General features: G+C 43.3%; 4 protein-coding genes and 1 long non-coding RNA gene across 6 annotated transcripts in view; 1 reads left to right on the forward strand and 4 right to left on the reverse strand.

Moving 5' to 3' along the window:
* Window positions 1-8,668: 8,668 nt before the first annotated feature.
* On the reverse strand, window positions 8,669-42,471 carry LOC127912092 (secretory carrier-associated membrane protein 2-like). The gene is made up of 9 exons (XM_052480839.1): window positions 42,334-42,471; window positions 36,702-36,779; window positions 36,362-36,448; window positions 35,824-35,938; window positions 25,642-25,770; window positions 17,557-17,716; window positions 13,722-13,823; window positions 11,293-11,410; window positions 8,669-9,147 (listed from the first exon to the last, which is right to left on the reverse strand). Exons 1-9 carry the CDS (start codon window positions 42,388-42,390, stop codon window positions 9,007-9,009), a joined length of 987 nt encoding a protein of 328 aa, XP_052336799.1. The 5' UTR covers window positions 42,391-42,471; the 3' UTR covers window positions 8,669-9,006.
* On the forward strand, window positions 25,783-30,214 carry LOC127912093 (uncharacterized). Its single transcript, XR_008080667.1, has 11 exons — window positions 25,783-26,454; window positions 26,546-26,605; window positions 26,638-26,787; window positions 26,818-27,237; window positions 27,297-27,816; window positions 27,848-28,446; window positions 28,582-28,697; window positions 29,156-29,229; window positions 29,266-29,475; window positions 29,507-29,541; window positions 30,145-30,214. It is a non-coding gene; the product is annotated as an uncharacterized LOC127912093 (long non-coding RNA).
* Window positions 42,472-47,880: 5,409 nt separating the features above from the next.
* Window positions 47,881-52,666, reverse strand: LOC118378818 (uncharacterized). 2 transcript variants are annotated; one of them, XM_035765805.2, is made up of 3 exons: window positions 52,569-52,666; window positions 52,175-52,274; window positions 47,881-49,041 (listed from the first exon to the last, which is right to left on the reverse strand). In XM_035765805.2, the coding sequence occupies exons 2-3, from the start codon at window positions 52,257-52,259 to the stop codon at window positions 48,332-48,334; spliced, it is 795 nt and encodes a 264-aa protein (XP_035621698.1). In that variant the 5' UTR covers window positions 52,260-52,274; window positions 52,569-52,666; the 3' UTR covers window positions 47,881-48,331. The 2 variants fall into 2 exon arrangements, with proteins under 2 accessions (XP_035621698.1, XP_035621697.1); XM_035765804.2 differs by having other exon boundaries at window positions 52,445-52,592.
* Window positions 52,667-58,308: 5,642 nt separating this feature from the next.
* Window positions 58,309-62,999, reverse strand: LOC118378819 (protein PML-like). The gene is made up of 3 exons (XM_035765807.2): window positions 62,604-62,999; window positions 62,431-62,491; window positions 58,309-59,280 (listed from the first exon to the last, which is right to left on the reverse strand). Exons 1-3 carry the CDS (start codon window positions 62,616-62,618, stop codon window positions 58,751-58,753), a joined length of 606 nt encoding a protein of 201 aa, XP_035621700.1. The 5' UTR covers window positions 62,619-62,999; the 3' UTR covers window positions 58,309-58,750.
* Window positions 63,000-69,623: 6,624 nt separating this feature from the next.
* LOC118378820 (unconventional myosin-IXAa-like) overlaps window positions 69,624-72,089 on the reverse strand; it is a 311,583-nt gene continuing 309,117 nt past the window's right edge. The window contains 1 exon segment of the mRNA XM_052480840.1: window positions 69,624-70,883. Coding sequence (XP_052336800.1) covers window positions 70,534-70,883 — 350 coding nt within the window. The 3' untranslated portion in view covers window positions 69,624-70,533.

Below are 72,089 nucleotides of genomic sequence, written 5' to 3' on the forward strand. Positions count from 1 at the left end.
GTTGTAGCAACAGACTAGGTTTTGTAGCGACAGACTAGGTTTTGTAGCGACAGACTAGGTTTTGTAGCGACAGACTAGGTTTTGTAGCGACAGACTAGGTTTTGTAGCAACAGACTAGGTTTTGTAGCAACAGACTAGGTTGTAGCGACAGACTAGGTTTTGTAGCAACAGACTAGGTTTTGTAGCAACAGACTAGGTTTTGTAGCAACAGACTAGGTTTTGTAGCGACAGACTAGGTTTTGTAGCGACAGACTAGGTTTTGTAGCAACAGACTAGGTTTTGTAGCAACAGACTAGGTTTTGTAGCAACAGACTAGGTTTTGTAGCAACAGACTAGGTTTTGTAGCGACACACTAGGTTTTGTAGCAACAGACTAGGTTTTGTAGCAACAGACTAGGTTTTGTAGCGACAGACTAGGTTTTGTAGCGACAGACTAGGTTTTGTAGCGACAGACTAGGTTTTGTAGCGACAGACTAGGTTTTGTAGCGACAGACTAGGTTTTGTAGCGACAGACTAGGTTTTGTAGCAACAGACTAGGTTTTGTAGCAACAGACTAGGTTGTAGCAACCCCATGATGAGTACAGGGAACATTAGAGTACCATGTAGTAGACCAAACCTATCCATGTTACATTGAACTGGGGAATGGAATATGAATGAAAGTCATCCAATATGCTGTAATAGAAATCGTATTCCCTCATCTTAAACGGCATACTCAGTGTATATTAATGAATTGGTGAGGGCACTAGAACAGTCTGCAGCACCCGGCCTCACCCTGCTGGACTTGGAAATCAAATGTCTACTGTTTGCAGCTGATCTGGTGCTCCTGTACCCAATCAAGAAGGGCCTACAGCAGCACCTAGATCTTCTGCACAGATTCTGTCAGACTTGGTCCCTGACAGTAAATCTCTGTAAGACAAAAATAATGGTTTTCCAATGAAGGTCCAGTAGCCAGGACAACAAATAGAAATTCGATCTAGACACTGTTGCACTAGAGCACACAAAAAACTATATCTACAGTTGAAGTCAGAAGTTTACATACACCTTCGCCAAATACATTTAAACTCAGTTTTTCACAATTCCTGACATTTAATCCTAGTAAAAAAAATCCCTGTCTCAGGTCAGTTAGGATCACCACTTTATTTTAAGAATGTGAAATGTCAGAATAATAGTAGAGAGAATGATTTATTTCAGTGAATCTCAGTAAGAGGAAAAATAATGTTGTTTCAAAAAAGGTCCAGAAGTGGACCGCCGAACACAGATCTCTTGCTGCCTCGGAGATCCTCCCTTCGTTGTATTTCTACTGGGTCTGTCAGACAAGCTGGGATGAATTCTAAACAAAAATGCAGAGGAAGCCTCTCAAGACATCATTATCAATGTTTAGCAATTTAATTATGTTCAAAGTAAAGACAAGCATTAGTCATTGCAATAGGACTCCCACAACACTAATTAAATTAATTAGTCAGATAAAAAGTGTTATTTAGTTGCTAGATTTTTATTTAGATGGCTAAAATGTAGTGAAAACTATTTTTTATATTTAATATATAAAGGCACTATTTTAGGGACTTTTGATGTGTCTAAAATGAATTTGTAGCCCATTTCCCATTTGTTCAATGGACTAACCCAGGCAATCTGCTACAGTGGAAGAGGATATTAATATGATCAGTGGAAAATGGCAAAGATATCAGTTGCTAGCAAAGGCCAGTCTTCAAACTCTCTTTATTCTCTGTGACTGCCTAATTCGGCTTTTCTCCTCGTTGACTTTGACTTTTCTCCCAAATGGCACCCTATTCCCTATATAGTGCACTACTTTTGACCAGGCAACATAGGCAGTAGTGCACTTTGTAGAGAATATGATTCTATTTGGGACACTACCCTAGTGCCTGCGGTTCACACATCTAAATATATAGCAGAAGGTGTTCCATCAGAAACCATCACCACAGGACTTGATGATAACCTTTTCTGAAGGTTGATGCAATTGGGTTAAAAGGCTGGAGTTCCAATAGGCTATATTTGAGGTTATTTGGGAGGCAAACAGACAGACAGACAGACAGACAGACAGACAGACAGACAGACAGACAGACAGACAGACAGACAGACAGACAGACAGACAGACAGACAGACAGACAGACAGACAGACAGACAGACGAATACATAAACAAAGCAGTACATGTACAGTATGGGATGCAGGTTGGGGGAGACTGGGGATGGTTGTAACTTGGGATAGTTGGAATCTTTCAATTCCTCCAACCAGGAGCAAGGTAGAATCATGTAATTCACTTTGCACATGCTCAGTTTAGTCCTCAACCCTCATGTGTAGAAGCAAAACTGTTGACCAAAATATGATTTTGAGGGAACATATTCTTTATTTTTGGGAGGGGGGGGGGGTGATGGTATCACCTGCTTTGTAGTTAGATTCGCCAAACTTATATCAGGTTTCTAACCAATCTGTGTAGAAATGTGTTAGTTATAACAAGTCTAAGAAGGTCTAGGTGCAGTGCTGTGAATACCGATGATGGGCCCACCAAGCCTGTAAACCCAGGTCTACCGTGCCACTGTCACAACTGTGACTCTGATTGAGCGTACATGTAACACACACACACACACACACACACACACACACACACACACACACTGTTTAGTTCAGATGTCGTTGAATAGTTGAGAAGGGCCTGTGGATGGAGTTCAACAATAAACCGTGTATAATTTGTAATATAATTTCTGCCACATGACGACGTGAGTTCTCATGTTCTCAAGTATTTTTAATGTTTAGTTGATGAATCATGATTTTTTTTTTTTTTTCAACTGTTACATTTAACCTCAACAAGCAACTGAGCCAGACTATGTGATAAATTGTATTTAAAACAAAACCATGCATTTGCGGTTTAAGTGAGGTATATAATAACTTCACTAATTTGTAGAGGACAGATGTTATTAGTATAAAATTGTGTTACAACCATACCCAGTCTCCTCATATGATCCAAGCACCGAGCGGTGAGTCAGCACTTCATTTCAGCATGTTCCAGAAACTCCAGCGTGCTGCCCCCTACTGGGGGGAAAAAACATTGACTCTACTAGTTTAAAAATAAATATTCCCCGTCATTCATATCCCTGCAGTGCTGAAAATATTTGTTTGTTAATAATAAAACAATTAGGATAAGTCAAATCCCAAGTTTTTGTGAGAGCTATCAGCTTATTTATGGTAGGTGTTGCCATGCCAATTATGTAAATGTACAAGTTACTAACTCATGAAGAGCTGGAGTGACCTCTGCTGCTTGACCTCTCTCAACACACGTCACTTTTCGAAGCATAATTTGTTTCCTTTTCTAAAATTTCACTTTCTCGTTCTGATACCAGTCAACCAACACCTCCAAAACTCTGTAGATTCAGAATCTATCTATTTAACAAGATAGGCCTCGACTAGCCTGGTCCCAGATCTGTTTGTGCTGTCTTCCCAAACCCTATGGTGATTGATGGCCATCGATTACCTTATATGTCGACAAGACATGGGTCCAGGCTGACTGGGTCCAGGCTATGACTCGAACATGCCATAGTTCCTGCAAAGAAAACCACAACAATCTGTTCCATTTGCAGCTACATAGTACAACAGGTACAGCCTCCTCCCCGCCTCCCTCCAGTGTTCAAACTCTGACTGCTCCTCGCCTCGTCGACCTCGATTCCTTTGCTCGACTTATAAATAGCTGCCCTGCCGTGTAATGTACCTGTGAAGCGCCAGGAGACTTCCACTGGGTCGCTGTGTCTTACAGCCTGGGATCTGAATGAGTGCTGTGCAGGGTCAGGTGGTTGGCTGGGATGCCGTCTGGCCCATTTGTTGATAGCAGAGGTATATGAGGAGGAAGAGGAGAGGGAGGAGGATGAAGAGGCGATGGTTGGCTGGGACGCTGTCTGGCCCATTTCATGAAGGTGGAGTAGGAGAGGGGGGAGAGGCGGAGGAGGCTTGGTTGTTATTCTGGCCTGCACCCTGGAGAGAGGAGAGCATCAGCTGCTGTTCTGTTTATTTTTTTTATTGCAAAGTCACTGCAGCATCAGACAGTGTAGTGGTGGATTGGGTCAAGGGTCAAGGTGGAGGAAATAAAAGGCTACAGCGCATTTCAATATTGGTCCCATTCCGATACTTCAGAATTGCATCCTTCCTTCCTAGTTTCCTAAAAGTAGGCTGCATCTCTAGTCAAAAAGGAGAGCACTTTGTAGGGAATAGGGTGCCATTATCTCGGTACTGATATGACCAGATTGGTGAAGGCAATGCAGCAGAAGCCTTGCTCTCACCTGTCCAATTAAAATGTTAGATTAGTGATCACTTCAAGGAAGGAAGAAATGGATTAATTTGATTCATTTTGAATCAAACTAAGTCCTTTAGAACGTCACACAGTATGTTATGTTAGTTAACTTAATTTAAAAACAACAATGGTATCAATTAAAGCAAACTTTTTTATTAGAAAAATGCTAAAAGTTTATAATTTGAATGTCAAAAGGCAATATAAAATTCTCCACTCCTAATACAATGCAGGTCAACGGTTATATTCACACAGATATGAATTAAGAAAACAAAATCTATTTCAATATCAATAGTATTTTTATGATAAGTAACACTGATTTGAGATACATAAAAAAACAAAAAACTATTGGTTAGTAAACCAATAGATCAAATATTACATTCTTCATGATCGATTTGCTTTGTTGATTTCGGACAATTCTTACATTTAAACCGACACTTATACAAATGTATACATACATGCTCCAGTGAATGTGGCAAATCAAAATGTTAAAATAGATCATTTACATCAATCCATTCACAAATCATTTAAGTACTTGATCTTTTGTCTAATCATTTGTGTTACAGTAAGAAAGAAATCTCAAATAAGAGCATTTATCTTATTGTTTGACCACTCAGCTCTACTTTGTCCAGCTCTAATTTTGAGTGACAAGCGCTTTCCGACCTGAGTTACCAAAAAAAACAAATCAAAAGCAGAGCAAAAAGCTATTTCGCATTGTTCACATGTTGAATCTGTTAGTGGCAAATCCATAAAATATAACATAGCAAATAATTTGTAAGTGAATGTGTCGATCTAAATGATACCATTTTCACACTACTGAGCTGAGCTGAACAGAAGTGTACTGGCCTGGTTATTCATCCAGCATAGTTGCCTGAACCGTGCTGGAAAGGACAATGTGAAAAAAAGAGTTCTTTGATAACGGAATTTCTCCCACAATAAAAAGAAGCAAAAGGGTTGGTTACCGTATGAACCAATGGCTACAGCGACAAACTGGAGAGGCACACGTCAAGGTTTTGGTCAAAAGGTATAGTCCATTCGAAAAGTTTACCAGACAGGGCTATGAAAATGACAAACTATGGTTCCGGGGTGAACTGTCCCTTTAAGTTGAATATGACAGCCTATACTGACAATGGGGTGAACTGTCCCTTTAAGTTGAATAGGACAGCCTATACTGACAATGGGGTGAACTGTCCCTTTAAGTTGAATAGGACAGCCTATACTGACAATGGGGTGAACTGTCCCTTTAAGTTGAATAGGACAGCCTATACTGACAATGGGGTGAACTGTCCCTTTAAGTTGAATAGGACAGCCTATACTGACAATGGGGTGAACTGTCCCTTTAAGTTGAATAGGACAGCCTATAATGACAATGGGGTGAACTGTCCCTTTAAGTTGAATAGGACAGCCTATAATGACAATGGGGTGAACTGTCCCTTTAAGTTGAATAGGACAGCCTATACTGACAATGGGGTGAACTGTCCCTTTAAGTTGAATAGGACAGCCTATAATGACAATGGGGTGAACTGTCCCTTTAAGTTGAATAGGACAGCCTATAATGACAATGGGGTGAACTGTCCCTTTAAGTTGAATAGGACAGCCTATACTGACAATTGGGTGAACTGTCCCTTTAAGTTGAATAGGACAGCCTATAATGACAATGGGGTGAACTGTCCCTTTAAGTTGAACAGGACAGCCTATAATGACAATGGGGTGAACTGTCTCTTTAAGTTGAATAGGACAGCCTATAATGACAATGGGGTGAACTGTCCCTTTAAGTTGAATAGGACAGCCTATACTGACAATGGGGTGAACTGTCCCTTTAAGTTGAATAGGACAGCCTATAATGACAATGGGGTGAACTGTCCCTTTAAGTTGAATAGGACAGCCTATACTGACAATGGGGTGAACTGTCCCTTTAAGTTGAATAGGACAGCCTATAATGACAATGGGGTGAACTGTCCCTTTAAGTTGAATAGGACAGCCTATCCTGACAATGGGGTGAACTGTCCCTTTAAGTTGAATAGGACAGCCTATACTGACAATGGGGTGAACTGTCCCTTTAAGTTGAATAGGACAGCCTATAATGACAATGGGGTGAACTGTCCCTTTAAGTTGAATAGGACAGCCTATACTGACAATGGGGTGAACTGTCCCTTTAAGTTGAACAGGACAGCCTATACTGACAATGGGGTGAACTGTCCCTTTAAGTTGAATAGGACAGGCTATACTGACAATGGGGTGAACTGTCCCTTTAAGTTGAATAGGACAGCCTATACTGACAATGGGGTGAACTGTCCCTTTAAGTTGAACAGGACAGCCTATACTGACAATGGGGTGAACTGTCCCTTTAAGTTGAATAGGACAGGCTATACTGACAATGGGGTGAACTGTCCCTTTAAGTTGAATAGGACAGCCTATACTGACAATGGGGTGAACTGTCCCTTTAAGTTGAATAGGACAGCCTATAATGACAATGGGGTGAACTGTCTCTTTAAGTTGAATAGGACAGCCTATACTGACAATGGGGTGAACTGTCCCTTTAAGTTGAATAGGACAGCCTATACTGACAATGGGGTGAACTGTCTCTTTCAGTTGAATAGGACAGCCTATACTGACAATGGGGTGAACTGTCCCTTTAAGTTGAATAGGACAGCCTATACTGACAATGGGGTGAACTGTCCCTTTAAGTTGAATATGACAGCCTATACTGACAATGGGGTGAACTGTCCCTTTAAGTTGAATAGGACAGCCTATACTGACAATGGGGTGAACTGTCTCTTTCAGTTGAATAGGACAGCCTATACTGACAATGGGGTGAACTGTCCCTTTAAGTTGAATAGGACAGCCTATACTGACAATGGGGTGAACTGTCCCTTTAAGTTGAATATGACAGCCTATACTGACAATGGGGTGAACTGTCCCTTTAAGTTGAATAGGACAGCCTATACTGACAATGGGGTGAACTGTCTCTTTCAGTTGAATAGGACAGCCTATACTGACAATGGGGTGAACTGTCCCTTTAAGTTGAATAGGACAGCCTATAATGACAATGGGGTGAACTGTCCCTTTAAGTTGAATAGGACAGGCTATACTGACAATGGGGTGAACTGTCCCTTTAAGTTGAATAGGACAGCCTATACTGACAATGGGGTGAACTGTCCCTTTAAGTTGAATATGACAGCCTATAATGACAATGGGGTGAACTGTCCCTTTAAGTTGAATAGGACAGCCTATAATGACAATGGGGTGAACTGTCTCTTTAAGTTGAATAGGACAGCCTATACTGACAATGGGGTGAACTGTCCCTTTAAGTTGAATATTACAGCCTATAATGACAATGGGGTGAACTGTCCCTTTAAGTTGAATGGGACAGCCTATACTGACAAACCAACCTGCTGTTAAATATTCAAGCCATTCTTACACAACACCTGTCTCTCATTGCCAAAGCCAATACTCTACACATACAGCAGGGCTATGTACAACATGAAGAGATTGGAAACAAAGTACCTCATTTTGACGAAATCTGAAAAGGCTAATGAAATGGTGTGGATCTGAAGGTGCATTAGTTTGAGGTGAAGTATAATGGAAAATATGCATCTAATAATTACAGTAGCCCTGGTAACTAATAACCTAGGTGATTATCGTAGTCTTATGAGACAGAGTACACACTTTAAACTTCATTATATTTTTCATTCAGGTTTCACCCTGCTAAAAGCAACACTCGTGGTCTTCATTTGTACGTTGAAATGAAAGGATGCTGAAAAGACACCATTGTTGAGAGACTAAACCAGTGGTTCCTTTACAACAGAGACTCAACGGGTGGTTCCTTTACAACAGAGACTCAACGGGTGGTTCCTTTACAACAGAGTCTCAACGGGTGGTTCCTTTACAACAGAGACTCAACGGGTGGTTCCTTTACAACAGAGTCTCAACGGGTGGTTCCTTTACAACAGAGTCTCAACGGGTGGTTCCTTTAAAACAGAGTCTCAACGGGTGGTTCCTTTACAACAGAGTCTCAACGGGTGGTTCCTTTACAACAGAGTCTCAACGGGTGGTTCCTTTACAACAGAGACTCAACGGGTGGTTCCTTTACAGAGTCTCAACGGGTGGTTCCTTTACAACAGAGTCTCAACGGGTGGTTCCTTTACAACAGAGTCTCAACGGGTGGTTCCTTTACAACAGAGTCTCAACGGGTGGTTCCTTTACAACAGACTCTCAACGGGTGGTTCCTTTACAATAGAGACTCAACGGGTGGTTCCTTTACAACAGAGTCTCAACGGATGGTTCCTTTACAACAGAGTCTCAACCTTACAACAGAGTCTCAACGGGTGGTTCCTTTACAACAGCCAGGCATGTAAGACACACCCCCCCCACACACACACACACACACACAGAGAGAGAAAGAACCGCTAAAAGAGAATATCCACACATACGAGCATCGCAAAAAAAGATGTACATGAACACATACTGAAGAACATCACAACATCAGGCTTCCAATTCCCAAAAAAACACAGTGGGTACAGTTTCCTACTCAAGCAACCATTTTGTTGCTGTCTGATGACCACAGCTCATATATGAAATGAGCTCCATGGTGGGACCTGTACTGGATGGTGACAGCAGGGGAGGGGATCCATCCCAAACAAGTGTTGTGGTGGTGGACATTGGATGGAGGAGGTGAAGGGGGTATCTGGGGGTTGAGTTAGCCCGGCCTGGGTCTAGTTGTTCCCCTGGAAGGCAGCGGAGGTGGCTGCGGAGGTGGCAGCCGTCTGGAAGGTCTTGTTGGTGAGCACGCCCTGGGAGAACTCCTGCTGGGCCTTCTGGAAGCTGGCCCCGGTACGGCTGTACTGGCTGTGCACCTGGGGGAGGACACCACATCATTAGGGGTTATAGTATAGAATGTATAGCAGGGCTCTCCAACCCTGTCCCTGGAGAGCTACCGTCCTCTAGGTTCTCTCCAACCCTGTCCCTGGAGAGCTACCGTCCTCTAGGTTCTCTCCAACCCTGTCCCTGGAGAGCTACCGTCCTCTAGGTTCTCTCCAACCCTGTCCCTGGAGAGCTACCGTCCTCTAGGTTCTCTCCAACCCTGTCCCTGGAGAGCTAGCGTCCTCTAGGTTCTCTCCAACCCTGTCCCTGGAGAGCTAGCGTCCTCTAGGTTCTCTCCAACCCTGTCCCTGGAGAGCTACTGTCCTCTAGGTTCTCTCCAACCCTGTCCCTGGAGAGCTAGCGTCCTCTAGGTTCTCTCCAACCCTGTCCCTGGAGAGCTAGCGTCCTCTAGGTTCTCTCCAACCCTGTCCCTGGAGAGCTAGCGTCCTCTAGGTTCTCTCCAACCCTGTCCCTGGAGAGCTACTGTCCTCTAGGTTCTCTCCAACCCTGTCCCTGGAGAGCTAGCGTCCTCTAGGTTCTCTCCAACCCTGTCCCTGGAGAGCTACCGTCCTGTAGGTTCTCTCCAACCCTGTCCCTGAAGAGCTACCGTCCTCTAGGTTCTCTCCAACCCTGTCCCTGGAGAGCTAGCGTCCTCTAGGTTCTCTCCAACCCTGTCCCTGGAGAGCTAGCGTCCTCTAGGTTCTCTCCAACCCTGTCCCTGGAGAGCTAGCGTCCTCTAGGTTCTCTCCAACCCTGTCCCTGGAGAGCTACCGTCCTCTAGGTTCTCTCCAACCCTGTCCCTGGAGAGCTACCGTCCTCTAGGTTCTCTCCAACCCTGTCCCTGGAGAGCTACCGTCCTCTAGGTTCTCTCCAACCCTGTCCCTGGAGAGCTACCGTCCTCTAGGTTCTCTCCAACCCTGTCCCTGGAGAGCTACCGTCCTGTAGGTTCTCTCCAACCCTGTCCCTGGAGAGCTACCGTCCTCTAGGTTCTCTCCAACCCTGTCCCTGGAGAGCTACCGTCCTCTAGGTTCTCTCCAACCCTGTCCCTGGAGAGCTAGCGTCCTCTAGGTTCTCTCCAACCCTGTCCCTGGAGAGCTACCGTCCTCTAGGTTCTCTCCAACCCTGTCCCTGGAGAGCTACCGTCCTCTAGGTTCTCTCCAACCCTGTCCCTGGAGAGCTACCGTCCTGTAGGTTCTCTCCAACCCTGTCCCTGGAGAGCTACCGTCCTCTAGGTTCTCTCCAACCCTGTCCCTGGAGAGCTACCGTCCTCTAGGTTCTCTCCAACCCTGTCCCTGGAGAGCTACCGTCCTCTAGGTTCTCTCCAACCCTGTCCCTGGAGAGCTACCGTCCTCTAGGTTCTCTCCAACCCTGTCCCTGGAGAGCTACCGTCCTGTAGGTTCTCTCCAACCCTGTCCCTGGAGAGCTACCGTCCTCTAGGTTCTCTCCAACCCTGTCCCTGGAGAGCTAGCGTCCTCTAGGTTCTCTCCAACCCTGTCCCTGGAGAGCTACCGTCCTCTAGGTTCTCTCCAACCCTGTCCCTGGAGAGCTACCGTCCTCTAGGTTCTCTCCAACCCTGTCCCTGGAGAGCTACCGTCCTGTAGGTTCTCTCCAACCCTGTCCCTGGAGAGCTAGTGTCCTCTAGGTTCTCTCCAACCCTGTCCCTGGAGAGCTACCGTCCTCTAGGTTCTCTCCCACCCTGTCCCTGGAGAGCTAGCGTCCTCTAGGTTCTCTCCAACCCTGTCCCTGGAGAGCTAGCATCCTCTAGGTTCTCTCCAACCCTGTCCCTGGAGAGCTACCGTCCTCTAGGTTCTCTCCAACCCTGTCCCTGGAGAGCTACCGTCCTGTAAATTCACTCCAATCCTAATCTAGCACACCTGATTCTAATAATTAGATGGTTGATAAAATTAATCAGGTTAATTATAACTTAGCCGTAAGAAGCATCCTGATCTCACCAGCTTACATTCTGTTTAACTACATGGATACAGTCACTACACCATGGTTAAATTCCTAAAATCAACTGGATGAGGTCAGAGGTTCCTCCCCTCTGACCTTCTCATCCAATGGATTTTGATGAGGATGCGAGGAATCAAGGAAAGGCAATAGAGATTCTCCCAGGGAGTTACGGTAACGCCACGTACCATCCCCAGCAGGATGACTGACAGCACAGCACAGGCAGTGAAGAAGGAGGCCACCACCATCATGATGGCTCCCACTGCCTTGTTGGAGCTGAAGGCTATCAACGAGGTGATCCAACCACTGGAATCAAGAAGGAATCAATATACGGTAAATTGTTTAATTTAGTCGAACGCGGAAATGCATTTGACTTTTAAATTGTTATAAAATATACATGTTAGTCACCATTGAACAATTATATGGTTTAAAGTCAATATTTATAGAATGCACTATATATACAGTGGCAAGATAAAATGTTTGAACCCTTTGGAATTACCTGGAATTCTGCTTAAATTGGTCCTAAAATTTGATCTGATCTTCATCTAAGTCACAGCAATAGACAAACACAGTCTGCGTATACTAATAACACACAAACAATTATACATTTTCATGTCGTCTTTATTGAAAACATTGTGTAAACATTCACAGTGCAGGGTGGGAAAAGCATGTGAAACCTTGGATTTAATAACTGGTTGACCCTCCTCTGGCAGCAATAACCTCAACCAAACGTTTTCTGTAGTTGCGGATCAGACCTGTACAACAATCAGGAGGAATCTTGGACCATTCTTCTTTACAAAACTGTTTCAGTTCACCAATATTCTTGCCATGTCTGGTGTGAACCGCTTGAGGTCATGCCACAGCATCTCAATTAGGGTTGAGGTCAGGACTCTGACTGGGCCATTCCAGAAGGTGTATTTTCTTCTGTTGAAGAAGCCATTCTGTTGTTGATTTACTTCTGTGTTTTGGGTCTTTGTCCTGTTGCATCACCCAACTCCTGTTGACTTTCAATTGGTGGACAGATATCCTCTCCTGCAAAATGTCTTGATAAACTTGGGAATTCATTTTTCCGTCGATGATAGCAAGCTGTCCAGGCCCTGTGGCAGCAAAGCAGACCCAAACCACAATGCTCCCTCCACCATACTTTACAGTTGGGATGAGGTTTTGATGTTGGTGTGCTGTGCCTTTTTTTCTCCACACATAGTGTTGTGTGTTCCTTCCAAACAACTCAACTGTAGTTTCATCTGTCCACAGAATATTTTGCCAGTAGCGCTGTGGAACATCCAGGTGCTCTTTTACAAACTTCAGACATGCAGCAATGTTTTTTTTGGACAGCAGTGGCTTCTTCCGTGGTGTCCTCCCATGAACACCATTCTTGTTTAGTATTTTACGTATCGTAGACTCGTCAACAGAAATGTTAACATGTTCCAGAGATTTCTGTAAGTCTTTAGCTGACACACTAAGATTCTTCTTAACATTCTGCACTGTGCTGCTGCAGTCAACTTTGCAGGATGGCCACTCCTAGAGAGAGTAGCAACAGTGCTGAACTTTCTCCATCTATAGACAATTTGTGGTACTGTGGACTGATGAACCATAAGGCTTTTAGAGATACTTTTGTAGCCCTTTCCGGCTTTATTCAAGTCAACAATTCTTAATCTTAGGTCTTCTGAGATCTCTTTTGTTTGAAGCATGGTTCACATCAGGCAATGCTTCTTGTGACTAGCAAACTCTCAATTCTGTGAGTTTCTTTATTTAATGTTTTTAATAGGGCAAGGCAGCTCTAACCAACATCTCCAATCTCGTCTCATTGATTGGACTCCAGGTTAGCGGACTCCTAACTCCAATTAGCTTTTGGAGAAGTCATTAGCCTCGGAGTTCACATACTTTTCCCAACCTACACTGTGAATGTTTAAATGATGTATTCAATATAGACAAGACAAATAAACTAATAACACACAAATTATGGCAAGCACACTGTCTGTTGTTGTGACTTAGATTAGAATTTATGCAGAAATCCAAGTAATTCCAAAGGGTTCACATACTATTTTTGCAACTGTATTTCATTGATCAAACATGGAGGGTCTGAATGGTTGAAGAGTCCTTCTGTGGCTCAGTTGGTAGAGCATGGCGCTTGTAACGCCAGGGTAGTGGGTTCGATCCCCGGGACCACCCATACGTAGAATGTATGCACACATGACTGTAAGTCGCTTTGGATAAAAGCGTCTGCTAAATGGCATATATTATTATATTATTAAGAGTTTAATGTACATAAAATATTTTCAGATTTACTTATCAACTATTCAAAAGCAAACAGTGGCCCTGTTCCAATTCTTTACAAAGTGAATTCTACATCCTCACTCACAGATCTGACCTGGGCCCATATTTACAAAGCATCTCAGAGTGCTGATCTAGGATCAGGTCCCTCATTGCCATTATACTCATATTTATTCTGACCTAAAAAGGGAAAACGGATCCTAGATCAGTACTCATAATCTTGGTCTGGTGTATATGGGCCCTGGTTGGACTGGTGAACACACACAGATTGAAGATAAAAAACAACAACATCAATTTGACATCCATAGCATCCCACTCACTCAGACCTGTTCCTCACACCCACCTGTTTCCCCAGTTGTGGATGCCCACAGACTGGATAATGAACACCACCACTTGGCAGAAGAACACAAAGAAGAAGAAGAAGTAACTGAAGGAGCTGTCCGACCTGCAGAGACCCAGGGTTTAGAGAACACAGAATTAAATAGCACCATTTGGCAGTAAATTGGGAAATAAAAGCCTTATTTGTTTTTATATATATATTTCTTAAACACTTCACTGTTTCTCTGTGTTTGGACAGGATGCCAACAGTTCGAGCAGTAAAAAGGACCTGTTTTGTCTGATATACCACGACTGTCAGCCAAATCAGCATTCAGGGCTCGAACCACCAAGCTTATAATATAGAAATAATACTTTTACCTTGCTACAGCAATGTTTCAAATCAGTCCCTCCAGTATCTTGCAATTGCATACTTTTTTTTTAGCTAAATCAACAGCTTACAAATGTGACCAATCACCATTAACCAATCAGCACTTTTACCGCATAAAATGGTTAAATCAAGCCAATCAATCAACTTAAACAAACCTTTCATCCCGTCGGTGCATTTTTATTATTTTTTTTATTATTATTATAATTTTACCCCTTTTTCTCCCCAATTTTGTGTTTTCCAATTGTTTTAGTAGCTACTATCTTGTCTCATCGCTACTACTCCTGTACGGGCTCGGGAGAGAAAAAGGTTGAAAGTCATGCGTCCTCCGATACACAACCCAACCAAGTCGCACTGCTTCTTAACACAGCGTGCATGGAACCCGGAAGCCAGCCGCACCAATGTGTCGGAGGAAACACTGTACACCTGGCAACCTTGGTTAGCGTGCACTGCGCCCGGCCCGCCACAGGAGTCGCTGGTGCGCGATGAGACAAGGACATCCCTACCGACCAATCCCTCCCTAACCCGGACGACGCTAGGCCAATTGTGCGTCGCCCCACGGACCTCCCGGTCGCGGCCGGTTACGACAGAGCCTGGGCGCGAACCCAGCGTCTCTGATGGCACAGCTGGCGCTGCAGTACAGCGCCCGGGAGGCCCCGTCAGTGCATTTTAGTGACAAATTGGAAAATGAACTATTCTGCATGCAAATATCACACACAAAACACACTAAAATCCTGGGACGGACTTTCAAATGCTCTTTGTGATCCACCAGATAAACAAAGCCTTGTTGTCAGCCAAAGCACAGTGGCATGCAAACCAATTGAATGCACAAATTAGCTATATGCAAACATGAAAGATTATAGAAACTCTTATTGATTAAATAACTTATCGTGAAGATCAGTAGGTCCTGGTAGGTCCTGGTAAACTCAATAGGTCCTGGTAAACTCAATAGGTCCTGGTAAACTCACTAGGTCCTGGTAAACTCACTAGGTCCTGGTAGGTCCTGGTAAACTCACTAGGTCCTGGTAAACTCACTAGGTCCTGGTAAACTCACTAGGTCCTGGTAAACTCACTAGGTCCTGGTAGGTCCTGGTAAACTCACTAGGTCCTGGTAGGTCCTGGTAAACTCAGTAGGTCCTGGTAAACTCAGTAGGTCCTGGTAAACTCAGTAGGTCCTGGTAAACTCACTAGGTCCTGGTAAACTCACTAGGTCCTGGTAGGTCCTGGTAAACTCACTAGGTCCTGGTAAACTCACTAGGTCCTGGTAAACTCACTAGGTCCTGGTAGGTCCTGGTAAACTCACTAGGTCCTGGTAGGTCCTGGTAAACTCAGTAGGTCCTGGTAAACTCAGTAGGTCCTGGTAAACTCAGTAGGTCCTGGTAGGTCCTGGTAAACTCAGTAGGTCCTGGTAGGTCCTGGTAAACTCAATAGGTCCTGGTAAACTCAGTAGGTCCTGGTAAACTCACTAGGTCCTGGTAAACTCACTAGGTCCTGGTAAACTCACTAGGTCCTGGTAAACTCAGTAGGTCCTGGTAAACTCAATAGGTCCTGGTAAACTCAATAGGTCCTGGTAAACTCACTAGGTCCTGGTAGGTCCTGGTAAACTCACTAGGTCCTGGTAAACTCACTAGGTCCTGGTAAACTCACTGGGTCCTGGTAAACTCACTAGGTCCTGGTAGGTCCTGGTAAACTCACTAGGTCCTGGTAAACTCACTAGGTCCTGGTAAACTCACTAGGTCCTGGTAGGTCCTGGTGAACTCAGTAGGTCCTGGTAAACTCAGTAGGTCCTGGTAAACTCAGTAGGTCCTGGTAGGTCCTGGTAAACTCAGTAGGTCCTGGTAGGTCCTGGTAAACACAATAGGTCCTGGTAAACTCAGTAGGTCCTGGTAAACTCAGTAGGTCCTGGTAAACTCAGTAGGTCCTGGTAAACTCACTAGGTCCTGGTAAACTCAGTAGGTCCTGGTAAACTCAGTAGGTCCTGGTAAACTCAGTAGGTCCTGGTAAACTCACTAGGTCCTGGTAAACTCAATAGGTCCTGGTAAACTCAATAGGTCCTGGTAAACTCAGTAGGTCCTGGTAAACTCAGTAGGTCCTGGTAAACTCAGTAGGTCCTGGTAGGTCCTGGTAAACTCAGTAGGTCCTGGTAAACTCAGTAGGTCCTGGTAAACTCACTAGGTCCTGGTAAACTCAGTAGGTCCTGGTAAACTCAGTAGGTCCTGGTAAACTCAGTAGGTCCTGGTAAACTCACTAGGTCCTGGTAAACTCAATAGGTCCTGGTAAACTCAATAGGTCCTGGTAAACTCAGTAGGTCCTGGTAAACTCAGTAGGTCCTGGTAGGTCCTGGTAAACTCAGTAGGTCCTGGTAAACTCAGTAGGTCCTGGTAGGTCCTGGTAAACTCAGTAGGTCCTGGTAAACTCAGTAGGTCCTGGTAGGTCCTGGTAAACTCAGTAGGTCCTGGTAAACGCAGTAGGTCCTGGTAAACTCAATAGGTCCTGGTAGGTCCTGGTAAACTCGGTAGGTCCTGGTAAACTCACTAGGTCCTGGTAAACGCAGTAGGTCCTGGTAAACTCACTAGGCCCTGGTAAATGCAGTAGGTCCTGGTAAACTCAATAGGTCCTGGTAGGTCCTGGTAAACTCGGTAGGTCCTGGTAAACTCACTAGGTCCTGGTAAACTCAGTAGGTCCTGGTAAACTCAGTAGGTCCTGGTAAACTCACTAGGTCCTGGTAAACTCACTAGGTCCTGGTAAACTCAGTAGGTCCTGGTAGGTCCTGGTAAACTCAGTAGGTCCTGGTAAACTCAGTAGGTCCTGGTAAACTCACTAGGTCCTGGTAAACTCACTAGGTCCTGGTAAACTCAATAGGTCCTGGTAAGCTCAATAGGTCCTGGTAAACTCAATAGGTCCTGGTAAACTCAATAGGTCCTGGTAGGTCCTGGTAAACTCAGTAGGTCCTGGTAAACTCGGTAGGTCCTGGTAAACTCGGTAGGTCCTGGTAAACTCAATAGGTCCTGGTAAACTCAATAGGTCCTGGTAAACTCAATAGGTCCTGGTAAACTCAGTAGGTCCTGGTAAACTCGGTAGGTCCTGGTAAACTCGGTAGGTCCTGGTAAACTCAATAGGTCCTGGTAAACTCAATAGGTCCTGGTAAACTCAGTAGGTCCTGGTAGGTCCTGGTAAACTCAATAGGTCCTGGTAAACTCAGTAGGTCCTGGAAAACTCAGTAGGTCCTGGTAAACTCAGTAGGTCCTGGTAAACTCACTAGGTCCTGGTAAACTCACTAGGTCCTGGTAAACTCACGAGGTCCTGGTAAACTCACTAGGTCCTTATTATTATTATATTTGGTAAACTCAGTAGGTCCTGGTAGGTCCTGGTAAACTCAGTAGGTCCTGGTAAACTCGGTAGGTCCTGGTAAACTCGGTAGGTCCTGGTAAACTCAATAGGCCCTGGTAAACTCACTAGGTCCTGGTAAACTCACTTGAAGGCCTTGTAGACAGGTCTGTACCAACAGAGGAAGGAGCACGGGGCAAACAGGATGAGCCAAAGAATGGACAGGCCAAAGTTCATGCCAAAGGACGTGACCACGGTGAAGTAGAGCAGACAGGCCAGCAGGTTGAGGAACAGAGTCACACAGTGGACTGGAGGGAGGGAGAAAAGGGGGGGGCGTTGTGTTCATTATAGGTACCAATTGGAAGAAAACTGACTGGAACAGGGTTAAGGCAACCTGGACTCATTTTTGTTTCATGTTGCAAAATGCTTTCAATGTAAACACGCCCTTAATGAATGCACCCCCAATGATACAATGGTTATGGGGTTATAGTGACAGACTGTAAGCTTTCATTTAAGGGTATTTTCATCCATATCGGGTGAACCATTTTTAAATCACAGCACTTTTTGTACATACTCCCATTTTAGGGGACCAAGAGTATTGGGGCAAATTCACTTATGAGTATTAAAGTTGTCAAAAGTTTAGTCTTTGGTGCCATATTCCCAGCACAGAATGACTACATCAAGGTTGTGACTCTACAAACTTGTTGGATGCATTTGCTGTTTGTTTTGGTTGCGTTTCATATTATTATGTGCCCAATAGAAATGAATGGTAAAAAAATGTAGTGTAATTTTGGAGTCACTTTTGTTGTAAATAAGAATAGAATATGATTCTAAACACATCTACATTAATGAGGACGCTACCATGATTAGACAGTCCTGAATGAATCGTGAATAATGATGAGTGAGAAAGTTACAGACTCCCAAGACAGTTTGCACTGTTCTGTGAAGGGAGTAGGACACAGCGTTGTACGAGATCTTCAGTTTCTTGGCAATTTCTCATATGGAATAGCCTTCATTTCTCAGAACAAGAATAAACTGACGAGTTTCAGAAGAAATACTGTTTCTGGCCATTTTGTAATCGAACCCACAAATGCTGATGCTCCAGGTACTCCACTAATCTAAAGAAGGCCAGTTTTATTGCTTCTTTAATCAGAACAACAGTTTTCAGTTGTGCTAACATAACTGTAAAAGGGTTTTCTAATGATCAATTAGCCTTTTAAAATGATAAACTTGGATTAGCTAACACAACGTGCCATTGGAACACAGGAGTGATGGTTGCTGATAATGGGCCTCTGTACGCCTATGTAGATATTCCAATAAAAATCATTTGTTTCCAGCTACAATAGTCATTTACAACATTAACAAATGTCTACACTGTATTTCTGATCAATTTGATGTTATTTTAAAGGACAAAAAAAATAGCTTTCCTTTCAAAAACCTGGACATTTCTAAGTGACCCGAAACTTTTGAACGGTAGTGTATATAGAGAGGCATAGATAGGTATAGATAGATGGGTACAGGTATAGATATAGTTAGGTATAGATATAGATAGATGGGTACAGGTACAGATATAGATGGGTATAGATAGGTACAGATGGGTACAGGTATAGATATAGATAGATGGGTACAGGTATAGATATAGATAGATGGGTACAGGTACAGATATAGATGGGTATAGATGGGTACAGGTATAGATATAGATAGATGGGTACAGGTATATATATAGATAGATGGGTACAGGTACAGATATAGATGGGTATAGATGGGGTACAGATATAGATGGGTACAGATATAGATAGGTATAGATATAGAGATAGATGGGTACAGGTACAGATATAGATGGGTATAGATATAGATAGATGGGTACAGGTATAGATAGATGGGTATAGATATAGATAGATGGGTACAGGTATAGATATAGATGGGTATAGGTACAGATATAGATAGGTATAGATATAGATGGGTACAGGTATAGATATAGATAGGTATAGATATATAGATGGGTACAGGTAGATATAGATGGGTACAGATATAGATGGGTACAGATATAGATGGGTACAGATATAGATGGGTACAGGTACAGATATAGATGGGTATAGATATAGATAGATATAGATATAGATAGATGGGTACAGGTACAGATATAGATGGGTATAGATATAGATAGGTATAGATATAGATAGATGTGTACAGGTACAGATATAGATGGGTATAGATATAGATAGATGGGTACAGGTACAGATATAGATGGGTATAGATATAGATAGGTATAGATATAGATAGATGGGTACAGGTACAGATATAGATGGGTATAGATGGGTACAGGTATAGATATAGATAGATGGGTACAGGTATATATAGAGATAGATGGGTACAGGTACAGATATAGATGGGTATAGATGGGTACAGATATAGATGGGTACAGATATAGATGGGTACAGATATAGATGGGTACAGATATAGATGGGTACAGGTACAGATATAGATGGGTATAGATATAGATAGATGGGTACAGGTATAGATATAGATAGATGGGTACAGGTATAGATATAGATAGATGGGTACAGGTACAGATATAGATGGGTATAGATATAGATTGAGGGGTACAGGTATAGATATAGATAGGTATAGATATAGATAGATGGGTACAGGTACAGATATAGATGGGTACAGGTACAGATATAGATGGGTATAGATATAGATGGGTATAGATATAGATAGATGGGTACAGGTATAGATATAGATATAGATGGGTACAGGTACAGATATAGATAGATAGGTATAGATATAGATAGATGGGTATAGATATAGATAGATATAGATATAGATAGATGGGTATAGATATAGATAGATGGGTATAGATATAGATATAGATGGGTATAGATATAGATAGGTACAGATATAGATAGATGGGTACAGGTATAGATATAGATGGGTATAGATATAGATAGGTATAGATATAGATAGATGGGTACAGGTACAGATATAGATGGGTATAGATATAGATGGGTATAGGTATAGATAGATGGGTACAGGTATAGATATAGATAGATGGGTACAGGTATAGATATAGATAGATGGGTACAGGTACAGATATAGATGGGTATAGATATAGATAGAGGGGTACAGGTATAGATATAGATAGGTATAGATATAGATAGATGGGTACAGGTACAGATATAGATGGGTACAGGTACAGATATAGATGGGTATAGATATAGATAGGTATGGATATAGATAGATGGGTACAGGTACAGATATAGATGGGTATAGATATAGATAGGTATAGATATAGATAGATGGGTACAGGTACAGATATAGATGGGTATAGATATAGATAGGTATAGATATAGATAGATGGGTACAGGTACAGATATAGATGGGTATAGATATAGATGGGTATAGGTATAGATAGATGGGTACAGGTATAGATATAGATAGATGGGTACAGGTATAGATATAGATAGATGGGTACAGGTATAGATATAGATAGATGGGTACAGGTACAGATATAGATGGGTATAGATATAGATAGAGGGGTACAGGTATAGATATAGATAGATGGGTACAGGTACAGATATAGATGGGTACAGGTACAGATATAGATGGGTATAGATATAGATGGGTATAGATATAGATAGGTATAGATATAGATAGATGGGTACAGGTACAGATATAGATGGGTATAGATATAGATAGGTATAGATATAGATAGATGGGTACAGGTACAGATATAGATGGGTATAGATATAGATAGGTATAGATATAGATAGATGGGTACAGGTACAGATATAGATGGGTATAGATATAGATAGGTATAGATATAGCTGGATGGGTACATGTACAGATATAGATGGGTATAGATATAGATAGGTATAGATATAGATAGATGGGTACATGTACAGATATAGATGGGTATAGATATAGATAGGTATAGATATAGATAGATGGGTACAGGTACAGATATAGATGGGTATAGATATAGATGGGTATAGATATAGATAGATGGGTACAGGTACAGATATAGATGGGTATAGATATAGATGGGTATAGATATATATAGATGGGTACAGGTATAGATATATATAGATGGGTACAGGTATAGATATATATAGATGGGTACAGGTATAGATATATATAGATGGGTACAGGTATAGATATATATAGATGGGTACAGGTATAGATATATATAGATGGGTACAGGTACAGATATAGATAGATGGGTACAGGTACAGATATAGATAGATGGGTACAGGTACAGGTACAGATATAGATAGATGGGTACAGGTACAGATATAGATAGATGGGTACAGGTACAGATATAGATAGATGGGTACAGGTACATGTATAGATAGATGGGTACAGGTATAGATATAGATAGATGGGTACAGGTATAGATATAGATGGGTATAGATATAGATAGATGGGTACAGGTACAGATATAGATAGATGGGTACAGGTACAGATATAGATAGATGGGTATAGATATAGATGGGTACATGTACAGATATAGATAGATGGGTACAGGTACAGATATAGATAGATGGGTATAGATATAGATAGATGGGTACAGGTACAGATATAGATAGATGGGTACAGGTATAGATATAGATGGGTATAGATATAGATAGATGGGTACAGGTATAGATATAGATAGATTGGTACAGGTATAGATATAGATGGGTATAGATATAGATAGATGGGTACAGGTACAGATATAGATAGATGGGTACAGGTACAGATATAGATAGATGGGTACAGGTATAGATATAGATGGGTATAGATATAGATAGATGGGTACAGGTACAGATATAGATAGATGGGTACAGGTATAGATATAGATGGGTATAGATATAGATAGATGGGTACAGGTACAGATATAGATAGATGGGTATAGATATAGATGGGTATAGATATAGATAGATGGGTACATGTACAGATATAGATAGATGGGTACAGGTACAGATATAGATAGATGGGTATAGGTATAGATAGATGGGTACATGTACAGATATAAATAGATGGGTACAGGTATAGATATAGATGGGTATAGATATAGATAGATGGGTACAGGTATAGATATAGATAGATGGGTACAGGTATAGATATAGATGGGTATAGATATAGATAGATGGGTACAGGTACAGATATAGATAGATGGGTACAGGTATAGATATAGATGGGTATAGATATAGATAGATGGGTACAGGTACAGATATAGATAGATGGGTATAGATATAGATGGGTATAGATATAGATAGATGGGTACATGTACAGATATAGATAGATGGGTACAGGTACAGATATAGATAGATGGGTATAGATATAGATGGGTATAGATATAGATAGATGGGTACAGGTACAGATATAGATAGATGGGTATAGATATAGATAGATGGGTACATGTACAGATATAAATAGATGGGTACAGGTATAGATATAGATGGGTATAGATATAGATAGATGGGTACAGGTACAGATATAGATAGATGGGTATAGATATAGATAGATGGGTACATGTACAGATATAGATAGATGGGTACAGGTACAGATATAGATAGATGGGTATAGATATAGATGGGTATAGATATAGATAGATGGGTACAGGTACAGATATAGATAGATGGGTATAGATATAGATAGATGGGTACATGTACAGATATAAATAGATGGGTACAGGTATAGATATAGATGGGTATAGATATAGATAGATGGGTACAGGTATAGATATAGATAGATGGGTACAGGTATAGATATAGATGGGTATAGATATAGATAGATGGGTACAGGTATAGATATAGATAGATGGGTACAGGTATAGATATAGATGGGTATAGATATATATAGATGGGTACAGGTACAGATATAGATAGATGGGTACAGGTACAGATATAGATGGGTACAGGTATAGATATAGATAGATGGGTATAGATATAGATAGATGGGTACAGGTATAGATAGATGGGTACAGGTATAGATAGATGGGTACAGATATAGATAGATGGGTACAGATATAGATAGATGGGTACAGGTATAGATAGATGGGTATAGATATAGATAGATGGGTACAGGTATAGATATAGATAGATGGGTATAGATATAGATGGGTATAGATATAGATAGATGGGTACATGTACAGATATAGATAGATGGGTACAGGTACAGATATAGATAGATGGGTATAGATATAGATGGGTATAGATATAGATAGATGGGTACAGGTACAGATATAGATAGATGGGTACAGATATAGATAGATAGTACAGGTATAGATATAGATGGGTATAGATATAGATAGATGGGTACAGGTATAGATATAGATAGATGGGTACAGGTATAGATATAGATGGGTATAGATATGGGTACAGGTACAGATATAGATAGATGGGTATAGATATAGATGGGTATAGATATAGATAGATGGGTACAGGTACAGATATAGATAGATGGGTACAGGTACAGATATAGATGGGTACAGGTATAGATATAGATAGATGGGTATAGATATAGATAGATGGGTACAGGTATAGATAGATGGGTACAGGTATAGATAGATGGGTACAGATATAGATAGATGGGTACAGGTATAGATAGATGGGTATAGATATAGATAGATGGGTACAGGTATAGATATAGATAGATGGGTACAGGTATAGATATAGATAGATGGGTACAGGTACAGATATAGATGGGTACAGATATAGATAGATGGGTATAGATATAGATAGATGGGTACAGGTATAGATAGATGGGTACAGATATAGATAGATAGGGGTACAGGTATAGATAGATACAGGTACAGATATAGATGGGTATAGATATAAATAGATGGGTACAGGTATAGATATAGATAGATAGTACAGGTATAGATAGATGGGTACAGGTATAGATAGATGGGTACAGGTATAGATAGATGGGTACAGGTATAGATAGATGGGTACAGGTATAGATAGATGGGTACAGGTATAGATATAGATAGATGGGTATAGATATAGATAGATGGGTACAGGTACAGATATAGATAGATGGGTACAGGTACAGATATAGATAGATGGGTACAGGTATAGATATATATAGATGGGTACAGGTATAGATAGATGGGTACAGTATAGATATAGATAGATGGGTACAGGTATAGATATAGATAGATGGGTACAGGTATAGATATAGATAGATGGGTACAGGTACAGATATAGATAGATGGGTACAGGTATAGATATAGATAGATGGGTACAGGTATAGATAGATGGGTACAGGTATAGATATAGATAGATGGGTACAGGTATAGATATAGATAGATGGGTACAGGTATAGATAGATGGGTATAGATGTACAGGTACAGATATAGAGGTATAGATATAGATGGGTATAGATGGGTACAGGTATAGATATAGATGGGTACAGGTACAGATATAGATGGGATAGATGGGTACAGGTATAGATATAGATAGATGGGTACAGGTACAGATATAGATGGGTATAGATGGGTACAGGTATAGATATAGATGGGTATAGATGGGTACAGGTATAGATATAGAGTATAGATGGGTACAGGTATAAATATAGATGGGATAGATGGGTACAGGTATAGATATAGATAGATGGGTATAGATATAGATAGATGGGTACATGTACAGATATAAATAGATGGGTACAGGTATAGATATAGATGGGTATAGATGGGTACAGGTACAGATATAGATGGGTATAGATGGGTACAGGTATAGATATAGATAGATGGGTACAGGTACAGATATAGATGGGTATAGATGGGTACAGGTATAGATATAGATGGGTATAGATGGGTACAGGTATAGATATAGATAGATGGGTACAGGTACAGGTATAGATGGTACAAGTACAGATATAGATGGGTACAGATATAGATGGGGACAGGTACAGATATAGATATAGATGGGTACAGATACAGATATAGATGGGTACAGATACATATATAGTTGGGACAGATACAGATATAGATGGGTACAGATATAGATGGGGACAGGTACAGATATAGATATAGATGGGTACAGATACAGATATAGATGGGTACAGATACATATATAGTTGGGACAGATACAGATATAGATGGGTACAGATATATTTGGGTACAGATACAGACAGAGCAGTGCCTGACATTACAATATACCGTGAGGTAACATCTTTGCTGTATTTAACAAAAGCAACTAACCAGTCTAACCAGTAGTGCCACACACACACACAGTGTACTTACGCATCCACAGATAGTACATCATCTGGCAGACCCTCCGGTGCTCCATGGGAATCTCCACCGAGAAGTCCTGGTAGAAGCAAGGATTTATGGGAAAAGCCTTGGGAAGAGGTGGCCAGTTGTTGTCCTTGCCTAATTAAAATAAAAATGGATTGATTAATATGTCATCCTTCACTTTTTTCCCCAAACAGCTCTATTGTAAAAATCATCTTTTCCCCCTTATCCGTGCTAGATTACGGAGACATAATCTATAGATCGACAGGTAAGGGTGCTCTCAAGCGGCTAGATGTTCTTTACCATTCGGAAATCAGATTTGCCACCAATACTCCTTAAAGGACACATCAGTTCACTCCTCTGTAAACTGGTCATCTCTGTATACCCGTCGCAAGACCCACTGGTTGATGCTCATTTATAAAACCCTCTTAGGCCTCACTCCCCCCTATCTGAGATATCTACTCTAGCCCTCATCCTCCACTTACAACACCTGTTCTGCCAGTCACATTCTGTTAAAGGTCCAAAAAGCACACACATCCTTGGGTCGCTTGTCTTTCCAGTTCACTGCAGCAAGCGACTGGAACGAGCTGAAACAAAAGGATATGTTCAGAGGTATATGGTGTGAGGAGAGGAAGGATAGAGGTATATGGTGAGAGGAGAGGAAGGATAGAGGTATATGGTGTGAGGAGAGGAAGGATAGAGGTATATGGTGAGAGGAGAGGAAGGATAGAGGTATATGGTGAGAGGAGAGGAAGGATAGAGGTATATGGTGTGGGGAGAGGAAGGATAGAGGTATATGGTGAGAGGAGAGGAAGGATAGAGGTATATGGTGTGGGGGAGAGGAAGGATAGAGGTATATGGTGTGAGGAGAGGAAGGATAGAGGTATATGGTGTGAGGAGAGGAAGGATAGAGGTATATGGTGAGAGGAGAGGAAGGATAGAGGTATATGGTGTGAGGAGAGGAAGGATAGAGGTATATGGTGTGAGAGGAGAGGAAGGATAGAGGTATATGGTGTGAGGAGAGGAAGGATAGAGGTATATGGTGTGAGGAGAGGAAGGATAGAGGTATATGGTGAGAGGAGAGGAAGGATAGAGGTATATGGTGTGAGGAGAGGAAGGATAGAGGTATATGGTGTGAGGAGAGGAAGGATAGAGGTATATGGTGAGAGGAGAGGAAGGATAGAGGTATATGGTGTGAGGAGAGGAAGGATAGAGGTATATGGTGTGGGGAGAGGAAGGATAGAGGTATATGGTGAGAGGAGAGGAAGGATAGAGGTATATGGTGTGAGGAGAGGAAGGATAGAGGTATATGGTGAGAGGAGAGGAAGGATAGAGGTATATGGTGAGAGGAGAGGAAGGATAGAGGTATATGGTGTGAGGAGAGGAAGGATAGAGGTATATGGTGTGAGGAGAGGAAGGATAGAGGTATATGGTGTGAGGAGAGGAAGGATAGAGGTATATGGTGAGAGGAGAGGAAGGATAGAGGTATATGGTGTGGGGAGAGGAAGGATAGAGGTATATGGTGTGAGGAGAGGAAGGATAGAGGTATATGGTGTGGGGAGAGGAAGGATAGAGGTATATGGTGAGAGGAGAGGAAGGATAGAGGTATATGGTGTGAGGAGAGGAAGGATAGAGGTATATGGTGTGGGAGAGGAAGGATAGAGGTATATGGTGAGAGGAGAGGAAGGATAGAGGTATATGGTGTGGGGAGAGGAAGGATAGAGGTATATGGTGAGAGGAGAGGAAGGATAGAGGTATATGGTGAGAGGAGAGGAAGGATAGAGGTATATGGTGTGGGGAGAGGAAGGATAGAGGTATATGGTGAGAGGAGAGGAAGGATAGAGGTATATGGTGTGAGGAGAGGAAGGATAGAGGTATATGGTGTGAGGAGAGGAAGGATAGAGGTATATGGTGTGGGGAGAGGAAGGATAGAGGTATATGGTGAGAGGAGAGGAGAGGAAGGATAGAGGTATATGGTGTGAGGAGAGGAAGGATAGAGGTATATGGTGTGAGGAGAGGAAGGATAGAGGTATATGGTGTGAGGAGAGGAAGGATAGAGGTATATGGTGTGAGGAGAGGAAGGATAGAGGTATATGGTGTGGGGAGAGGAAGGATAGAGGTATATGGTGTGAGGAGAGGAAGGATAGAGGTATATGGTGAGAGGAGAGGAGAGGAAGGATAGAGGTATATGGTGGGGAGGAGAGGAAGGATAGAGGTATATGGTGTGGGGAGAGGAAGGATAGAGGTATATGGTGTGAGGAGAGGAGAGGAAGGATAGAGGTATATGGTGTGAGGAGAGGAGAGGAAGGATAGAGGTATATGGTGTGAGGAGAGGAAGGATAGAGGTATATGGTGAGAGGAGAGGAAGGATAGAGGTATATGGTGTGAGGAGAGGAGAGGAAGGATAGAGGTATATGGTGTGAGGAGAGGAGAGGAAGGATAGAGGTATATGGTGAGAGGAGAGGAGAGGAAGGATAGAGGTATATGGTGTGGGGAGAGGAAGGATAGAGGTATATGGTGTGGGGAGAGGGTAGGATATGTTCAGAGGTATATGGTGTGAGGAGAGGGTAGGATATGTTCAGAGGTATATGGTGTGGGGAGAGGGTAGGATATGTTCAGAGGTATATGGTGTGGGGAGAGGGTAGGATAGAGGTATATGGTGTGGGGAGAGGGTAGGATATGTTCAGAGGTATATGGTGTGAGGAGAGGGTAGGATATGTTCAGAGGTATATGGTGTGGGGAGAGGGTAGGATAGAGGTATATGGTGTGGGGAGAGGGTAGGATATGTTCAGAGGTATATGGTGTGAGGAGAGGGTAGGATAGAGGTATATGGTGTGGGGAGAGGGTAGGATATGTTCAGAGGTATATGGTGGGGGGAGAGGGTAGGATAGAGGTATATGGTGTGGGGAGAGGGTAGGATATGTTCAGAGGTATATGGTGTGAGGAGAGGTAGGATATGTTCAGAGGTATATGGTGTGGGGAGAGGGTAGGATAGAGGTATATGGTGTGGGGAGAGGGTAGGATATGTTCAGAGGTATATGGTGTGAGGAGAGGGTAGGATAGAGGTATATGGTGTGGGGAGAGGGTAGGATATGTTCAGAGGTATATGGTGTGGGGAGAGGGTAGGATATGTCCAGAGGTATATGGTGAGGAGAGGGCAGGATAGAGGATATGGTGTGGGGGAGGGTAGGATAGAGGTATATGGTGGGGAGAGGGTAGGATATGTTCAGAGGTATATGGTGTGAGGAGAGGAGAGGAAGGATAGAGGTATATGGTGAGGGCAGGATATGTTCAGAGGTATATGGTGGAGGAAGGGTAGGATAGAGGTATATGGTGTGGGGAGAGGAGGATATGTTCAGAGGTATAGGGAGGGTAGGATAGAGGTATATGGTGGGGAGAGGGTAGGATATGTTCAGAGGTATATGGTGTGGGGAGAGGGTAGGATATGTTCAGAGGTATATGGTGTGGGGAGAGGGTAGGATATGTTCAGAGGTATATGGTGTGGGGAGAGGGTAGGATAGAGGTATATGGTGTGGGGAGAGGGTAGGATATGTTCAGAGGTATATGGTGTGAGGAGAGGGTAGGATATGTTCAGAGGTATATGGTGTGGGAGAGGGTAGGATATGTTCAGAGGTATATGGTGTGGGGAGAGGGTAGGATAGAGGTATATGGTGTGGGGAGAGGGTAGGATATGTTCAGAGGTATATGGTGTGGGGAGAGGGTAGGATATGTTCAGAGGTATATGGTGTGAGGAGAGGGTAGGATATGTTCAGAGGTATATGGTGTGGGGAGAGGGTAGGATATGTTCAGAGGTATATGGTGTGAGGAGAGGGTAGGATAGAGGTATATGGTGTGGGGAGAGGGTAGGATAGAGGTATATGGTGAGAGGAGAGGAGAGGAAGGATAGAGGTATATGGTTGGGAGAGGGTAGGATATGTTCAGAGGCATATGGTGTGGGAGAGGGTAGGATAGAGGTATATGGTGTGGGGAGGGAGGATATGTCAGAGGATATGGTGTGGGAGGAGGGTATGTTCAGAGGTATATGGTGTGGGGAGAGGGTAGGATATGTTCAGAGGTATATGGTGGGAGAGAGGTAGGATATGTTCAGAGGTATATGGTGTGGGGAGAGGGTAGGATATGTTCAGAGGTATATGGTGTGAGGAGAGGGGTAGGATAGAGGTATATGGTGTGGGAGAGGGTAGGATATGTTCAGAGGTATATGGTGTGGGGAGAGGGTAGGATATGTTCAGAGGTATATGGTGTGGGGAGAGGGTAGGATATGTTCAGAGGTATATGGTGTGGGAGAGGGTAGGATATGTTCAGAGGTATATGGTGTGAGGAGAGGGTAGGATATGTTCAGAGGTATATGGTGTGAGGAGAGGGTAGGATATGTTCAGAGGTATATGGTGTGGGGAGAGGAGGGATAGAGGTATAGAGGAAGGATAGAGGTATATGGGGAGGAGAGGAAGGATATGTCCAGAGGTATATGGTGTGGGGAGAGGAAGGATAGAGGTATATGGTGTGGGGAGAGGGTAGGATATGTCCAGAGGTATATGGTGTGGGGAGAGGGTAGGATATGTTCAGAGGTATATGGTGTGGGGAGGGAGGATATGTCAGAGGATATGGTTGGGGAGGGCAGGATATGTTCAGAGGTATATGGTGTGGGGAGAGGGTAGGATATGTTCAGAGGTATATGGTGTGGGGAGAGGGTAGGATATGTTCAGAGGTATATGGTGTGGGGAGAGGGTAGGATATGTTCAGAGGTATATGGTGTGGGGAGAGGGTAGGATATGTTCAGAGGTATATGGTGTGGGGAGAGGGTAGGATATGTTCAGAGGTATATGGTGTGGGGAGAGGGTAGGATATGTTCAGAGGTATATGGTGTGGGGAGAGGGTAGGATATGTTCAGAGGTATATGGTGTGGGGAGAGGGTAGGATATGTTCAGAGGTATATGGTGTGGGGAGAGGGTAGGATATGTTCAGAGGTATATGGTGTGGGGAGAGGGTAGGATATGTTCAGAGGTATATGGTGTGAGGAGAGGGTAGGATATGTTCAGAGGTATATGGTGTGAGGAGAGGGTAGGATATGTTCAGAGGTATATGGTGTGGGGAGAGGGTAGGATATGTTCAGAGGTATATGGTGTGGGGAGGGTAGGATATGTTCAGAGGTATATGGTGTGGGGAGAGGGTAGGATATGTTCAGAGGTATATGGTGTGGGGAGAGGGTAGGATATGTTCAGAGGTATATGGTGTGGGGAGAGGGTAGGATATGTTCAGAGGTATATGGTGTGGGGAGAGGTAGGATATGTCCAGAGGTATATGGTGTGGGGAGAGGGTAGGATATGTTCAGAGGTATATGGTGTGGGGAGAGGGTAGGATATGTTCAGAGGTATATGGTGTGGGGAGAGGGTAGGATATGTTCAGAGGTATATGGTGTGGGAGAGGGTAGGATATGTTCAGAGGTATATGGTGTGGGGAGAGGGTAGGATATGTTCAGAGGTATATGGTGTGGGGAGAGGGTAGGATATGTTCAGAGGTATATGGTTTGGGGAGAGGGCAGGGTAGAGGATATGGGGAGAGGGTCAGAGGTATATGGTGTGGGGAGAGGGTAGGATATGTTCAGAGGTATATGGTGTGAGGAGAGGGGTAGGATATGTTCAGTAGGTTATATGGTGTGAGGAGAGGGTAGGATATGTTCAGAGGTATATGGTGTGGGAGAGGGTAGGATAGGTAGAGGTATAGTGAGGAGAGGGTAGGATATGTTCAGAGGTATATGGTGTGAGGAGAGGGTAGGATATGTTCAGAGGTATATGGTGTGGGGAGAGGGTAGGATATGTTCAGAGGTATATGGTGTGAGGAGAGGGAGGATATGTCCAGAGGTATATGGTGTGGGAGAGGGTAGGATATGTTCAGAGGTATATGGTGTGGGGAGAGGGTAGGATATGTTCAGAGGTATATGGTGTGGGGAGAGGGTAGGATATGTTCAGAGGTATATGGTGTGGGGAGAGGGTAGGATATGTTCAGAGGTATATGGTGTGGGGAGAGGGTAGGATATGTTCAGAGGTATATGGTGTGGGAGAGGGTAGGATATGTTCAGAGGTATATGGTGTGGGGAGAGGGTAGGATATGTTCAGAGGTATATGGGTGGGGAGAGGGTAGGATATGTTCAGAGGTATATGGTGTGGGAGAGGGTAGGATATGTTCAGAGGTATATGGTGTGGGGAGAGGGTAGGATATGTTCAGAGGTATATGGTGTGGGGAGGGATAGGATATGTCCAGAGGTATATGGGTGAGGAGAGGGAAGGATATGTTCAGAGGTATATGGTGTTCAGAGGGGAGAGGGAAGGATATAGAGGTATATGGTGGGGAGAGGGTAGGATATGTTCAGAGGTATATGGTGTGGGGGAGGGGCAGGATATCAGAGGTATATGGTGTGGGGGAGGGTAGGATATGTTCAGAGGTATATGGTGTGGGGAGAGGGTAGGATATGTTCAGAGGTATATGGTGTGGGGAGAGGGTAGGATATGTTCAGAGGTATATGGTGTGGGGAGAGGGTAGGATATGTTCAGAGGTATATGGTGTGGGGAGAGGGTAGGATATGTTCAGAGGTATATGGTGTGGGAGAGGGTAGGATATGTTCAGAGGTATATGGTGTGAGGAGAGGGTAGGATAGAGGTATATGGTGTGAGGAGAGGTAGGATATGTTCAGAGGTATATGGTGTGGGAGAGGGTAGGATATGTTCAGAGGTATATGGTGTGGGGAGAGGGTAGGATATGTTCAGAGGTATATGGTGTGGGGAGAGGGGATATGTGTCAGAGGATAGGATATGTTCAGAGGTATATGGTGGAGGAGAGGGTAGGATATGTTCAGAGGTATATGGTGTGGGGAGAGGGTAGGATATGTTCAGAGGTATATGGTGTGGGGAGATGGTGTGGGGAGGGTAGGATATGTTCAGAGGTATATGGTGTGGGGGGGAGGGTAGGATATGTTCAGAGGTATATGGTGTGGGGAGAGGGTAGGATATGTTCAGAGGTATATGGTGTGGGGAGAGGGTAGGATATGTTCAGAGGTATATGGTGTGAGGAGAGGGTAGGATATGTTCAGAGGTATATGGTGTGGGGAGAGGGTAGGATATGTTCAGAGGTATATGGTGTAGGGGGAGAGGGTAGGATATGTTCAGAGGTATATGGTGTGGGGAGAGGGTAGGATATGTTCAGAGGTATATGGTGTGGGGAGAGGGTAGGATATGTTCAGAGGTATATGGTGTGGGGAGGGTAGGATATGTTCAGAGGTATATGGTGTGGGGAGGGTAGGATATGTTCAGAGGTATATGGTGTGGGGAGAGGGTAGGATATGTTCAGAGGTATATGGTGTGGGAGAGGGTAGGATATGTTCAGAGGTATATGGTGTGGGGAGAGGGTAGGATATGTTCAGAGGTATATGGTGTGGGAGAGGGTAGGATATGTTCAGAGGTATATGGTGTGGGGGAGGGTAGGATATGTTCAGAGGTAGGATATGGTGTGGGGAGAGGGTAGGATATGTTCAGAGGTATATGGTGTGGGAGAGGGTAGGATATGTTCAGAGGTATATGGTGTTCAGGAGAGGGTAGGATATGTTCAGAGGTATATGGTGTGGGGAGAGGGTAGGATATGTTCAGAGGTATATGGTGTGGGGAGAGGGTAGGATATGTTCAGAGGTATATGGTGTGGGAGAGGGTAGGATATGTTCAGAGGTATATGGTGTGGGGAGAGGGTAGGATATGTTCAGAGGTATATGGTGTGGGGAGAGGGTAGGATATGTTCAGAGGTATATGGTGTGGGGAGAGGGTAGGATATGTTCAGAGGTATATGGTGTGGGGAGAGGGTAGGATATGTTCAGAGGTATATGGTGTGGGGGAGGGGGAGAGGGTAGGATATGTTCAGAGGTATATGGTGTGGGAGAGGGTAGGATATGTTCAGAGGTATATGGTGTGGGGAGAGGGTAGGATATGTTCAGAGGTATATGGTGTGGGGAGAGGGTAGGATATGTTCAGAGGTATATGGTGTGGGGAGAGGGTAGGATATGTTCAGAGGTATATGGTGTGGGGAGAGGGTAGGATATGTTCAGAGGTATATGGTGTGAGGAGAGGGTAGGATATGTTCAGAGGTATATGGTGTGGGGAGAGGGTAGGATATGTTCAGAGGTATATGGTGTGGGGAGAGGGTAGGATATGTTCAGAGGTATATGGTGTGGGGAGAGGGTAGGATATGTTCAGAGGTATATGGTGTGGGGAGAGGGTAGGATATGTTCAGAGGTATATGGTGTGGGGAGAGGGTAGGATATGTTCAGAGGTATATGGTGTGGGGAGAGGGTAGGATATGTTCAGAGGTATATGGTGTGGGGAGAGGGTAGGATATGTTCAGAGGTATATGGTGTGGGGAGAGGGTAGGATATGTTCAGAGAGGGTAGGATATGTTCAGAGGTATATGGTGTGAGGAGAGGGTAGGATATGTTCAGAGGTATATGGGTATATGGGGGGAGGGTAGGATATGTTCAGAGGTATATGAGGAGGAGGGTAGGATATGTGTATATGGGAGAGAGGGTAGGATATGTTCAGAGGTATATGGTGTGGGAGAGGGTAGGATATGTTCAGAGGTATATGGTGTGGGGAGAGGGTAGGATATGTTCAGAGGTATATGGTGTGGGGAGAGGGTAGGATATGTTCAGAGGTATATGGTGTGGGAGAGGGTAGGATATGTCAGAGGTATATGGTGTGGGGAGAGGGTAGGATAGAGGTATATGGTGTGTAGGGGGAGAGGGTAGGATATGTTCAGAGGTATATGGTGTGGGGGAGAGGGTAGGGTAGGTATATGGTGTGGGGAGAGGGTAGGATAGTTCAGAGGTATATGGTGTGGGAGGAGGGTAGGATATGGTTCAGAGGTATATGGTGTGGGGAGAGGGTAGGATATGTTCAGAGGTATATGGTGTGGGGAGAGGGTAGGATATGTTCAGAGGTATATGGTGTGTGGGAGAGGGTAGGATATGTTCAGAGGTATATGGTGTGGGAGAGGGTAGGATATGTTCAGAGGTATATGGTGTGGGAGAGTAGGGGGAGGTATATGGGTAGGAGGGTAGGATATGTTCAGAGGTATATGGTGTGGGAGAGGGTAGGATATGTTCAGAGGTATATGGTGTGGGGGAGAGGGTAGGATATGTTCAGAGGTATATGGGTGGGGAGAGGGTAGGATATGTTCAGAGGTATATGGTGTGGGGAGAGGGTAGGATATGTTCAGAGGTATATGGTGTGGGGAGAGGGTAGGATATGTTCAGAGGTATATGGTGTGGGGAGAGGGTAGGATATGTTCAGAGGTATATGGTGTGGGGAGAGGGTAGGATATGTTCAGAGGTATATGGTGTGGGAGAGGGTAGGATATGTTCAGAGTATATGGTGTGGGGAGAGGTAGGATATCAGAGGTATATGGTGTGGGGAGAGGGTAGATATGTTCAGAGGTATATGGTGTGGGGAGGGTAGGATATGTTCAGAGGTATATGGTGTGGGGAGGGAGGGGTCAGAGGATATGTTCAGGGAGGATATGTTCAGAGGTATATGGTGTGGGGGAGGGAGGGTAGGTATATGGTGTGGGAGAGGGTAGGATATGTTCAGAGGTATATGGTGTGGGGAGAGGGTAGGATATGTTCAGAGGTATATGGTGTGGGGAGAGGGTAGGATATGTTCAGAGGTATATGGTGTGGGGGAGAGGGTAGGATATGTTCAGAGGTATATGGTGTGGGGAGAGGGTAGGATATGTTCAGAGGTATATGGTGTGAGGAGAGGGTAGGATATGTTCAGAGGTATATGGTGTGGGGAGAGGGTAGGATATGTTCAGAGGTATATGGTGTGGGGAGAGGGTAGGATATGTTCAGAGGTATATGGTGTGGGGAGAGGGTAGGATATGTTCAGAGGTATATGGTGTGGGGAGAGGGTAGGATATGTTCAGAGGTATATGGTGTGGGGAGAGGGTAGGATATGTTCAGAGGTATATGGTGTGGGGAGAGGGTAGGTTATGTTCAGAGGTATATGGTGTGGGGAGAGGGTAGGATATGTTCAGAGGTATATGGTGTGGGGAGAGGGTAGGATAGAGGTATATGGTGTGGGGAGAGGGTAGGTTATGTTCAGAGGTATATGGTGTGGGGAGAAGGGAGGGAGTGACCTGTTGCGGTTCCCCTGCTCTGCAACTCCTTCTCTCTGTCCTCCAGATCTGCAGCCTTCCGCTCCAGCTCCTCCTGCTGCCTCAGCAGGCTAGCCTGGCCCGCAGCCTCCGTGACCTGGAGGGACAGGAGGAGAGAGAGGACAGGTGACATTTTGGCTTGAATGTTGGCTGTATTGTTCACATACATACGTGATATAACATTAGGCTATTCCATTTCTCATCACATGTAACCACATAAATAGTTTGAGGTAAACAATATATACTTTTGCTCATGGGTGTGGAGAGGTGGGTCCCTTTCTGGCCAATCAGCTCGTTTATGGACCATATATTGGTCCATTTAAAAGGGAGCTTGTTTTGGCGATCCCTAACCCCCAGAAGCAAAATCTTCCATATATCTTCTTTAAAATCAGTATTGGACAAGTAGACAGTCAAATATGGAAAAGGAAAAAGTCCATATTTTCATTCTTATGTGAAGACATTGATGGCTTATGGCTCCATTGTAAACTAGTGACCAGCATCATCCAGCGTCCTCACTGACCTGTGGCCCGGGCTCTGTTGACGGCTGCAGCACGGCAGGCTGGGAAGGGATCCTGGAGGCCGGAATGGTGGGCCCTGATAGGCTAACCTGAAACAGGAAATACACATGGCAGAGTGAGAAAAAGCGGGGCAAAAAACACACACAATACAGGGGCATCAGTCTATTCAATGTCAGTTACTCTAGTTTTGATAAGTGTGTGTGTGTGTGTGTGTGTGTGTGTGTGTGTGTGTGTGTGTGTGTGTGTGTGTGTGTGTGTGTGTGTGTGTGTGTGTGTGTGTGTGTGTGTGTGTGTGTGTGTGTGTGTGTGTGTGTGTGCAGGGGTAAAAGCAAGTGATCTTACCGTCTGATGGTCTGGGAAAGGGTTAAATTGATCAATGTGGTCTACGTCAGAGTTGGTCACTTGTGTAACCGAGGGATCCTGAAACAAAACAACACAGTTCCTCGTCAGTATATGCAACAATCAGCTCATTCTCATTAGCATTACGTTCAACGTAATTATAGTCTCATTTAATAGGCCTATCAATCCATTGCAGAAAGAAGGTGTGATGCAACAATGGCGGCCTTCACATGTGACGTTCGTAGCCTTCAATAACAGAACTCATATAACAGAGATTGCTTATGAATTATTGTGATATTTCAGGGGGCCGAATAGCTCAAGAAGAAGCTTATTTTCCTGAAGTAAAAAAAATGTGTATGGAACGTCAGTCGCGGACCACCGCACTCAACCCAGAGTCCAGTTTGTCTTGATATGTCAACCCAGAGTCCAGTTGATATGTCAACCCAGAGTCCAGTTGATATGTCAACCCAGAGTCCAGTTTGACTTGATATGTCAACCCAGAGTCCAGTTTGACTTGATATGTCAACCCAGAGTCCAGTTTGACTTGATATGTCAACCCAGAGTCCAGTTTGACTTGATATGTCAACCCAGAGTCCAGTTGATATGTCAACCCAGAGTCCAGTTGATATGTCAACCCAGAGTCCAGTTTGCCTTGATATGTCAACCCAGAGTCCAGTTGATATGTCAACCCAGAGTCCAGTTTGTCTTGATATGTCAACCCAGAGTCCAGTTGATATGTCAACCCAGAGTCCAGTTTGATATGTCAACCCAGAGTCCAGTTTGACTTGATATGTCAACCCAGAGACCAGTTTGCCTTGATATGTCAACCCAGAGTCCAGTTTGACTTGATATGTCAACCCAGAGTCCAGTTTGACTTGATATGTCAACCCAGAGTCCAGTTGACTTGATATGTCAACCCAGAGTCCAGTTTGACTTGATATGTCAACCCAGAGTCCAGTTGATATGTCAACCCAGAGTCCAGTTTGACTTGATATGTCAACCCAGAGTCCAGTTTGACTTGATATGTCAACCCAGAGTCCAGTTTGCCTTGATATGTCAACCCAGAGTCCAGTTTGTCTTGATATCCTCTCAAGCTGTCAGGTTGGGTGGGGAGTGTGGCAGCACAGCTATTTTCAGGTCTCTCCAGAGATGGCTCGATCAGGTTCAAGTCTGTTCTCTGGCTGAGCCACTCAAGGACATTTAGAGACTTGTCCCGAAGCCACTCCTGTGTTGTCTTGGCTGTGCGCTTAGGGTCGTTGTCCTGTTGGAAGGTGAGCCTTCACCCCAGTCTGAGCTCCTGAGCGCTCTGGAGCAGATTTTCATCAAGGATCTCTGTACTTTGCTCCGTTCAGCTTTGCCTTGATACTGACTAGTCTCCCAGTCCCTGCTGCTGAAAAACATCCCCAAATCATGATGTTGCCACCACCACGCTTTACCATAAGGATGGCGCCAGGTTTTCTCCAGACGTGACTCTTGGCATTCAAGCCAAAGAGTTCAATCTTGTTTTTTTCATGGTCTGAGAGTCCTCTAGGTGCCCTTTGGCAAACTCCAAGTGGGCTGTCATGTGCCTTTTACTCAAATCAAATTGTATTTGTCACATGGTTAGCAGATGTTAATGCGAGTGTAGCGAAATGCTTGTGCTTCTAGTTCCGACAATGCAGTAATAACCAACAAGTAATCTAGCTAACAATTCCAAAACTACTACCTTATAGACACATGTGTAAGGGGATAAGAATATGTACATAAAGATATATGAGTGAGTGATGGTACAGAGCGGCATAGGCAAGATACAGTAGATGGTATTGAGTGCAGTATATACATATGAGATGAGTATGTAAACAAAGTGGCATAGTTAAAGTGGCTAGTGATACATGTATTACATAAAGATGCAGTAGATGATATAGAGTACAGTATATAGATATATATATGAGATGAATAATGTAGGGTATGTAAACATTATATTAGGTAGCATTGTTTAAAGTGGCTAGTGATATATTTGACATAATTTCCCATCAATTCCCATTATTAAAGTGGCTGGAGTTGAGTCAGTGTGTTGGTAGCAGCCACTCAATGTTAGTGGTGGCTGTTTAACAGTCTGATGGCCTTGAGATAGAAGCTGTTTTTCAGTCTCTCGGTCCCAGCTTTGATGCATCTGTACTGACCTCGCCTTCTGGATGATAGCGGGGTGAACAGGTAGTGGCTCGGGTGGTTGTTGTCCTTGATGATCTTAATGGCCTTCCTGTGACATCGGGTGGTGTAGGTGTCCTGGAGGGCAGGTAGTTTGCCCCCGGTGATGCGTTGTGCAGACCTCACTACCCTCTGGAGAGCCTTGCGGTTGTGGGTGGAGCAGTTGCCGTACCAGGCGGTGATACAGCCCGACAGGATGCTCTCGATTGTGCATCTGTAAAAGTTTGTGAGTGCTTTTGGTGACAAGCCGAATTTCTTCAGCCTCCTGAGGTTGAAGAGGCGCTGCTGCGCCTTCTTCACGATGCTGTCTGTGTGGGTGGACCAATTCAGTTTGTCTGTGATGTGTACGCCGAGGAACTTAAAACTTACTACCCTCTCCACTACTGTCCCATCAATGTGGATAGGGGGGTGTTCCCTCTGCTGTTTCCTGAAGTCCACAATCATCTCCTTAGTTTTGTTGACGTTGAGTGTGAGGTTATTTTCCTGACACCACACTCCGAGGGCCCTCACCTCCTCCCTGTAGGCCGTCTCGTCGTTGTTGGTAATCAAGCCTACCACTGTTGTGTCGTCCGCAAACTTGATGATTGAGTTGGAGGCGTGCGTGGCCACGCAGTCGTGGGTGAACAGGGAGTACAGGAGAGGGCTCAGAACGCACCCTTGTGGGGCCCCAGTGTTGAGGATCAGCGGGGTGGAAATGTTGTTGCCTACCCTCACCACCTGGGGGCGGCCCGTCAGGAAGTCCAGTACCCAGTTGCACAGGGCGGGGTCGAGACCCAGGGTCTCGAGCTTGATGATGAGCTTGGAGGGCACTATGGTGTTAAATGCCGAGCTGTAGTCGATGAACAGCATTCTCACATAGGTATTCCTCTTGTCCAGATGGGTTAGGGCAGTGTGCAGTGTGGTTGAGATTGCATCGTCTGTGGACCTATTTGGGCGGAAAGCAAATTGCAGTGAGTCTAGGGTGTCAGGTAGGGTGGAGGTGATATGGTCCTTGACTAGTCTCTCAAAGCACTTCATGATGACGGAAGTGAGTGCTACGGGGCGGTAGTCGTTTAGCTCAGTTACCTTAGCTTTCTTGGGAACAGGAACAATGGTGGCCCTCTTGAAGCATGTGGGAACAACAGACTGGGATAGGGATTGATTGAATATGTCCATAAACACACCAGCCAGCTGGTCTGCGCATGCTCTGAGGGCGCGGCTGGGGATGCCGTCTGGGCCTGCAGCCTTGCGAGGGTTGACACGTTTAAATGTTTTCCTCACGTCGGCTGAAGTGAAGGAGAGTCCGCATGTTTTAGTTGCAGGCCGTGTCAGTGGCACTGTACTGAGGACTGTACTGAGGACTGTACTGAGGACTGTACTGAGGAGTGGCCTCCGTCTGGCCACTCTATCATAAAGGCCTGATTGGTGGAGTGCTGCAGAGATGCTTGTCCTTCTGGAAGGTTCTCCAATCTCCAGAGGAATTCTGGAGCTCTGTCATAGAAGCCATTGGCTTCTTGGTCACCTCCCTGACCAAGGCCCTTCTCTCCCGATTGCTCAGTTTGGCTGGGCGGCCAGCTCAAGGAAGACCAAGACTCTTCCTTCCAAACTTCTTCCATTGAAGAATTATGGAGGCGACTGTGTTCTTGGGGACCTTCAATGCTGCAGATTTTTTTCGGTATCCTTCACCAAATCTGTACCTCGACACAATCCTGTCTCGGAGCTCTACAGACAATTTGGTCGACCTCATGGCTTGGTTTTTGCTCTGATATGCACTTTCAACTGTGGGACCTAATATAGACAGGTGTGTGCCTTTCCAAATCATGTCCAATCAATTGAATTTACCACAGGTGGACTCTAATCAAGTTGTAGAAACATCTCAAGGATGACCAATGGAAATAGGATGCATCCGAGCTCAATTTTGAGGATCTGAATATTTATGTAAAGAAGGTATTTCTGTTTTTTTTATTTTGAATAAATTAGCAAAAATGTCTAAACCTGTTTTTGCTTTGCTATTATGGGGTGTAAATCTATTGTGTGTAGATTGATGAGGGGTGTGTAGATTGATGAGCGGGGAAATGTTTAACCCATTTTAGAATAAGGAAAAAATGTGGAAAATGTCAAGGGGTCTGAATACTTTCCAAAGGCACTGTATCTCATACAGGCCGGGCCTATAGATAGGCCTATCCAGATTTGTTACAGCAGTAACAATACCTTTTCACTGTACAAGTAGCAAACAGTCCTGTAAGTTTTAATTGAAACATTTGTTTAGCCTAGATGTTGAATTCTGTCATGAACTAGGTACTGAAAAGTACTGAAAATTGGTAAAGTATTGTTTCATACTAAGATGCTGAAATAGGACCATTTAACAGCGTATTTAATGGAGCTGTGTCGCTAGTCAATACGTCCGTATGCGTATTCACAGGAAACATTTCCCAGTTTGAAACTGCCAAGAAGCCATACATTCTGAGTGAGAGTCAGGCTACTGAGCGTTTAACTTTCGTCCGTTCTACAAGCTCGCTTGAACCAGGGACTCTGCACACATCATCAACAACTGACACCCAGGAAGCATCGTTACCCACATCGCGCCACAGGAGCCGCAGCCCTTACAGAGCAAGGGTGGCCATCTACGTCACCGATCGAACCGCTATTAGCGTGCACCACCGCTAACGAGCTAGCCATTTCACATCGGTTACATGAGCATAACACTGATAATTGATATTCATGTCTCGCCCGTGTATACCATCTTCACTGATGTGTAATAGAGTTTGTCCAGACTCTCTCTCTCTCACACTTCCTAGATGGCCAGTGTGGCCCCAGGCTTTATCCCTATCTCTGCTTGACAGTTGCATTGCTCAGATAAATCAGACACATGGTTAGAGGCTACGATTTTCTTCCGTTACATTTCACACCCACATTCTGTGTTTGGAGTGAAGTGACTTCGTAGCCTAATTGGTGTTTTGAGATTCCATTTTGCTGAGCTCTATTGGGAGATATTGTAAAAGGTGCAACTGAACGGTAAAAGCCTACAGCCTAGACATCCTGGAGGCTGTGACGTTTGTTCACATCTAAACCTAAACCGCATTGTGTCGGTTCATGGGGGGGAAAAAAGATGCATTCACTGACAGTGCGCTCATAACGTAGCCTATAGGGCCTACTTTGTAACTATTTAGCCTTCTTTACTGAGAAAGCGTCGTAGACTAACGGTCTTATTTATCAGCTTGTACGCTATTTCCTTTATCAAATGTACACCGTTACTTTTGCAACTTCTTGTATCTGAGGGAGATGGGGAAAACCCAACCTGAACTGGAGACAAATGAGTGGCTAAACCCTTGTCAATCACGCTACACACCCAGATACACCCAAAAAGTTTCCTGTGTGTTACTTTGTAGCAAGACTTGGTGAAAAGTTAGTGCCAACTTTGTATCAACACGTGTGTAAAAAAAAAAATATTATAATAAAAGCGTATTACCTGAAAAGGGTTGATGTCGTACGATTCTGCAAATGGGTTATCTTCAAAATCCGACATTTTAATAGCGTTTTATAATATCTTCTCAAAGTAGAAACAATATAGTCCTCCTATCGCTTGATCAGCTCCTCTTTCTTTCATTGGTTACTTCCTGAAATTGAGTTTAAGTGCGCAGAGGTAGGCTACATAAGAGATTGACAGTTACGTTATTTGGATAGTCAAGTACAGTGCGTCATCTGTAGATTTAAAAACAAACATCTATCGAACCTTTATTTAACTAAAAATATATGTTTTGGGACGCAGACGTCTCAGATTTATTTAATACAAATGGACATGTTTTTAATACCAAATTGAGGACACACTAGCTAGGCCAATAATTAAAATCACAATCATTTGGAAACATTCCCTAAGCTAATGTAGACTAGGTCAAAGTTTGATAAGAAAAAACTATTTTCATTTGAACAAAACTATATCAGAGAAAATATAGACGTACAGGTGGTTTGAAAGTGACAAGGATGAGCCCATCGCATATCATAACGTCAGAACTACTGTAAACGCTGACGTTCCAGCGATGGAGGAAGTAAGAGGTGAGACATATTTATCCCATTTTGTCTCCCCCCTGATGATTGTTGCAGTTTCTTATTTTTCTCTTTTCTGGATGTTGGGCAGGTAGCCTAGCAGTTAGAGTGTTTTGCTGGTAACCAAAAGGTTGCTTGTTCGAATCCCCGAGACGGCAAGGTGTAAAATATGCCTGTGATGTGACCCCACTCTGAAGGTGGAGTTAGGATATGCAATAAGTAGTGGTTTTCTCCAGACAATGTATTATTCTTGTCCTGCAGATTGGTTTTCACGGATTGGTCCCTTCAGGACTTTGGCTGAGCGGCGTAGCGGTCTAAGGCATCGCAGTGCTCGAGGCGTCACAACATACAACCGGCACATTTGGCCCAGTGTCGTCCGGGTTAGGGGAGAGTTTGGCCGGAGTGGGCCGTCATTGTAAATAAGAATTTGTGCTTAACTGACTTGCCTAGTTACTTAACTAAAGGTTAAATAAACAAATAAAGCTCCTTCAATGCATGTCCTTTTCACAAGTCATTATTTATTTAGCTACAGCGTCATAAAGGTCAATAGTTTGGGAGTGGTGACATTTTACCGGTGTGAAACATTATGTCCAACGCAGTGGTGAATGGGCAGATTTTATTTTCACATTTTATTTCCTTTCCCCATTGGTCCACACATCAGGAGTTGGCTGGATGGCTCCATGCCCAGTTTCCAGAGCATTACCCTGACAATAACCACAAGCCTGAGATGGCCATCGCACTTACTCAATTTGAAGGCCTCTGTGGCTTCAGACCCGTGGAAGAGATCATTGGCTTTCTCACATGTGAGTGGCATACATGGCATGAAAATGAACATTCGTCAAATGCGGGCAGCTTTAGGTATTGGCGGGTAAGAATGTCTATTTCACCAGACACGTTGGCGGGTGGGAAATTTGCAATGATCTACAGTGCGGAGCATCACATTAACAAATAGTCACAAGTACATGTCAACTTGCGATTTATAGAAGAGAAATGCAGCAGTAGCTGTTTTGTTTTGTTTCTTAACCACTAATCGCACAAAGAAATAGGAATCCTATATCCCACCCCGATCAAACACACTGCCTGGTGGGGGAGCTGAATGAGTGAAGTGCTGATAGTTTCATTGTTGGTCTTATTTACTCTAAAGACGACAGAGTGAGACTTTGTCAGCGTGTTTTTTTGGGGCTATTTACATTTGGTTTTGTTCACAAGCTCTGTTGTTTTTCCAACGTTAGTTTGAGTCTGCTGCTGCAACTGATAGTGAAAAAGACGCCCTAGTCAGATCCCAAATCTCACAGACACACCTGACACAACTGGAGTGGCCCCGTTGCCACGGTAACCTCCCACAGCTGAACATTTTGTCATCTCAACTGATATTTTGGTTTAAAGACTCCGGTCACAAAAAATGAAATGAAATTGAGCAATATACCACATTACTTCTTACTAATACATTTCTTGTTTTGGAAACATTACAAAGCATGGTCATTTGTTATTTTTGTGTTTTAAAAAAAAAATGTAATTATGGCGTAAAAAATATTTTGGCTAATAAGAAATCTAGCATATCTTTCAGATTGCCCATTATCATTGTTTTATATTCCATGTTTTAAAATGTATTCAACCTCTCAGTTCAGTGATTTCCTTCACTTCAAGATAAATAAAGTAGAGATCAATGATACTCATGTATCCTTTAAAGGCCATTAACGTGTGTTACTATTGTCTGTCTGTGTGTCCATCCCAGCGTTTCACGCCCTTGTCGGAAAGGAGGCGGCGGAGGAACGGCAGAGCAGTATTGGGGAGGCGCTCCGCATCTCGCTGGCCCTCAAGAAGTGCTTCATCCGCATGATGAACTGTGAGAAGATAGGTGCTTGTGGACCAACTCAACATGCTGCTGAAAAGAGTCACTGAGGATGGTGAGAGCATTATACAACAAGTATTTTATTTTTGTGACACCTTTACACTTCCTCATATATATGCCATTTAGCAGACGCTTTTATCCAAAGCGACTTACAGTCATGTGTGCATACATTCTACGTATGGGTGGTCCCGGGAATCGAACCCACTACCCTGGCGTTACAAGCGCCATGCTCTACCAACTGAGCTACAGCTAGAACCCAACTAGCCTGGTCCCAGATCTGTTTGTGCTGTATAGCCGCCAAATATGTCATGTTTGGCATGACAACGACCATATAGCAGAAAAGCACAAACAGATCTAGGATCAAGCTAGGCCTGTCCATTGAAGTTCACAAAGGATACTGTATGGCTCAAACAGTCATGCAACAATTTCAACGGTTTTACTGAGTTACAGTTCACATAAGGAAATCAGTCAATTGAAATAAATTCATTAGGCCCTAATCTATGGATGTCACATGACTGGGAATACAGATATGCATCTGTTGGTCACAGATAGCTCCTTATGGATCGGACCCTTTTTAAAAATCTTGCCTAAAATGACATACCCAAATCTAACTGCCTGTAGCTCTGGACCTGAAGCAAGGATATGCATATTCTTGATACCATTTGAAACCAAACACTTTGAAGTTTGTGGAAATGTAAAAGTAATGTATCGGAATGTAACATATTCAATATTGTTTTATCTTCTTAGAAATGCACGAGAAAGGCCACAATGTATTATTACAGTAGCAGGAGCAATTTAGATTTTGGCCACTAGATGGAAGCAGTGTATTTGCAATGTTTAAACTGATCCAATGAACCATTGCATTACTGTTCCAAATGTTGTATCAAGTCTGCCCAAATGTTCCTAATTGGTTTTAGTTACATTTTTAAGTACATAACTGTGCACTGTCAAACAATAGCATGGTATTATTTCAATGTAATAGTTACTGTAAATTGGACAGTGCAGTTAGATTAACAAGAATTTAAACTTTCTGCCCATATAAGACATCTCTATGTCCGGGGGATTTTTCCTGTTCCTTATGTAACGGATGTGAAACGGCTAGCTTAGTTAGCGGTGCGCGCTAAATAGCGTTTCAATCGGTGACGTCACTTGCTCTGAGACCTTGAAGTAGTAGTTCCCCTTGCTCTGCAAGGGCCACGGCTTTTGTGGAGCGATGGGTAACGATGCTTCTAGGGTGACTGTTGTTGATGTGTGCAGAGGGTCCCTGGTTCGCGCCCGGGTATGAGCGAGGGGACGGTCTAAAGTTGTCCTGTTACACTTACAATGTCATGCTAATCAAATTAGCGCACGTTAGCTCAAAAGTCCCACAGGGGGGACACCAATCCCGTAGAGGTAAATAAAAAGGTAGGGGTGTGGATCAGAAAATCAGTCAGTATCTGGTGTGATCACCATTTGCTTCATACAGCGCAATCCTTTGCATAGAGTTGATCAGGCTGTTGATTGTGGTCTGTGGAATGTTCTCCCACTCCCCTTCAATGGCTGTGCGAAGTTGCTCGCGAAGTTGCTCGATATTGGTGGGAACGCGCACACGCTGTAGTACACATTGATCCAGAGCATCCTAAACATGCTCAATGGGTGATATGTCTTGTGAGTATGTAGGCCATGGAAGTACTGGGAGATTTTCAGAGGGTGAATGTCAGTGACGTGCATGTCAGTCTCTCCTGGTTCAATGTTAAGGAGAGATTGACTGCGTCACTATTGGTCATTGTGCAAAGTGTTGATGTGACCGAACTGTCTGTTCAAGCAGTTGGCACACAGTTCAGACACTCATCTGTACAACACAAAACATGCAACCTGAGGTTTCTTTACAGTACCCAGGTCCAGAACAGCGGCTGGGAAATGCACAGTATTAAATATAGCCATGACTACATGACTCTGTCACCCAGGTAACTCAAGCTAGCAATAAAACCAGATAAAAACCGGATAAAAGAACACCACACGGCATTACAGGGACTGTGAAGAGACACACAGACATTTTCATGTATTTTGCATTGGATTATGTGATACAAGGTTCGGATACGACTGTGATATGTGGTTGTCTCGCATGGCTATATAAGTTAAGATCTGCTAAATGATTAAATTGTAATGTAAATGTAGTGCTTTGTATATATTGATGTATTTTGTGTTTCCTGTTTGGACCCCAGGAAGAGTAGCCACTATTGATATATCTTTATGTACATATTCTTTATCCCCTTACACTTGTGTCTATAAGGTAGTAGTTTTGGAATTGTTAGCTAGATTACTTGTTGGTTATTACTGCATTGTCGGAACTAGAAGCACAAGCATTTCGCTACACTCGCATTAACATCTGCTAACCATGTGTATGTGACAAATAAAATTTGATTTGATTTTGTCTCAGCAGCAGCTTATTGAGGATCCTAATAAATAGTAGATCAAATGTACATTTTTTCTCCTGTATGAGTGAGCTGGTGACTCTTAAAATTATGCTGGACGCTGAAATTCTTCCCACACTGGGAGCAGTGATATGGCTTCTCTCCTGTGTGAGTATGTTAGTGTCTCTTTAAGGCACCAGAGGACGTGTAATTATTCCCACACTGGGAGCAGTGATATGGCTTCTCTCCTGTGTGAGTATGTTAGTGTCTCTTTAAGGCACCAGAGGACGTGTAATTATTCCCACACTGGGAGCAGTGATATGGCTTCTCTCCTGTGTGAGTATGTTAGTGTCTCTTTAAGGCACCAGAGGACGTGTAATTATTCCCACACTGGGAGCAGTGATATGGCTTCTCTCCTGTGTGAGTATGTTAGTGTCTCTATGTTAGTGTCTCTTTAAATAAGTAAAATAATGTATCTTGGTTTGACATGTTTTCTTATTTTTCTTACAATTTTTATCCTGTTTTAGCATGTAAAAATTGGAGGTTGGACCTAAGCAAATGTATAAGTACTTCCCTACACATAATAGAATACATTTCTGTATTAGTCTCCTGTGCACTTCCCCCCACTGCCACAGTGAACGCAGTGGGATTAGGTTCCAGAAGTTCACAGGTTCTAATCTTGCCAATCCCCTTTTCTCAAAAAAAGATACATTTCTAGCCTACTACACACCTTTTGAATGTACTTTTATTCCTCAACAAATGTAACAAGCCCATAACTGTATTGATAAAGTAGAATTTGGAAAGGAGAGCATCTCAGAGTAGTGGTGCTGATCTAGGATCAGGTCCCATCTCCATGTAATATTATTCATAGGGATTTAAGAAGGAAAAGCTGATCATAAAAATCAGCACTCCCTATTCTAAGACGTTTGATAGATATCTCTTTGTAAATGCTATGGCTAACACTTACCCTGGAAGGGTAGCAGGTAACTGTACTAACCCATCTCTGGTTGAAGTGTTTAAAAAAACAAAATAACAGCTTTATTTTCTGAAAACATATTGAATTTAAAAACAATTACACAAACACATTACAATCCATCACAAAGTCAGAACCTTAAATTATTTAACTGAGCGTCTGTAATTTATAATCTCCACAACAATGTGAAAATGCCCATTTAGTTTCATTTACAACCATTATCCATTATAAGAGTTGCATCACCTTGGCCTGTGGTGCCCCCTTTGGTTCCCCCTGTGACCTTCACTTCCTGTTTGAAGTTCTTCCACAGGGGCCACTGACCTGTTGCCCTACAGGACCCCTTGGCCTTGGCTGCAGGGAGCTGCTTGGGTGCCGGCTCTGCCATGGTGTCCAGGGTGAAGCTCTGCCTGAGGACCTGCTCTGGCGTGGGCCTGAGGGCACCATAGAGCCTCTGCAGTGCCCGCACATCCTCCAAGGCGTCATGCGCCTCGTAGGAGATGCCAACCACTATCCGAACAAGGTTTTCCTGACGAAAACTCTGGAGTCCACGTCCCTTCAGAATCTCTCGCGCCAACGAGAGCGTGTCCAAACAACCAGAAACTGCGAACTGGAACTCCGCTTTAAGGTCAAACTCATCAAGCCCTCTAGCTAGCACAGGGCAGTCGAAGCCACGGATATTGTGACCAACGACAATTGGACGGTCAAGCATGCGCAAGAAGGCTATGAAGGAGACTAGGACTTCTTTGAGGGAGTTGGTCAGGACAGGACGGCGATGGTGGTAGAGCCTGTGCCTCCAGACTCTGAAGCCTGTGACCTTGGCGGCGCCACGCTGCATCCGACATCGAGGGACAGTGTAGAGGTTCAGGGAGTGACCCCCACTTACTGCAGCCAGCTGAACGATTTCACAGCTCCGACCTGTTGGAATGACAAGCATTACAAACACTCAATCAGTTTTCAAGACCACGATAGCCCGTATAGAAATGAGTGAGACGTTCACATAACATCAGTTTAGAGATTTTCAGTCCCGGAGACCCACAGGGGTTGAAGGGTTTTCTTCCACTACAGATCTACAAACCTGATTCAAGGTGAATTCAAATCAGTGATATTCTTTGATTCTATCTGTGTTAGTTCTGGGCTGCCTGAGACAAAAGCCTGTTGCAGACGTGCCAACCTTGTCCAACTTTTTAGAGTACCAGATGCGCGGCAAATTGGAGATTCAACTCGCAGGCATAGCACGTGCCGAATAGGGGTTCTCCCCCCCCCCACCACCACACACACACACACACACACATGCTGTTTGAGTCTGATTGCAATTATAGAATTGTACCAAATCAGGTCGATACAAGGTTGGAATACCTTGACAGCATTCTATTTACATATACGGTAAAACGTCACTAACATGATGTAATTGGAAAGAACATACAAAGGGCTACTAGAAACTACTCGTTTCTGCCATCATAAGGGTAGTGCCAGTGTCTGGCTTGTATAGAAGGACAACATTAGTTTCTGCAGTTGCATCTAAAATTGACGGTAAAATTTGAACACACGGCTCTTCTCGTTGCAGAATCAGATTTCCGACGTAAAATAATTGATATGGCTCTCTGTAAAAAAGTATGCATAGATTTTTGATACCGGATCTGTGAGAGATTTTCGGACTTTCTCAGGATTTGTCTTTTGGTCCTTTTTCTTTCTTTTCTGCCTTTTGGTTTGCCACTTTGTCCCCAATATCCCTTTGCTTGAACAGATACTGAGAGTCAGGTCAAAGGTTGTCAGTAGGTCCACATTTGATGGAGGATGGCATGACTTTGCTTCCAGAGGAGCCCGGTGAGGGCTCGGGGGAGCCAGGTGGGGGCTCGGGGGAGCCAGGTAGAGTAGAGTCAGCTGGGGGCTTCGTAGAGTCAGCTGGGGGCTTGAGCCGTGGCATTGGCAATGTGGTGGTGGAGGAGGAGGAAAAACTCTTGGGCTGCCTAGCAGAGGGCTCAAGTGAGGACGAGGATGTGGCTGTTGTGGTGAAGCTAGGGGTCACAGTGGTCTTTCTCCGATACCTCATCAGCAAAGAACAGAGGATCCCATTGCTGCAGAAGGCAGTTGATACACTGGCCAAGGGACAACCATCGTGTTGATACCATCTTTAAAATCTTCCTGACATCAGTGTCCAACAGAGAAGCCTTCCTCTTGCTACTCTTGTCGAGATAGTAAAAGATGGTTAAGAGAAAGTCTTCAGTATTAACACTGAGCTGCCTCGACGCCCTCTCTGCAGCTATGTGTATCAAATGGCAGGCACAACCAACCAAGTACACATTCTCATTTCAGCTCTTCACAAATTCTGCCACCCCTTTTCCCAGACCTTGTACGACAGCAGCATTATCCACAAAAAGAAAACCTCACAATTGCACCACGGAATGCTCCTCTTCTTCATTTCAGTGTCAATTACAGCTCTTCCAGTAGACTCTCTCTCGATTCAAATAACACTACTTCCTTGCCCATACTTGCACTGAAGAGCCGTAATACAATCGGTTACATTTTGACATGCTCCATGTCGGTACTGCCATCGGTAGCCAGGCTGAAAGGACACCTCTTCATTGCCTCTGTGAATCCTTGCTCATTATCAAGGGCCAGTGTTTTGATGTTTGCAGTCTTCGTCCTGGCACAGGATCGTCACTGTTGGGAAACATCTTCTGAAAACGTGGCCCTGCATGGTCTGCCACACAACAGCAGGTTGTGTGCAACAATATATGCCGTAAAGAGAGTTTCAGCCCAGATTTGTATTTTATTTAACTAGGCAGAACGACAGATTTTTACCTTGTCAGCTTGAGGATTCGATGGGGCGGGTAGCCTAGTGGTTAGAGCGTTGGGGCAGTAACCGAAAGGTTGCTAGATCGAATCCCTTTGCTGACAAGGTAAAAATCTGTTATTCTGCCCCTGAACAAGGCAGTTAACCCACTGTTCATAGGCCATCATTGTAAATAAGAATTTGTTCTTAAATGGCTTGCCTAGTTAAATAAAGGTTAAATAAAAAATTAAATAAATAAAATCACTGGCTTGGTGGGAAAAGGTTGCTATAGCTGGGGTTGATGCTGTAGCTGCCAGTAGCTTCTGATGCCTTTTCCCATCCACATGATGTTGATGCTGTAGCTGCCAGTAGCCTTTTCCCATCCACATGATGTCTACAATTTAAAAGTGAAAGAGGAACCACATTGTACAATAAATTGAGTGGGAAAATAACATGGCCATGGCTGTATTCATTTTTATATGATCCATTTATTCAAATCACTAAGTAATATGGGCAATATTACTTAGTATCAAATCATTTAGCATCCTTATTTGTAAGCACTTACCTGAGCTTCCTTGATGACTGATGTCGTCATACTTGCACGAAGTATAAAATGCATGATATGATAGCTTAGATTGCGTCAAGCATGACCACTTCTGGTATCGAGGAAGGTACTTCTGAGGCGCGTGTAATTCTGCTTTTTTGGGGGTTCGGAGTCACTGCTCGGTTTCCTCACTCTCGTCGTCTGACATAGCTTTACTGACTGACTGCAATAACAACGAGGGGCAGACACTGGGGAGCTACGTCGAATAATTATGTATTAATCTCCATGTCCGTTGACAAAACTACACACGTGTCTGTGTGTTGCAGCTCGAGAATCGGGATGTTAGATTTACTCCGTGTATTTATTAATTAAAATGTTTTTTAAAATATATAGAAAATACTCGGGTCTCGTACCTGCGTACATGGACAGAGAACTGCGTAGTTGGTACGCAAAATGCGTGCATGTTTGCAGGTCTGTTGTTAGTCCCCAGAACCAAGACAGACTGATCACACTTCTATGGGAAATTAATATCACCTGCCCTACATGATTATATTGAATGATTATGAAAAAACGCAAACGTTGTCTTTGATTGAAAGTGTATAAACATCGCGCCAACGTTGGTTCTTCATACACTGTTGCAAGAGCAAAAGTAGGGACCCCAACCAAACTGCTACAATGTATCAACAACACGACAGGCTGCAGTAATGTAGCAAGAATATCGAGTGACTGACCAAGTCCTGTTGTCTCCAAGTCAAAGAAAACCAAACTTCGGCCAGGGCTGGTGGCCACAACGAGGCGATTGTTCTCATTTTCCATTAGTTCTCATCACGTCTATAAATCAAAAGAGAAAAATGTTGTGAAAATGCAGAGCTCAAGCTGACGATTTACTATAAATGCGCCGTGAATTAAGTTACGAGAGCAAACAATTCGCTAGAGACAAGACAATGAAACCACAAATATCACTAGACCAAATCAATTCTCTAATTTGCTTGGATTCTTACTTTTCTATTTGGGGCTATTCAGCTAGTGTCGGAAATCCCAAACCTTGGGCAACAGCACAAACACTAGAACAATGAGGGAGGAAACTCTAGAAAGACGACAATGTCAAAGATGTGTATAACAAACCATTGTTCTTACTGTGACGACGTCATCTTCCGCATCTTCTTCTTGTGCGTTTCATGGCGAACTACATCCCAAAAAAGGTGTATTGCCGCCACCAACTGGAAGGGGTTGAAAAAACAAGGTAAAAATAAAATACAATTTTATTCGTCACATGTTTTGTAGACAAAAGGTGTGGACTAACAGTGAAATGCTTCCTTACGGCCCTTCCCAAGGATGCAGGGAGAAAGAAATGAGAGAAATAACCGAAAAGTGAAAGAAGTAATAATGAAAGTATTAATAGATACACAATGAGTAACGATAACTTGGCTAAATACAAGTGGTACTAGGTAATTGAGGTAAATATGTACATATAACTAGGGGAAAAACGACTGATAGTAAACAGTAGCAGCAGTGTATGTGATGAGTCAATGCAGACAATCTGGGTTGCCATTTGGTGAACTATTTAACTAACTATTTAGCAGTCGTATGGCTTTGGGGTAGAATCTGTTCAGGGTCATGTTGGTTCCAGACTTGGTGCACCTTTACCACTTGCCGTGCTGTAGCAAAGAGAACAGTCTATGGCTCGGGTGGCTGGAGACGGACAATTTATAGGGACTTTCTCTATCACACCGCCTGGTATAGAGGTCCTGGATGGCAGGGAGCCCTAGTCGGACATGCCAAAAAACGTTGCTTCATGGTTCCAACCACAATTGCAACACTTCACATTCTTTTCACTTTTACAACACATGAGATAATCTCTTCCACAACACAATTAATAAAATCGCCACCGGACAATTTACATTCACCCCCCTTTTGTACACTGCTGCTACTCAATGTTTATTATCTATGCATAGTCACTTCACCCCCCACATGTACAAATGACCTCAACTAACCTGTACCCCCGCACACTGACGCGGTACCGGTGCCCCCTGTATATAGCCTCGTTATTCTTATTGTGTTACTTTTTATTATAACTTTTTTTATTTTAGTCTATTTGGTCATTATTTTCTTAACTCTTCTTGAACTGCACTGTTAAGGGTTTGTAAGTAAACATTTCACGGTAAAGTCTACACTTGTATTCGGCACATGTGACAAATAAAGTTTGATTGGATTTGACATGGACATCTAGGCTTTTCCCTTCTGCAGACACCTTTCAATTCAAGGGGCTTTATTGGTGAAACATGTTTACATTGGCGAAGCAAGTGAAATAGATCAACAAAAGTGAAATAAACAATAAAAAGTTAACAGTACAAATTACACTCACAGAAGTTCCAAAATAATAAAGACTTTTCAAATGTCATCTTATGTATATATATATATACAGTGTTGTAATGATGTGCAAATAGTTCAAGTAAAAAAGGGAAAATAAATAAACATAGATATGAATTATTTGTGGATCTGTGTAATCTAAGGGAAATATGTGTCTCTAATATGGTCATACATTTGGCAGGAGGTTGGGAAGTGCAGCTCAGTTTCCACCTCATTTTGTGGGCAGTGAGCACATAGCCTGTCTTCTCTTGAGAGGCAGGTCTGTCTACGGCGGCCTTTCTCAATAGCAAGGCTATGCCCACTGAGTCTGTACATAGTCAAAGCTTTCCTTAATTTAGGGTCAGTCACAGTGGTCAGGTATTCTGCCACTGTGTACTCTCTGTTTAGGGCCAAATAGCATTCTAGTTTGCTCTGTTTTTTGTAAATTCTTTCCAATGTGTCAAGTAAATTATCTTTTTGTTTTCTCAGGATTTGGTTGGGTCTAATTGTGTTTCTGCCCTGGGTGTCTGTGGGGTGTGTTTGTGAACAGAGCCCCAGGACCAGCTTGCTTAGGGGACTCTTCTCTGGGACCACTCTGTGACCACTCTGGAAATACATGCCCTCAAAGATGGAAGGTATGCGGGAGGAAGCGAGAATCAGGTGGGACCATTCTAGCCAATGAGAGGGAAGATATAAGTGTGTGAACAACAGACCATAGAGATAGAGGACTCCCGTTTGTATCTGTGCCATTATATTGAAGCGATAATCAGGTGGGACCATTCTAGCCAATGAGAGGGAAGATATGTGTGTGAACAACAGACCATAGAGATAGAGGACTCCCGTTTGTATCTGTGCCATTATATTGAAGCGATAATCAGGTGGGACCATTCTAGCCAATGAGAGGGAAGATATGTGTGTGAACAACAGACCATAGAGATAGAGGACTCCCGTTTGTATCTGTGCCATTATATTGTCTGTGACAGCATGGGAAGTGCCATTGAGGCTATCTCCATTTTAAAGTTGTACATTTTCTTCTTCATTGGCTTATTGCTCCCAACTCATAGGAATCTCCACCAGTTGACTACTTTAACATGGTGTCGTCCCTCAATGGCAATGTCCATGCTAAAACAGGTTATATCCAGGCACAACTCCGGTATATATATTTTCAATTATTTTTATTTAACCTTTATTTAACAATATAAGTTGGTGTTTTTACCAAAGTTGCCGAAATGCCACTTACACCCACTTATATCAGTGCATTCATAACAACCTAACCATTACGAAATTACTTTTTAAATAAAAAAATATATAAAAAAAGAATTCCCCCAAACCAGTTACACATACGAACAACAATTTACAGACATACTTACAAATAATGACTCGATCTCATCTGCCACACCTCCATCCACAGTGCCTGGCCACACCCCCATCCACAGTGCCTGGCCACACCCCCATCCACAGTGCCTGGCCACACCCCCATCCACAGTGTCTGGCCACACCTCCATCCCCAGTGCCTGGCCACACCCCCATCCCCGGTGCCTGGCCACACCCCCATCCACAGTGCCTGGCCACATCCACAGTGCCTGGCCACACCCCCATCCCCGGTGCCTGGCCACACCCCCATCCACAGTGCCTGGCCACACCCCCATCCCCAGTGTCTGGCCACACCTCCATCCACAGTGCCTAGCCACACCCCCAACCACAGTGCCTGGCCACACCCCCATCCACAGTGCCTGGCCACACCCCCATCCCCAGTGTCTGGCCACACCTCCATCCACAGTGCCTAGCCACACCCCCAACCACAGTGCCTGGCCACACCCCCATCCACAGTGCCTGGCCACACCCCCATCCACAGTGCCTGGCCACACCCCCATCCACAGTGCCTGCATTATTGTTTGCCACATGGCCTTGTTTTTCTTGGTCACACATGGCCTTGTTTTTCTTGGTCACACATGCTATTACAATATTTCAATAATAAATCATTTTATTTTTCCATTGTGTTAATGGTGCCGGAGTGATTTACTCCCACATTTTTAGTATACATTTTTTTTCAAGATGAGTGATGAGAAGAGAATCGTCCAGTCCATTGGGTATCTCACTACAACCCCATATGCCATGTCTTGAAATATGCAGACAGATGGATTAAAAGTAGGTTTACATTCTAATACTTCTGACAGCCAACTTTCTTTTTTTCTTTTTTTTAAAACCAGCCTCAGATTTAGGAACATGTTAAACTTTCCTTTTTATTCTATGAGTTTTTTTTGCCCATATAAAGTCTTATGACAAAGTATACTTTTTTAAAGAAAGTCTTTGTTTGGGTAATTGATATTACCGAAAATAAATATAATTACGAAACTTCTAGGCATCGAAACAGGAGCAAATTAGCAATTGCATTTTTTGTTGATCAAAATTCAACACTCTCTGATTGACCTCCATACAAAAAGTCCTTATTTTAGTGGACCTAGTAAAACCCGACTCTTCCTCTCTGCTACTACAGCATGTATCCGAAGTTTGACGTCATCTCTCAGAGCATCTATGCTTCCATTTACTGATAGGTCGTCTCTCAGTGCATCTCTCAGGAAACGCAGGGGTGTTGAACGGAGTCAGCGTTTCGAAAGGAACCATAAAAAGGACAAGTGGGGGTTTCTAAAGGAACCATATAAGGAGACGTGGGGGTTTCTAAAGGAACCATATAAGGAGACGTGGGGGTTTCTAAAGGAACCATATAAGGAGAAGTGGGGGTTTCTAAAGGAACCATAGAAGGAGATGTGGGGGTTTCTAAAGGAACCATATAAGGAGATGTGGGGGTTTCTAAAGGAACCATAAGGAGACGTGGGGGTTTCTAAAGGAACCATATAAGGAGACGTGGGGGTTTCTAAAGGAACCATAGAAGGACAAGTGGGGGTTTCTAAAGGAACCATAAAAAGGACAAGTGTGGGTTTCTAAAGGAACCATAAAAAGGACAAGTGTGGGTTTCTAAAGGAACCATAAGGAGACGTGGGGGTTTCTAAAGGAACCATATAAGGAGACGTGGGGGTTTCTAAAGGAACCATATAAGGAGACGTGGGGGTTTCTAAAGGAACCATAAAAAGGACAAGTGTGGGTTTCTAAAGGAACCATAAGGAGACGTGGGGGTTTCTAAAGGAACCATATAAGGAGACGTGGGGGTTTCTAAAGGAACCATATAAGGAGACGTGGGGGTTTCTAAAGGAACCATATAAGGAGACGTGGGGGTTTCTAAAGGAACCATAAAAAGGACAAGTGTGGGTTTCTAAAGGAACCATATAAGGAGACGTGGGGGTTTCTAAAGGAACCATAGAAGGAGACGTGGGGGTTTCTAAAGGAACCATAGAAGGAGACGTGGGGGTTTCTAAAGGAACCATATAAGGAGAAGTGGGGGTTTCTAAAGGAACCATATAAGGAGACGTGGGGGTTTCTAAAGGAACCATATAAGGAGAAGTGGGGATTTCTAAAGGAACCATAAAAGGACAAGTGGGGTTTCTAAAGGAACCATAAGGAGACGTGGGGGTTTCTAAAGGAACCATATAAGGAGACGTGGGGGTTTCTAAAGGAACCATAAGGAGATGTGGGGTTTCTAAAGGAACCATATAAGGAGACGTGGGGTTTCTAAAGGAACCATAGAAGGAGACGTGGGGGTTTCTAAAGGAACCATAGAAGGAGAAGTGGGGGTTTCTAAAGGAACCATAGAAGGAGACGTGGGGGTTTCTAAAGGAACCATAAAAGGACAAGTGTGGGTTTCTAAAGGAACCATATAAGGAGACGTGGGGGTTTCTAAAGGAACCATAGAAGGAGACGTGGGGGTTTCTAAAGGAACCATAAAAGGGACAAGTGGGGGTTTCTAAAGGAACCATAGAAGGAGACGTGGGGGTTTCTAAAGGAACCATATAAGGAGACGTGGGGGTTTCTAAAGGAACCATATAAGGAGACGTGGGGGTTTCTAAAGGAACCATAAGGAGATGTGGGGGTTTCTAAAGGAACCATATAAGGAGACGTGGGGGTTTCTAAAGGAACCATAAAAGGAGACGTGGGGGTTTCTAAAGGAACCATAGAAGGAGACGTGGGGGTTTCTAAAGGAACCATAAAAAGGACAAGTGGGGGTTTCTAAAGGAACCATAGAAGGAGACGTGGGGGTTTCTAAAGGAACCATAGAAGGAGACGTGGGGGTTTCTAAAGGAACGACCATTCCTTTCGAAACACACATTTTTTCTGACAGATCCACTGAGATGATAGTGCAGCTGGACCCTGAAAAGCACAGTCCACTAATGAGTTGACCCCTCTCGACCTGAAATTAGTTGTCCAACCAAAATGTTTCCCTGAGTTTCTCATATAGCATTATTAATGTTATTGAGAAGCACAGAATCCATTAGGTTTGAGAGATTTGTTTAGATTTTATCCCCAGTTCCTGTCCAACTTAATAGTCAGTAGTTTCTCCAAGGTAGGCCCATTTCTTCATATATGTTTACATTGCAACCAAGAAGACAACAGAAATCCTAAACCTGTTTCAGACTTTAATTAACAACAATTTTCAAATAACAATTTTATAAAGCATGTTTAAAAACTTTATTTTTATTTTTTTACACACGCTACCACATGATTATTGTTTGCTAAAATTGTGCATGACAATACTTACAGTTACATTTTCTTATTTTTATACTGTGGACAAGATCATCCACAAAAGTTCTATATGCACAGGAAAGACCAGAGCACACAAATAACCTGAGTGTGTAATAAAATATTATTATATGTTTGTTTTACAGATGCTTCCCTCGATCAGAAACAAGTAACTGTGGAAATACACTGTGAAAACACTGAAAAAACCTGCATGTGTAATAATATATTATTTTATATATATATATATATATATATATATATATATATTTTTTTACAGATGCTTCCCTCGACCAGAAAACCCATCTAGTGTATGGGTTAGAGGCATGTTACAGGGGGAAGGTGTGACGGCGCACCAGTTCCTGGCTGGGACTCCATTTTTGATAGAGCTCCTGCAGGGCCTTGACATCCTCCAAGGCGTTGTGAGCATCGTACGTCTTATTGAGGAACTCCTTCACCATGTACTCCTGAGAGTACTTGCCCAGTTTGAATGGAAACATCACCTTACTAATCCTGAAAGTATCTAGGAAACCAGACACTACTTCCTGGAACTCATCCGTCAGGGAGCATTCCCTCAGAGCCCTGGCCAGCACGGGGCAGTCGAAGCGCCGGGCATTGTGGGCCGCCAGCAGGGGCTTGTGGAAGGAGCGGAGGAAGGAGATGAAGGAGGTGAGGACCTCCCTGAGTGGGATGGTGTCCACCCGTCGACCGTGTAGGAGCAGGGTCCGGTGGTCCCCGACGGTGAACCCTGTGATCCTGGAGGCCTCGCCCGTCATGGTGCAACGAGGAACAGAGTACACGTTGAATGCCCTCTCCCCGCTGATGGCCGACAGCTGGATGATGTCACATATGGATGTGTCTATGGAGGTAGATGGAGATTCCGTCATATTTAAAAGGACAGTACTGTTTACCCGTATGCCTTGTTAAACTCTATTCACAGTTGGGTTAAGGTTAGGAGGGGTTAGGGTTATTGGTAAGTAGGTTTAATACTTGCCAGTATTGTGGCAAGGCTGGATTCACATGTAAAATATAAACAAAGGTGCTAACTAAAACAATGAAGTGTGGCTCGGCTGTCCCTGTAGGAGACGTTTTGGTTCTGTGTAAAAAACCATTTCTGAGTAATGCAGCACCTGTTTACTAATAGGAGGAGGTTGACCTGAGTTAAATCGCAGGTACATGGAACATCATTCCTTTTTATGCACTTTTTTCCCTACACTTATTAATAATAAGAGATAATTATTGATAATGTTATTCACCCGCTATTCTTTTGGCGTGCAGATCAAATAAATGAAGGTCGTGGAGGAGGAGTGTCTACAGATACACCGTAATCTGACCTTGCACTGTAACTGACTAATTGATAAGAGCTATTGATAAGAGCTAGGTGAATGATTAAGCCGTTTGGATAAGGGGATTGTAAATATAGCCGTATGATCGCTGGAAACAAATGTGGAGACAAATGTGAAACCAGTCATATGGCAGCAAACAGAAGCATATCAACATATCAACATATCAGCATATCAGCATATCAGCATATCAACATATCAACATATCAGCATATCAACATATCAGCATATCAACATATCAACATATCAACATATCAACATATCAGCATATCAACATATCAGCATATCAACATATCAGCATATCAGCATATCAGCATATCAACATATCAGCATATCAGCATATCAACATATCAGCATATCAACATATCAACATATCAGCATATCAACATATCAACATATCAGCATATCAACATATCAACATATCAACATATCAACATATCAGCATATCAGCATATCAACATATCAGCATATCAGCATATCAACATATCAGCATATCAGCATATCAGCATATCAACATATCAGCATATCAACATATCAGCATATCAACATATCAGCATATCAGCATATCAACATATCAGCATATCAGCATATCAGCATATCAACATATCAGCATATCAGCATATCAACATATCAACATATCAGCATATCAACATATCAGCATATCAACATATCAGCATATCAACATATCAACATATCAGCATATCAACATATCAGCATATCAACATATCAACATATCAACATATCAGCATATCAACATATCAACATATCAACATATCAGCATATCAACATATCAGCATATCAACATATCAACATATCAACATATCAGCATATCGCCTTTTCCACAGTGACGTTTATGAAATTCCACAGGGAGGAAATGTGGAGATCCACGCTATCGGTTTCTGTAGCCATGACAACAGTACAGCGCCAAACCTACAGAGTTGTTTTATGATTTCTAGAATGTTTTACACGGAAAAAAAAATATATCGGTCCATTGAAATACATTCCTTAGGCCCTAATCTATGGATTTCACATGACTGGGAATACAGATATGCATCTGTTGGTCACAGATACCGAACAAAAAAGTAGGGGTGTGGATCAGAAAACCAGTCAGTATCTGGTGTGACCATTTGCCTCATGCAGCGCGACACAAATAATAATTTTTAAAAAATGGATCCCTAATATTCGGAACCATTCCATATATTATAGTATATGAGTCTGTCGATATAATTTCTAATTAAAGGTACACCAAATTCAAAGGGATGGCTTTAGATAAATAAACCCTACTGAATAAAAACTCCACATGAAAATCTGATGGCCAGCAAGTGGGAGGGTTGTCAGCGGTTGAATTACATTTATTCAGCGCACGCAAGGGAACCACGCCTGAAACCCCATTACGCACCTACATAAGTTAAGTCTGAATACCAGCCACTGAGAAGTGCATAAGAAAGGCGTACATTTTCTAAGTCTGAATCGGGCCCATAGTGTGCAGTTCATAATAATACCTTATCATAATAGCAGCACAGGCTCATGTGTCTTGTTGCTCTATTTCCAATGGCTTGTTAAGGCTACGTTGATATTTTATATTGTGAATGGCTCATAAATAATATGGTTTATTGATGATAAATATGAGAACATATCTATCCTGGACCATCAAGTGAGCCAGTAGATATTGCACAACACCAGGAACTCGTTTTCACACATCACTTTCGTTAATAGAGAAAGCAGGGATCAAATTGTCTCTCTATAAACTCCCACGCACATCTTTGTCACAAATATACTGGAAATACATATTGCTTTAAAAGTAGTCCAAAGAGAGTTCCTGAATGGTATACAGGGTTTCTCAGCTCTAACATTTACAATACCTTGTGTGTTTACTACTAAAAGGGGAAATGAAAACAACAACACAGCAGTTATTACCAGTGGTGTAAAGTACTTAAATAAAAATACTTTAAAGTACTACTTAAGTTGTCTTTTGGGGTATCTGCACTTTACTTTGCTATGTATATATATATATATATATTTTTTTTACAACTTTTACTCTACTAACTTCCTAAGGAAAACAATGTACTTTTAACTCCATACAATTTCTCTGACACCCCTAATTACTCATCGGGACTAAAAAAAAATGGTCCAATTAACACACTTATCTAGAGAACATCCCTGGTCATCGCTACTGCCTCTGATCTGACCGACTCACTAAACACAAATGCTTTATTTGTAAATTATGTCTTGAGTGTTGGAGGGTGTCCCTGGCTATCAGTAAAACATATATATATTTTTTAAATCACGGAAATTGTTCCGTTTGGTTTGCTGAATGATTTTTAAAATTATTTATACTTCTACTTTTGATACTTAGCTATACATTCAGCAATTACATTTACTTTTGATACTTAAGTATACTGTATTTAAAACCCAAATACTTTAAAGATTTTTACTCAAATGTTATTTTACTGTGCGACTTTAATTTTAGTCGTGGATTATTAGAGTATCTTTACTTTTACTCAAGTATGACGACAATTGGGTACTTTTCCAACCAATGGCTATTACCCTCAGTCTACTGTAAGTCTACTACATCAATGATTTATTATAGAGGATTTTAGCATAAAACAGTAGAGCACTCTATCAACCTAGCAATATTTAAAAACAATATATATTTAGTACAATACCTAATCCGGTAGTCTCCAAATCAAAGAATACTACGGTATCACCAGACACTGCTCCCATACCCTGGATAAGCAAAGTACAGTCAGTCAAATCAGTACCATGAATCAATGTATGACATCTTCATTATGAATGAATGACTTGATAATACTCTCTGATCAATGGAATATGATCTTACCAAAGAGGACTGCATAATGACGTCGAAGCTGTCAAAATCCTAAATCGTTTCTCAAATCATCCTGTCTGCCGTCGAATGAAGTACCCTTTTATATTATAGTGACTCGTAAATAATAGTTTATTCAGGGATGGGCCACAACGGATGGGCAGGTGGTAAGAGCGAATCGATACCTATATAAACTTACTTTCGTTTCAGGCATTGCTTACTCAACATTAAACAATTTAAAAGAAATGCGTTTCGTTAATGAATCATCGTGACATTGGTATAGAAAAGGGCTAGAGGGAAGTGAAGAATAACAACCGCATGACTACCGATGACTATTCTCAGAAGGATTTCGTCAACACAACGAACAAATGTAGAATATTCCACACACCACGCCTGGTTTCATTCTTTCGGCTGGAATGACTCGTGATCAGACCCGTAATTCTGGGACGTTTTAGTTGTTTTGGGGGAGGGATTGCCTGTTTTGCTTGTTATTTTGGCATTAATATTTGTCACATATCAGTTTGCAAACAATGTAAAATTAATAAAGCCGCATACACACATGGCCTCTTTTGTTTTCTTGGGTAAAGCAGCTCCAAAATGCAGGTGTTTCAGCCTAGATCAGTGCTTTCTGTTGTGCGAGCCAAATAAAAAAATAGGAGCATTGCGCTGTGATTGGCTCAGTGTTCTGTCACTCATGGGGACACCATGTCATCCCGAATTGTACGTCCTTAGTAAGGGCAGACATCGAGAATTTCAGCCCTTGGGTCCTGCTATAACGTGCAGTCCAAACACTCAAAAGACACACCCTCGCCCACTTACCCTCGCCTTATGCCCTTGGGGGAATCCCCGTCGCCATCTTGTTGGGTGGTCCAAATAATTAGCAAAGTAAGGGAAGTTTGCAGCCTCTCAGACCCCGTTTTTAGTCGGCTTTGCGAGTGTACAATTATGTTCACTCTGGGGCCTGAAACGCCACATAACTCAATTCGCGACGATTGTACATCCGCTAAGAAAAGTCAACGAAAACTTAAAAACAACATCAATGGAGTGGAAGAAAAACTAATGCAAATAAGTTAGACATTTTGCATCTACGTAAAAAGTAAATATGTTTTTGTTTGGTTATCTTTTGGAAATTGTAGAAATAAAACATGTTCCTTCTTCAGAAGTTCCAGCCAGGCATGCTAACGCTAGTTAGTTAATTTTCTAGCTGTCATACAGTATATGTATATTAATAATTATATATTTAATATAAGTAGATGTAACAGTATAATTTTAAACCGTCCCCTCGCCCATACCCGGGCGCGAACCAGGGACCTTCTGCACACATCGACAACAGTCACCCACGAAGCATCGTTACCCATCGCTCCACAAAAGCCGCGGCTCTTGCAGAGCAAGGGGAACTACTACTTCAAGGTCTCAGAGCAAGTGACGTAACCGATTGAACCGCTAACTAAGCATAGTTGACTGTAGCGCATATAAAGCACCCACGAGCTACCGGTGGCTGAAAACACAATCATCGTGGGATAAGCAAGTGACGAATTTCCGGCCAAGGGTGGTCCATTTAAAAATCATTCCTTCTTTCCTCGCCCCTTTTTAATTGATTTTTTGATTTTTCTTAAAAATATATATTCCCTCCCTCGCCCCTTGCCCTGCAAGTGTATACTCGTCAGACGTCATAATACGTCTTCAGAAGTGTCCACTTAATTTGAGGGCTGAGGGGGAGACCGCAACCATAGAGTTATATTACAAGGGCACTTCCAAGAAGGCTCAAGGTCATTGGCCACAGACAAAATGACGTCAACATCTTATTTTCAAGGTCTTTGCTGGCAGTCATCATCATGAATCAAGTCGACAAATCCTTTTTAATCCTTGTCATATGAAACTAAATTATAGATAAAACGTATCGGTGCTCATCGACCATTGGACAGAAAGATTATACAACCATTTGGAAATCACAAATTCAACAATGAGTCGTTTGGAAGAAATCAGTGACTAAGCAACCAGTAGCCTGCTATTCAATGGAGTGCCTGCCCCCCCCAAGTTTCCACCATAAACCCAGAGAATTACAGACTTTGATGACAAAATCGCCACGTCGCCTGGTATGATAATGGCGCCGGAGGGGATGGCTGTCACCTTATCGGCTCTTAACCAACAATGCTATTTTGTTAGTTTTTTTGGCGTTGTTCGTAACTTGTTTTGTACATAATGTTGCTGCTACTATCCCTTATGACCGAAAAGAGCTTCTGGACATCAGAACTGCGATTACTCACCTCAGATTAGACAAAGAGTTTTTCTTCAATGAGTCGGACGGGAGGAGATATTAACTCTAGACCCACTCCAATTTGCATACCGCACCAACAGATCCACAGATGATGCAATCTCTTTTGCACTCCACACTGCACTTTCCCACCTGGACAAAAGGAACACCTATGTGAGAATTCTATTAATTGACTACAGCTCAGTGTTCAACACCATAGTTCCCTTAAAATAAGCTAAGGACCCTGGGTCTAAACACCTCCCTCTGCAACTGGATCCTGGACTTCCTATTGGGCCGCCAACCAGATGGTAAGGGTAGGAAACAACACATCAACCGCGCTGATCCTCAACATGGGGGCCCCTCAGGGGTGCGTGCTCAGTCCCCTCCTGTACTCCTTGTTCACTCACGACTGCACAGCATTCACGACTCCAACACCAACATTACATTTGCTGATGACACAATAGTGGTAGGCCTGATCAACGACAATGACAAGACAGCCTATTGCATTGTGTGGTGCAAGGACAACAACCTCTCCCTCAACGTGATCAAGACAAAGATGATTGTGGACTACAGGAAAAGGAGGACGGAGCACGGCCCCATTCTCATCGATGGGGCTGTAGTGGAGCAGGTTGAGAGCTTCATGTACCTTGGCGTCCACATCACCAACAAACTAACATGGTCCAGGCACACCAAGACAGTCGTGAAGCGGGCACGACAAAACCTATTCCTCCTCAGGAGACTGAAAAGATTTGCAATTGGTCCTCAGATCCTCAAAAGGTTGTACAGCTGCACCCTCATGCACATCCTGACGGGTTGCATCACTACCTGGTACGGCAACCGCCACAAGGGTGGATATTTTGAAGAATCTCAAAATGTAAATATATATTAATTTGATTAACACATTTTTGCTTACTACATGATTCCATATGTGTTATTTTATAGTTTTGATGTCTTCACTATTATTCTACAATGTAGAAAATAGTAATAATAAAATAAACATCCTTGAATGAGTAGGTTTGTCCAAAATTTTGACTGGGACTGTTTTTATATCTTGAAAATTAAGAATAAATATGACAATAACTGCCCTAGTAACGACACAACTGTGTCCAGAGTAGAGCGCGCACACACACACACGCACACACACACACACGCACACAAAGAGAACATTTCTCAAGTCTTTTTTTTGTTGCCTGTAGAAACAACTGAACATGATTAATATTATATAAGGAGTCATACACAGGATAATATATCATTTTTATAACAGGCATTTACACAATGTACACTCATAAGCATGATCATAAATACAACATACATACGGTGTATAAAAAGAACACAAGACGACGACAACAACAACAACAACAGCAGCAGAGAACTGCCTTCCAGTGATAGGTACATTCACTTTAGCAGGACACCATTGGCCAATGTTAACCTTATAGGGTATACAAATACCGTCTTAGTTTAGCTTGTTTTTGACCAGTAGGAATAGTTATTTTTCTCCCACACTGCTCAAAACCCCACAGTACACCGGTCTCAAACTGAACTTCCGAGTGCCGTTTCTGACAACCAGGGCGGTATTCATTAGGACACACCACAACGTAGAAACGAAAACAAGCAGGTAGTTAATTCAGGTGGTCCCTGTCTGTTTCAGGATGTTTTCTTCAGTTTGATGCCTAATGCATATGACTCCTGTTTGGTTGTGACTGGTTGAGACTGGTTGAGACTGGTTGTGACTGGTTGAGGTGCCCGCTCCCTAAAATACCACTATGATTTGGAATTTCCGTCTCTCCACCCTAATAGTAGACCACAAGCAGCAAGTCCCGTTTACCTGTTTCGGACAGAGTGGGAAATCCGGATGGTACCGTTTAAGAAGAGACAAGCAACCACACATTCCCTAGTCATTATGATGACTATTCTGCAATCAAGTCCTACCCCTTGCCCATAACAAGACCGTGATTGTGTTGTTTCAAATACGTGCTTGTTGTAAAGCATGGGATGGCAAGTACAGTACAGTAACGGCAAGATATTACAAGACTAATTTAACCCCAGGTTAATCACTGGTGAGAAGAGACAGACAGACAGACTTTCTATAAGACACACAGGATATTGCACGGTATAGAGAGTGACAGAGAGACTATAGAAGTATTTGTCAGAGTAGCAGAGATAGTCGTCTGTCTGTTTAATCCCACTGGACGGTTGAAACTGATGGCCTTTTCTGTGTGAGGTGTTTAAATGCACATTGAGCTCAGAGTAAATGGATGGAAAGGTTCACTCATATTCGAACCAATGTAAACACCTAGGAAGGACGTGTCAGAGGTGAAGGACTTGGCTGGCATCAAGGATGTATGGGACACATACAGAGCATTCGGAAAGTATTCAGACCCCTTGACTTTTCCCACATGTTGTTACGTTACAGCCTTATTCTAAAATGGATTCAATTGTCCCCCCCCATTAATCTAAATACAATACCTCATAATGACAAAGCAAAAACATGTTTTAAGAATATTTTGCAAATGTATACAAAATAAACATCATATTTAAATATTCAGACCCTTTACTCAGTACTTTGTTGAAGCACCTTTGGCAGTGATTACAGCCTCAAGTCTTCTTGGGTATAACGCAACACGCTTGGCACACCTGTATTTGGGGAGTTTCTCCCATTCTACTCTGCAGATCCTCTTAAGCTCTGTCAGGTTGGATGGGGAGTGTTGCTGCACAGGTTTTTTCAGGTCTCTCCAGAGATGTTCGATTAGGTTCAAGTCCAGGCTCTAGCTGGGCCACTAAAGGACATTCAGAGACCTGTCCCGAATCTACTCCTGCATTGTCTTGGCTGTGTGCTTAGGGTCGTTGTCCTTTTGGAAGGTGAACCTTCGCCCCAGTCTGAGCTCCTGTACTCCTGTACTTTGCTCCGTTCATCTTTCCCTCGATCCTGACTAGTTTCCCAGTCCCTGCCGCTAAAAAACATCCCCAAAGGATGATGCTGTCACCAGCATGCTTCACCGTAGGAATGGTTCAGGTTTCCTCCAGATGTGACACTTGGTATTCAGGCCAAAGAGTTCAATCTTGGTTTCATAAGATATGAAAATCTTGTTTCTCGTGGTCTGAGAGTCCCTAAGGTACCTTTTGACAAACTCCAAGCGGGCTGTCATGTGCCTTTTACTGAGGAGTGGCTTCCATCTGGCCATTCTACCATAAAGGCCTGATTGGTAGAGTGCTGCAGAGATGGTTGTCCTTCTTGATTGTTCTCCTATCTCCACAGAGCAACTCTGGAGCTCTGTCAGAGTGACCATCGGGTTGTTGGTCACCTCCCTGACCAAGGCCCTTCTACCCCAATTTCTCTGTTTGTCCGGGCGGCAAACTTTAAGAAGAGTCTTGGTGGATCCAAACTTGATCCAAATGATGGAGACCACAGTGTTCCTGGGGACCTTCAATGCGGCAGACATTTTTTAGTACCCTTCCCCGAGATCTGTGCCTCGACACAATCTTTTATTGGGGCCCTGGGGACAGTTCCTTCGACCTCATGGCTTGGTTTCTGCTCTGACATGCACTGTCAAATCATGCCCAATCAATTGAATTTACCACAAGTAGACAGACTCCAATCAAGTGTTAGAAACATCTCAAGGATTATCAATGGAAACAGGATGCACCTGGTCTTAATTTCGAGTCTCATAGCAAAAGGGTCTGAATACTTATGTAAATAAGGTATTTCTATATTATTATAATTTTTTATTAGCAAACATGTCTAAAAACCTGTTTTTGTTTTTTGTTATTGTGTGTAGATGGATGTCAGAGGACTGTGTGTGTGGTTGGTTCTCAGTCCTCTGACACGTACAGTTCATTTGTAAAGTATTCAGACCCATTTACTATTTCCACAATTTTGTTACGTTACAGCCTTATTCTAAAATGGATTAAATAAAACATTTCCCCTCGTCAATCTACACACAATAACCCCATAATTACGAAAACCGGTTTTTAGACACGTTCTCTGTGACATTTTTAGAGACACATTTGCATCCTGTAAGCCCACGCACACACTCATGAAGAAGTTTCTCACACACACACACGCACGCACACACACACACACACACACACACACACACACACACACACACACACACACACACACACACACACACACACACACACACACACACACACACACACACACACACACACACACACACACACACACACACACACACACACACACACACACACACACACACACCACCTCTTGGTACAGACAGGATTTCTTCTAAGGTGACAATAGTTTCAGCGGTAACTATAACAACAGCAACAATAGTAATATACCCAGAAATGTACCCCCCAAAAAAAAAAAAAACAGATTGAGCCTAGATATTTGGTTACTCTTAACACAGATGTTTCAGAACAACTGTAGGATCAATGTAACATCGAAGTAGGATTGTGGGGGAACACAGACCAGTGGTGGAAAAGGCATGACAATGCATTATATCTGATAAACATTGAAATCCACTGTCACCGTATCAACCACAATGGCAACAGTGGCGTGATGGTTGTAATTTATGTGTCAGAATAGACTGCCATCAGCCTCTTGCTGTTGAATTGTATTTTTTTCCACAAGAGAAGAAGTGGCACTAACTGAACACTGGGTAGAGATCATTAGGGTATGCGACAGAAAACGCTTTAAAACATTTTTTTTGCAGTGTTAAAAATCAACAAAACACAAACAAACAAATAACAAACAAAACCATAACCTGAATCTCATACACTTCCCTTTGTAAAAGATACCAGATAAGAGACGGTTATTATAAACATCGAACGACCCCAGCATTGGAGTTCCTTCCATTTATATATTTTTAATAACATAACAATTAAGTCACATAATACATATTTATAACACATCATCGCCATAGTCTCTTTAACTGGCATAGGAAACAAGTGTCATGAAGGAGCATGCGACCTCATGGACAGGTTGTATTGTGTAAACGTGAAAGCGGACGCGAAAGTAGCTGAGTAGCTTGTATCAAAATGGCCCGGAGAGTAGCTGAATAGCTTGTATCAAAAAGACTCGGAGAGTAGCTGAGTAGCTTGTATCAAAATGGCCGGAGAGTAGCTGAGTGGCTCGTATCAAAATGGCCGATAGTCCTCTCAGTCAGTGACTCTGGCTCAAGCCACCGTAGACCTGCGTTCAAAAGAAGGCGCTGTCTACTTGCTTCTCTCTTTTCTTATCTCCAGCCCCCCATTGCCCCCCCGAGGATCCAGCAGGGGTCGAGGGGCTTGGAAGTCAAAGGTCAGGTGAGTCAAGGCGGCTACCCTCATCCTTTCCTCACTCACTTGCTTTCTGGCGTTTAGTCACTGTTTTATTCCTTTACAGCTTCCTGCCAGTCCTCCATCTCAGTTCTGAGGCTTCCTCCTTCTTTCATCCATTCATCATTCCATCTCTCTTTTTGTTTCTCCATCACCTTTCACTTTCACTTCTCCCGCCGAGAGGACGGCACCCAACTGCATCATGGGAAGGGTGGCGTTCCTCCGGGCACTGAGAAGGAGGATAGAGATGGACAGAGCTAGAGAAGGACAGCAGTGCGAGATGGATGCCCACATGACCCATTCCAGCCCTGTTTCACTTCCTCCCTCCCTCTTTCTCCCCTTACACACTATTGGTATGGAGGATGGAAGGCGGTTCGGATGTCTTGTCTCCACTGCAACTCTCCCTCATACCATAAACTCGTTACTGCCATACAGAACCAGCTGTTGGGGCAGTGAGCTGAAGTCTGACTCCCTCCTGTGGCCCTCAGGGGCCTCGCGCGGCGAGCTTCTACTCAACCTGAGACGGTGGCGACTCTTCACCCCCACAGTGCCACTCGGGTCCCCCTCGGACTCCACTAAGGGGGCTTCTAGGCCCAAGGAGCAGAGTAGGGGGCCGGAGGAGGAGGAGCGGAAGCGGTAGTTGGGGGATTGAGGTATAATGGAGGAGGAGGAGGAGGAGGAGGAGTCGACCGAGTCGGGTTGTCTCCGGAGGCAGCGCCGGCTCTTTGCTTCAGACTTCCGGGAGTGATAGGTGCCTGTTGAAAGGGTTAGGGTTTTAAAAATATATTCACCCCGCCACGACCCCCTCCCAAGGACAAAATAGCTTATTTTGTTACATACATACATACATACATACATACATACATACATACATACATACATACACGTTACATACTACATACACTTCATGACTAAAAGTATGTGGACACCTGCTCGTCCAACATCTCATTCCAAAATCATGGGCATTAATATGGAGTTGGCCCACCCTATTCTGCTATAACAGCCTCCACTCTTCTGGGAAGGCTTTCCACTAGATGTTGGAACATTGCTGCGGGGACTTGCTTCCATTTAGCAAGAAGAGCATTGTGAGGTCGGGTACTGATTTTGGGCGATTAGGTCTGACTCGTTCCAATTCATCCCAAAGTTGTGCGATGAAGTTGAGGTCAGGGCTCTGTGCAGACCAGTCAAGTTTTTCCACACCAATCTCAACAAACCATTTCTGTATGGACCTCTCTTTGTGCATGGGGGCATTGTCATGCTGAAACAGAAAAGGACTTTAACCAAACTGTTGCCACAAAGTTAGAAGCATTGAATCGTTTAGAATGCCATTGTATGTTGTAGTGTTACGATTTCCCTTCACTGGATCTAAAGGGCCTTGCCCGAACCATGAAAAAAATTAACTCACCATTATTTTTCCTCCACCAAACTTTACAGTTGGGGCAGGTAGCGTTCTCCTGACATCTGCCAAACCCAGATTTGTCCGTTTGAGTGCCAGAAGGTGAAGCGTGACTCACTCCAGAGTCCAATGGCGGCGAGCTTTACACCACTCCAGCCGACGCTTGGCATTGCGCATGGTGATCTTAGGCTTGTGTGCGGCTGCTCGGCCATGGAAATCCATTTCGTGAAGCTCCCAACGAACAGTTTTTCTGCTGACGTTGCTTCCAGAGTCAGTTTGGAACTCGGTAGGGAGTGCTGCAACCGAGGACAGAATTTTTACGCACTACGCGCCTCAGCACTCGGCGGTCCCATTCTGTGAGCTTGTGTGGCCTACCACTTCGCGGCTAAGCCGTTGCTCCTAGACGTTTCCACTTCACAATAACAGCACTTACAGTTGACTGGGGCAGCTCTAGCAGAGCGGAAATGTGATGAACTGACTTGTTGGAAAGGTGGCATCCTATGACTTGTACTGGGAAAGTCAGTGAGCTCTTCAGTACGGGCCAATCTACTGCCAATGTTTGTCT

Source organism: Oncorhynchus keta, chromosome 26 (genome assembly GCF_023373465.1).
Source record: "Oncorhynchus keta strain PuntledgeMale-10-30-2019 chromosome 26, Oket_V2, whole genome shotgun sequence".
Lineage (NCBI taxonomy): Eukaryota > Metazoa > Chordata > Actinopteri > Salmoniformes > Salmonidae > Oncorhynchus > Oncorhynchus keta.

Excerpts from the sequence above, each read along its gene's own strand:
- LOC127912092 (XM_052480839.1), bottom strand. The coding sequence starts at position 42,390 with ATGTCGGATTTTGAAGATAACCCATTTGCAGAATCGTACGACATCAAC. Across the intron at positions 36,449-36,701 it reads CTTTCCCAGACCATCAGACG|GTTAGCCTATCAGGGCCCAC; the intron begins GTAAGATCACTT and ends TTCCTGTTTCAG. Across the intron at positions 17,717-25,641 it reads GATGTACTATCTGTGGATGC|TCCACTGTGTGACTCTGTTC; the intron begins GTAAGTACACTG and ends CCCTCCCTCCAG.
- LOC118378818 (XM_035765805.2), bottom strand. The coding sequence starts at position 52,259 with ATGGAAAATGAGAACAATCGCCTCGTTGTGGCCACCAGCCCTGGCCGA. Across the intron at positions 49,042-52,174 it reads CTTGGAGACAACAGGACTTG|GTCGGAGCTGTGAAATCGTT; the intron begins GTCAGTCACTCG and ends TCATTCCAACAG.
- LOC118378819 (XM_035765807.2), bottom strand. Across the intron at positions 59,281-62,430 it reads TTTGGAGACTACCGGATTAG|ACACATCCATATGTGACATC; the intron begins GTATTGTACTAA and ends CTACCTCCATAG.